General features: G+C 37.0%; 1 protein-coding gene across 1 annotated transcript in view; it reads right to left on the bottom strand.

The window, feature by feature from the left end:
• Window positions 1-1,972, bottom strand: part of PRL (prolactin) — a 9,792-nt gene extending 7,820 nt beyond the window's left edge. Inside the window, exon 1 of the mRNA XM_053602611.1 lies at window positions 1,427-1,972. Within this exon, the coding sequence (XP_053458586.1) occupies window positions 1,427-1,466 (40 nt within the window). The 5' untranslated portion in view covers window positions 1,467-1,972. The remainder of the gene's footprint in view (window positions 1-1,426) is intronic.
• Window positions 1,973-72,089: the final 70,117 nt, after the last annotated feature.

Below are 72,089 nucleotides of genomic sequence, written 5' to 3'. Positions count from 1 at the left end.
GAGACAGTGTTGTCAGCAATTGGCTATCTTAGCAGGTAGATAGATGCAGACCTATAACATCACTAATTTCTACTTTGAAAAGGAAAGAAACAAGATGCAGCTATCAAATTAAATTCAGTTTTTAACTTCAGTCACACTACTCTAAACGGATCTGTGGTGTAAAGATGTGTTAATCAGAAAACTAAGTTCCACAGAACCTTGGATAAATACAATTGGACATATTCAAGATACAACTAGACAGTTGCTGAAGATTAATTTGTGAAAAAATACTTAAACCTTAACACCTGAAAATACCTAACAAAATTTAGAGTTGCAAGTAAGTAAACCCTTTAGCTGAAAAATAAAAAATGTTAATGCAGTAAGATAATTCCTATTACAGACAAAACATGATGCTTCTAAATCTTTATTTTATGCATGTTATATTCATATCATGTAGCCAAATGGATAGTTTATCTACATGCATAAATAAAATGTCCTTGGCAGACAGAAAAATAGGAAGAGCGGCTTTAGGAAATTCGTAGCTGGATGAATGTTCTTTAACTCTGAGTACATTTATCTGCACATTTATCATCTGAGGAATGTTCACAGTCCATGGTGAGATAAAATAGACAAATGTTTTTGTTCTGTGTTTCGTAAAACAAATTTTATGGTTGTTACTAATTTATTTTTCTTGCAAATGTCAACCAAGAGAGTAAAGGTGATTAGTTATTAGCAGTCAGCCTATTTTTCCTTTTGAAATGTCAATTGCCTTGAACCAAATTGACAAAGTGGTGGAAGAGACAGTTCTGTTATCACTGCCTATCTTACAGCTTCAGATTGAAAGTTTCATCAGGTTGATTCAGATTGATCAATCCATGTAAGAGGCTTGGGAAACAGGAAATGTTAGTTTCTGCCTTCTGGAGTTGGACAAACTGAATTTATAGATTCTTCTGGTCTTATTCTAGTTCAAAGTTTCTCAATCTGGGCATTATTGGCCTTTTGATCTGGATCAGCAGTTCTCATCCTGTGGGTCATGACCCAGAGGAATTGTATTAAAGGGCTGCAGCATTAGGAAGGTTGAGAACCACTGATCTGGATAATTCTGTGTTCTGGGGACTATCCTGTGATTGTAGGATGTTTAGCAGCATCCTGCCCTCTACCCATTTGATACCAGGAGCACATTCTTGTCTCCCCTGACTCAATTATTATAAGATAATCCAAAAAGTCTCCAGCCACTGCCCTTCATCTCAAGGAGAACCAGGATTCCCCCCCCTGAGAACCACTGTTCTGTCCTTTTGTGCCCTTGTTTTACTTTTTCTAGAGCAATGATTAGATAGTGCTTCTAAATTCTGTAAACCAGAAACCTCTTGTTATTTGCTAAAATTTCACATTAATCCCCTCTAGGAGTGTTGGGGAAGCCAAAGACTTGGTGAGTTGTGGCACATACCTTTCAGCGGCGATCCTTTGCTGCCCATGGTGGTGACCATTGCAGGAAACACACTTCACCACGGGAGATCTGGAAGTCCTGCAGCTTTCTGGTTCCCAGATGCTGGCTTTATAAACCTTTGACATCTTTATGAATATATTGAATTGGGCATTCTCTTCTTTTCCTGGTTATCTATTTTCGTCATTGAGATTACTCCCATAATTTCAAACATTAAATGGTATTTTATTTCTTATTCATGTTCAGGAAGACATACTGGCGAGAAATGAACATTCTAGCAAGGATTTTGATTAATTAGACCAAAAGGAAATGAGAAAAATGATGAAGGTGAGACCTGGAGACTAAGTTGTGTTAGAGGATCTGTAAAACCGCAAAAGTCATTGACTTTAAAGTTTACCTTTATTTCTCTGTAGATTCCTAAATATATAGCATTGTATTTCACTTAGATAACAGTACCATGTATTATCAATTATCACATTTCTTAGTCAAGATTGCTAGGTAAATATTTCAAAATTTACACACTAAATGGCAGGAAGTATAGAATAAAGAATGGGAAAACTAAGATTTTCAGTTCCCTGTTACATTCTCATTAAATTTCTCTCATTTTGTTTTTTTCACTTGTATACATTCTGTTTTGTCCTTTAAAAAATGGCATAGCTGTATGGTACTTTGTTTTATAATGTGCATTTTCATCTGTTTATTTCTTTTGATTTTGACATGTATGTAAAAGTATATTATAAACTGCAGTTTATAAATTAAGAAACAATGGCTTGGTGAGACAATATAAAGGATAAGAAAGAGGTAATTCTTCTGTTGTTGAGTTAGATTCAGGAGGGAGTATTACTCCAAGGGGAATCAGAAGAGAAGTGAGGGACGCTAAGGCATGAATCCTCTGACAAAGATGGCGGTGCACCCAGGTCTAAGACAAATGAGATACCACTTCTGATTTAATAGAGTTTATTTTGGGAAAGCAATATAGTAGTTTTTGAAGGCAAACACGCACATACACACATGCACACACACACACACTCACACTCATCCTGGTCCACACAATGTGATAAACCAAAATTCCAGCCAATCATTTCTACTCCTCTCAAGGACATGAGTGAGTAAATTTTATTAACATGATGATTCTACCTTCTCTGACCTTGAGCCACTCTGCGAGTAGGGTGACAGAAATTCATCTTTTATGGGCTCAACAGTTCCATTTGCCTTTTGGAGATCTCCTCAATAAAATAATTATAATGAATAATAACTAAGTTGTTGACAACTTTCTTAATTTTTAGGTCCATGCATCTAAAGCAGCCTGTGACCTTTACTTTCTAATTACTGTCTTACTTTACTTATTAACAGATAAAGTAATTTAAAAAATATTCTCTCAATGGCATTTACTTTTTCCATGGTTGCTAGTGCCATGTATGTGCTTTAGCAATTATCCAACTAAGTGCTCTTATGGAGACCTAAAAAATCTTAACGGAGACTAACTTCGCTAAAAAGCTATCTTCCTAATTGCCTTAGCTTCAGTAATCCTAGATTTTGAATCATAAACATCAAATGTGATGATTCATAGGCCCTATCAATCTAAAAGCGGGGTTAGAATTCAATACACTCATACTAGGTATCCATTTTTCCCCTGTATGGTGAAAGTCTGAATTATTAAGAAAAAAGAGCCAAGGGTAGAGAAATTAACACAGCCCTACATTCCCCTCCTTTCCCAGAAATTTGAGAGTAAGGAAATATGCCATCAGAACTGACAATAACAACTGAATCTTAAAATGTTAAGGTGTTACGACTTTTGTAGAAGGCCAGGATAAGAAAAATGTAAAGAAACCTAAGCAGTGTTTATTCAGTGGAGGCCAATCGATCTATTTGACTGCAAAGAGGTACGTGATTTTCATAAATGTATCGTGTGCTTCCTTGCTGCTCTACAGCCCTGCATTTCCTGTGAACAAGATATTGCAATATTTAAATAATGCAAAAGACATATTTTATGCAAAAAGTCATAGTTTTATTTTTTCTAACTACTGTGCATGTCACCCACTGTCACCTTAATTTTTATATGTGCTCTTTTGCAGGCCTTTCTCTTTATTAAACAGTGCCCTTCCTTAATTTATAGCAATAACTTTTTTAGTTTGCAAAGAATGGACCTGTCTGCTTTTATTTACAAAATTTTATGTGTTCACCATTTTTGGTATGGGGGCATGTGATTAAGCTAAGAGCTGATGATGGATTTCTGTCAAGTAGCTGAGTAAATAGCTCAAATGATGCCTAAGCCACATGCTATTTTTAGTACCTGAAACTAATGAATAAGTTTGCCATCTTTTCTAGAGGACTCCATTTCTAATTAGGACCAAAACTTGTCTTTTCTTTATATTATCTCTTATCTATTTTTAAGTTTGGAATAATTTTTTTTCTGTCATGTATGATGCAAAACATATTTAAAATGCTTCACGTAACTTAAAAATATCTAATGTGCGTGGCACCTGTGGCTCAACGGCGTAGGGTGCCAGCCCCATATGCCAGAGGTGGTAGGTTCAAATCCAGCCCCAGCCAAAAACTGCAAAAAAAAGTATCCAATGCAAGACATGATTGGACCTATTGAAGAGTGAAAGAAATTAATAGTTAAAAAAAAATCCTAAGAATAAATGTATCAAAAGGGTTTTTCAATGCATATTATATTAGGAGTGAATTGTTTTTAATAAAATGAAATTTGCAAATGATGAAAGGTGCATTGTTTGTGGATTTAAAAATTCCAAGTAGTTTTATTCCAAGACTTGGGCTAAAAGATCAGAAGAATATATGTTGTTTTCAATATAAAATATCAGAAAATGTAAAGAAACAGTGGAGAAAAGGTGTTTTCTGCAATGGCATTGTTTTCAGGACAAGCAAAATGTAGAGATTTAATTATACCCTAATATTTCAATCAAATTCATGGGTATCATTAAGTTAATTTTGTCCTAACGCTCCTTCTATATGTATCGAATTGCAGCCTAACTTAGTATGTGAGTGAACTGCAACCTAAGTAACAGCATATTTTTATTAAAGTAGCTGAATTTCAGCCAATCACAGCAGCTGAGTGACCTGCTTCAGCGGTGCCATATTTGGGGTAGTGCATCCTGGAGACTCCCAGCCTAAAAGAGTTGTGTTCAAAAGGCAGGCAGTTAGGGAATTTTGCCTCCCAGGGGATATTTGCCAATGCCTGGAGACATTTTTGATTGTCATACTGAAGGTGGGAGTGCTCCTGGCATCTGGCAGGTAGAAGCCGGACACGCTGCTGGACATTCTACAAGGTACAGTATAGCGTGGTTCTCCGAATACAATATTCCACCATCCAGATGTTGGCAGTGCTGTTGTCGAGAAACTCTGATCGGCAGTGAAGTGCCTGAAAACTACATCAAGGATATTATTTAACATCACTGGAGTAACAAACATGATAATAGGTAAAGCATTAAGTGCAGTACTGTGTGATCTTGTATATAATCAACAATGGAGGTAAGGCTGTCAGCAATCTTTTTGTCTTCAGTAATAAGATAAAAAACATAAAACATATGTTAGGAAAATTTAAGGGGAAATTAACCAAAACACAAGAAGAAGAGGATAATATGTGTGCATGTATTTCAAGCATCTTTCAAATATGTACCATGAACGACATTGTACTTGGCCATAAAGGAAATGCTTTCTAACAAAAATAGAACACATAGCAATAAGAATAGATAAGTAAATTCAGCTAGTTTTGTGTTGCATCCTGTCAGTGGCCACTAATGATTGTTTACTTGCTGAATGTAAATAACTCCTTGAGTTCTCACCTAGGCTGACTTTTTAGGCATTCAGCCTGATACAGTTTACTACCCCCTTGGTCTGTAGTATTCAATGCCCTGACCTTACTTGCATGCCCATGAAGATTATCCCAACTACATCTCCCCTTAACTTCTCTTCTGAGCTGCCACCTACCTACTGGGCATTTCAACATACATATCTTCAGGTACAATTTATTGGATTATTGAAGAAAATTCTTAACGATTCCTTCTTTTTCTTTCAAACCAGTAACTCCTCAGCCACCCACACTTCACATCTCAGACTTGTGCTGATTTCCTTTTCTTTTGTCTCCCTTGCATCACATTCAGTCAGTTGGTACATTGCAATTGTTTTCTCTAACTCCATGAAGTTTTCTTTCCTATTCCCTCCGGGTTAGCTTGACCTGAGTTTTTATAATAGTGTCTCTTCCATTTTTCTCCTGCCTATGTCAAATTCAATTTCAATCTGTTTATCCATCAGGAAGATTATTCATTCTAAAGGGCAACTTCTGGGAAATCTCTCATTTGTCTAAATTGCAGTATTTGAGAGTCAGAGGAGTCATGGAGTACGTTTCACCACATATCATGTTTTGGAAATGAAGAAAATGAGATAAGCATTTTTAATTATTCTAAGAACTGGTATTCAACTATAGATCTTTTGCCTGCCATTCAGGTATTATTTATTCTTGCCCTCTGTGCTCATCCTATTGTGCCCATTGAACTTAAGCAGCTGATGGCAAGTCCCGGTGAGGAGATAAAGGTGTGACCTGGAAGACACAATGAGAAACATATTATTATTTCAAGGGAAAATGTCAAGGTAATTTGATTCCCAAAGAGAGAAGAGAGAGAAATGGAATGTTTAAAGAATTTGGGGCCTTTGAGGAAACATTGGCATTGTCAAAGAGAATTTAAGTGTGATTCTAAATCATGTTATAAAAACAATACGTTTGTTAGACTATTTCTTAATGAATGAAGTAGACAAAGAATGAGAAGCTATTCATTTTTTTTCTTGTTCAAATTGGTCTTTGATTTATCTGCCATTTTGGTCTCTAAGAATTATTTCACTAATATGAGTCTTGCATATGTCATAAAATCTTCATTTAACTTTTTCACTTGTCACTTCTATATCATTAGTGGAATGAAAGTCAAAGAATTCTTGTAAATTAAAAAAAGATAAAAGGTTATCTGTCGACCCCTTGAAGGAAGCAATACTATTATTACCCTTATAGGTGATGTGACATTTGAATGTCCTCCCTTCTACAGGCCATTTTGTGCTCATACTTTATAAATTTAACTTAATAGATAAGAAATAGGGTATTTCTTCTAGAAAAGGGCATTGATTTCAAAGAGAAAGAGAATGAATATAAGGTATAGGCTTCTGGTAACAACTGCTGAATAAGAGATAGCCTTTACTTTCAGCTACATTCGAAAGCAGAGGTAATGTCCATTGGAATAAGTAATAAACATGGTAGATATTTAGGAAATAGCTATGAAATTATGAGGAGGTTTTCGTGTTTGGTGTATAAAAAGCTTTCTCATTAAGGTCATATCAAATATATAAGAATACATATTTTATGATTTAAGAATTTATTTATTTTTTTTTTGGAGACAGAATCTCACTATATCACCCTCGGTAGAGTGCTGTGGCATCACAGCTCACAGCAACCTCAAACTCTTGGGCTTAAGTGATTCTCTTGCCTCAGCCTCCCAAATATTTGGGGCTACAGGTGCCTGCCACGATGCCTGGCTATTTTTTGGTTGCGATTGTTGTTATTTAGCAGGCCTGTGCCAGGCTTGACCCTACCACCTTTGGTGTATGTGGCTGGCGCCCTACTCACTGAGCTACAGACACCGAGCCCATTTAGGAATATTTTTAAGATAAGTATGTCAAGGAACTATCTTCTAAACTCTTACCTACATAAATAAAGTTTAACAAATAAATAATTATTCTATGATCCAGTCTAAAGAGAACTTTATTCCCAAATATCAAGGCAGAAGTTTTAAGTATTCATGACTTTTGTTTGTGTAGATCTGTATCTTATTTTTGTTCAGGACCTTTTATATTTTTATTTATTGGTTCTCAAATTAATCAAATAAATTAAAAAATTTATAAATAAATTTTATAATTTATAAATTTAATTTATAAATAAATTTTATAATTTATAAATTTAATTTATAAATAAATTAAATAAATCAAATTATTTGGTGGGTTTTGTAGGTCCTAAGCAATTGTTAGTGAAATCCTCAATAATTTTTACTTTTCAAATTCCTAAATTACCTAAACAATGATGATTAGAAGAATGAAAACCTTTTTCTTGGTGCTCTGATCAGAATCCTTTAATATGTACACTGATGTGTAGAATTTATCAGTGTTGCCTGAATATTTTAATTAAAAAAATTTTACAAGTCACTTTCCTGACACTGTGTGTTTGTGGGCTGGTAGTTGTACATATGTGTCAGTTCCGAATTACTTGTGTAGTTTTTCCAGTCTCACTGGGCATCACAAAAATTTACTGCATGCAAAATATACTTTAATTCTTCATCAGTGTTTTAAAATTTTTAGAAGATGTTTCTTCCAAAAAACTACTTATAGTATTTCCATTACATGAGCTACTTTGAAAAATATAATTCAAAATAAAAAAATCCCCCAAATAATGCGAGGGGCACTTTAGTGACTACAGGAAGATTGGAGATAAGAAAGTGAAAATAAGGCAGCTTTTGATGGACTTAAAGATTTTGTATAACAAGCATGCATAACAAAAGGTAAAACACTAAATTTCAGGTAGCATCTTATCACGTGGCCCATTTCCAATGATAGCTACTGCTTCAAAGGTTAAATTAAAATACACACCTGCAGAATATTGGTGTGTTGAAAAAATTTATTAAAAGTGGAATATACCTTCTTGTTTGGCCAATTCCTTAATGAATATATTTGCATTTAATAATAGCATCCCACCTTTAGAGCTTTCCTGCTCATTTTCTCTGCCTTTGTCCTAAGCAGCCAGATTTGCAAGGTTAAGACCAAAGGCTTTGTGAAAATGTCATGGGTTTGTCCTTGTCCAAAAAAAAAAAGATCTAAATTGTTTTTCCCTGCAGTTTACTTCAATGTCATTTTAAGCATAAGGAACTTTGTCATCTCAGACATAAAATAAAAAATATCGTTTTATAATTTGTTTATGAAAGACTTTACCATGTATACTCTCCCTTTGGTCAGACATTTTAGCAGAGTTCATAAAGATGACATTAAAATAGTTTTATTTTCTACTCACTGAGCCACAGGCCCCATATGCCGAGGGTGGCGGGTTCAAACCCAGCCCCGGCCAAACTGCAACAACAACAAAAAAATAGCCGGGTGTTGTGGCGGGCGCCTGTAGTCCCAGCTACTCGGGAGGCTGAGGCAAGAGAATCGCCTAAGCCCAAGAGTTAGAGGTTGCTGTGAGCCGTGTGACGCCACGGCACTCTACCCGAGGGCGGTACAGTGAGACTCTGTCTCTACAAAAAAAAAAAAGAATAAAAAAAATAGTTTTATTTTCATTATAATCCCAATTTACAAGTTTATATCTTAAGCCTATCTTTTCAGAGAAGGTTATGTGAAAGTAAATCCTAATATTTTGAATGAAGAAATATGCTTATTCTTCAGAACAAATTGTATGTCACTGTTTGGTAAGGTGTTACGTGGACTTAAGTACCAATTATTGCGAAAGAGAAGGAAGGTTTGAATTATATTATTTGCTCTATCTCTGGTTTAACTTGGGCTGTACCTACATGATGATGACATAATAGTTACTTTATTACGGAATTTGATGATATGATTTGTTATGGTTTGTGGAAATTCCTGATTCCTCTGCCTTTCCTTCTGCTCAGGAAGCTGTGTAATTCAGCTATGGCTAGAAACTTCCAGTGACATCCTGGCAAAGTATTATGAAGCCTGATTGGTCAAGTATTCATTCTTTTGCAACAGCAGCCTCTCTGCACAGGCCTGATTTGATAGTATATAAAATAGTGTTCAGACTATTTTTTTAATCTTCAATAAAAAACTATAATTAATTGTTTTGATAAAAAAAAAAAAACAACCAAAACCCCAAATGACACCAGAATGTAGTGACTTAAGACAACAACGATTGGGATGCTATTATCTTTCAGGGTTCTTGTTTGGGATCTTTTATGTAGATGGCAGCCAAATGGTAGGTAGGACTAAAGTCCTCTGGGAGGCCTTGGCTCTCAGTTGTCTGGTAGTTGATATTGGCTGTCAGCTGGGTGTTCAGCTTGTCCAGCAGAACTCCCTCTTCTTGGCTCTCGACACCTTCTGGGCTTCCTCATAGACAGAGGTAGGTTCCAAGAGCCACCAAGCCAAGAAGATTGGATAGAAACTTTACCACCTTTTATGAACCAGCACTGGGAGTTACATAGCATCATTTCCTTCTTAATACTGGCATGACAAATTCAAGGAACAAAATTGACCCCATCTCTCCTTGGGAGAGGTGTCATCATCACATTATAAGAAAGGTATGTGGAATGGAAGATTTGTCCTATCCACCTTGAACGATGTAATCTACAATAATCCTTGTATTGTAGTCCTAATCTTATTATTGATTTCTACAATTATTATGCAAATGACCTTTGATACAGAGTATCTATAATCTAATTAATATTTTCTTATACAGGGGTTGCAATTCCTCATATTCTATTTCAGGGGGTTGCCAGTAGAAGATTTTTCTTTTGTTCCCCTAAACTGTTTCTAAAACCATTTCTTGTAATCTGGGACACAAGTCTTGCAAAGGGAAAAATTAATTACAGTAGAACCTCCATAGTTGACCACTTCCCTACATTGATCACCTCCTTAAGTTGATCTAATTTTCACAGACTGTACATGCACCACATGTATGTATCAATACAGTAAGCCTAATGCCTTATGTGGACCACCTTCATATGCTGACCAGTTTGTTATAGTCCCTTGGGTGGTCGACTTCTTCCTAGTTCAGGGGTTAGATTGTAAATATTTTGTCTTTGTAACCTAGAGGTGAAATTAAGAATAGTATGTAGGTACTTATAACTACTGAAAATGTGACATTTAAAAACATACAAATAAATACTACTTTAGCTTAGGGACAAAACTTCTGAAGGGCTACCTTTGGCTTGCAAACTATGGTTTGTCAACCTCTGGCTTAGGTTATTAGTCAATGGTACAAATTAAATTCTTTAAGGCCTTTTTTGTTTGGTTTAATTTGTGTAAAGATGTTGAGAATTTAACTCTACACCTATAGTGGACATAATAAATATTCTGTTAATGCTTTGAATTTTAATTGCAAAGAGTCATTGCAGCATTATTTGATGGGTTTTTCATTAAATTTCTCCATCAGTCAGTTATAAAACTAGTGTGGAAATAAATCTCTAGATACCCAGAACAGGAGGAAGAGATCATTAAAAAAATTCAATTTCTTTCTTTTTATTTTCTCTTTTGGATGGATCTTAGGTACAGAGGTAGGGTTATTCATTCATTACATCTCATGATACATGGTAATTACTGTATTGTGCAAACTTACTCTCCTTTTTTCCTTCTTCCCTTATTCCTATCATCATCTAATCTTATTCCCTTCTGAAGTCCATCTCCTCTCCTTTTTCTGTAAACAAACATTCTCATATGTTCATAAAAATTTGTTTGTGTGCTCCTCTGAGATGTGTATTGTTTTTGAGTGTATATGCATTTTTAATTTACCTCAAATCCATTAGGGATCTCAATCTGATCTTTGTCTTGATTTTCTTCACTCAGTTATTTGTAGAGGATGCATTCATATCGCCATGTGCACATCTAGTTTGCTGTTTCTAACTCCTCTATAATACTTCAGTGGATGCATTCACATTGTATTGATCTATTGCTCCAGGTTGCATCTGCTCCTCATGCCAATATAAACAATTTTATGATAAATGTTTTTGTATATGCCATCATACGAAATGGTGACAGAAAATTCTCATAAGAATGGAATTGAAATGGGGGGGCGGTGATCCAGTGACTCTTGTGACTAAATCAGCACTTTACAGATCCCCTTGAACTATTATAATAACTAACACAGTAATAACACCATAAATATACTGAAAAGAAATAATGCAAAAGGATTCCATTAAGAGCACAATGCCTATTATTACTCCATTGGAATGAAATGTATTCATTTGAATTTGATAGAGGTAAGAGTTACTGTCTTAAAAATGAGTATTAATGTATTTGAAATGTTTTAAAATTTTCAGCAGTTGTTCTAGAGTTTATAATATATACCTGTAATCTTCCCACATTAGTTGATATTCATAATGTTCTATTTCACATAAAAATAAAAACTTTGCAAGTTTATTGGCTCATTTACTTCTCTTCCTTCTTTATACATGTACTGCAGTTATCATATGTAATATGTGTACATATGTCATGTACTCACAAAACAATGTTACTGTTGCTCTACATTGGTCGTGTGTATTATATAGAACTTAAAAGAGAAAATGGTCTTGCATATTTACCATTTCTGGTGTTCTCCATTCTTTTTTATAGGTTTAAGTTTACCCCGGTATCATTTTCCATTAGGCTGAAAACCTTATTTCAGCATTTCTTATATTACAGGTTTACTTATAAAAAGTCTCTTTTTAAAAAATATAAAATATATTTTGGGTTTGTTTTTGAATGATAGCTTTGCTAGATATAAAATTCTTAGATCATATTTTTTCTCTTCAGTACTTTAGATATATTATTCCAATAGCTTCTGACATCCATAATTTTAGATGAGAAGTCAGTTGTGACCTAACCATGGTTCCTTTAAGGGTAATAATATTGTTTTCTTCTTTCTGCATTCAGAGAGTTTTCCTATTTTTAGTTTCAAATAGTCTGACTATTATGTTTTTGGGCTTATTTGTCTTTGAATCTGTATTGCTTGAGTTTTATTGAGATTAAATCTATGGATTTATTTTCTCCAATTTGATAACTTTTTGTTATTATTTATTTGAACCTTTGCTCTTTTAATTCCCTCTCTTTTTGTAATATTTTGTTATTTTGTTATTTGCTTTATGTATTTTCCTTCAATTTTTTTCTTTGTTCTTCAGATTGAATAATTTTCAGCATCCTATCTTCAAATTTACTGAATCTTTATTCTGGTATTCCCATTCTATTAGTAAGTTTTTTCCATGATTTTTAAAAAGTTTAGATCTTAAATCTTTCTGGAATTTTTGTTTTGTTCTTTTACATTCTGTTTCTCTGATGAGATTCCTACCTTTATATTCATTATGAACATCTTTTCTTCATGTCATTTGATCATAATTATGATATTTGTTTTAAAATTCCTTTCTCTTGGAAATACTTCAGTCTATACATCTCTGAACATTTTAAGATTGAAGTATGTTAACTCTTTTTTCTTTTAATAATGAGTTACTTTTTCCTGTTCCCTCATAAGTTAAATAATTTTGAATTGCACTCTTATTATTGTAAAGGAAAGGTTAAGGTTAGATTTTATTAGAGCCTACTGAAGAGCACTGATACTTATTTGCTTGTTTTAATTGACAATTATCACATCTCAAACTTCAAACTTCTTTCTTGGGTGGGAATCTCAGTTCAGTTCTTTAACCCTTTGCTGTGCTGCTTGGTGTCTGCTCTTACACAGTTGTCAGCCAGAAATTTGCACTGTGTTTATACACAGAATTTTCAGCTCCTCTTATTTTCTTTATTAAACCATCCTTTCACTTTCCAGTGGCTATAATTGCCCAGAATAACTCTGAGGTTTCTAGCCATGTTTTAGCCACTCAGCATAGTGTTACTGCTTCTTTCAGGCTAAAAGTCATACAACAGAGGTAAATTACCCCTACCATTGCTTTCTGTAAATAGCAACTGTACTCCAGAAATTATCTGATTTTGGTGTTACTCTTCATTATATTCAAGTGGGCTTTTGCTTGTTTTCTTTCCCTTTCACCCTCCCTCTCTCACTCTCTTGCTTCCTTCTTTCCTTCCTTCTAATCTCCTCCCTCCTTTACCCATTTCTTCCCCTGTCCCCTTTTCTCTCTTTCCCTTTCTTTTTCTCTCCCTACCCACTTCTTTCCCCAGAATTCATTATTGTTATCAGTAGAAAGTTAGATTATAGTAGGAAATTGAAGACCATGTAAATTTTAGAATGATGACAGATCCTCCTCTGAAATCTTACAAACCAGAAATATTTTGGTATCCTATGTTGAACAATACAAACACCCTCATAGCTATAGTTCCCACAATTACAAGATAAACTGATCTATTTTATATAAAGTGATAAAATGTGTTGCAGTTGGGTAAAAAATAATTTCTGATTTTTTTTTCCTGAGCTATTTACTCATTTTCCTTTTTATAGGAAGGATACCAGAAGACTGCCTATGTCCTTTTCTATCTGAAGTATTTACTATTCTCGTTTGTTTTAAAAATGTCTGAAAAGGGAATTTTAAAAAATAATTCTGCCAAGGCGGCTTCTAGTTTTCAAGCTATCATGAGGTTTTAATAAATCTTGGTTTTTTTTTTTTTTTGCTCCTAAAATGGGAAAAAAGATGTTGAGAACTTGGAAGAATAATGTAGCTAGTGACTTTAAAAATAAGCAGAATTCAAGACTTAAGTGAGTAAGAATTCACCTGGGCAAAGATTGATGAATGAAAGAGATTTTATCATCCTGAATGTGATTGCTTTCCAATTTATTAGAAGAGTAATAATTAAATTAGGGATAAGATATTAGCACTTAACAGGTTTTCTTCACTCTTAGTCAATTGAGAATTGGCATGGTATTTAGGAACAATATTACTATTTATAATTAGGTGATAAAACCAAAAGAAATGGTCCTCAAGAAGAAGGACTGACTTATGGAAATCTGTGATTATATCTCTTGACATACTAAGATAAGAGCTTATTGTGGCAAGTAAAGAGGCATGATAATTTTCCTACATAACACTTTGAGTTTTAACTGAATTAGAATTTATATATGACTCTTAGGGATAGCAGAATGTCTCAAGTCCTAATGTTGTCAATCATTTAATGGTAGATGAGTAAAGGTATAATTTTGTTTCATGAAAATGTTATTTTATGACTAGATTACATACCTGAATAGCTAATGTATCACCAAAGAGGAACTCAATGGATTATCCAGACTGTAAACAGAAGACCTCAATAATCACTGGATAAGTATGCATGATTTTCAAGTTCAATGAGACAAATACACTGAAACATACTGTTGTCTTTGATTCAGCATGACAGCAAGATTTACTTCCTGCCTGCCTTCAGGTGCCAAGTGTACAAGTGTTAAAATTGTGGCAAATCCCAGAAGAAGTGTATAGACTTCTTCTGAGACTCTACTTTGTGTGTTGGAACCTCTTCTGTTCTCTGGTCCACCAAGTCTCCTGTTCCTGAGTATCCTCTATTTATGACCATTTGCACCAGCTTTTCTCTTTGTTTCTTCTTGTTCTTTTGATCATACTAATAAGCCTACTGAGGGTTTGCTTACAGTTCAGTCCCTTTTGTACTTTGGTTTCCTTGATACTCATGAGTGTAATGGACCTCAGATGTACCTCTGCTCCTGAATTTCAGTATCTCTCTCCCTACTCAGCTTATGTTACTCATTTAATTTTGGCTTTCAGCTTCACTATACATTTTCTGATCTTACTTTTTCTTCTGGTGCAGTTTCTGGTATACACCCTCAGCTTGTTCTTCACTCCTTTCTAGTGTCTGACTTGTTCTCAGCCTCATAAGCAACATTGATAACTTTGTTCTTTCTTTAGTCCATGCCATTCTCTTCTTGATCTTACTGCTGTCTCTCTCTGATTTCCTTTCTTGCTTCTCATATTCTGTCTTTGTCTTTCTCTATCCACTATAATTTCAGTACCATCTTATTCTAGTTTGGTATTAATCTTCATGATATATCATTAACCTGATGGACTGGAGAATTAGAAGAAATAAAAATATAACAGCCATAATAAATGCCTCCAGCATCATATAATCCATTTGCTATCATTTTTTTCATGATTATATATCTACCTATATTATTGCATTTCCCTAGTTTATTGTTTATGACTACTTATTTGGTTTAGCTTTGAAACAAAACTTAGAGAACAAGTAGTTGTTAAACGTTGAAATCACTTATCTTTCCATTTGCCACATTAATAAATGATTATTGTTCCATTTGGCTACTCTGGGGCCCATGTTATAGCTCACTTTGGGGTACTCCTACTGACTGAAGGAGGTACACTGTTGGCTGCCATCACCAAACTAATGGGTCAAAATGCAAGAAAGCAGTGACAGTCAGGCAGCCAAGTCCTGTGCTGCCCTGGAAGGAAGAGCTCTCCATGCCTCCTATCTGAGATTTAATCTTCATACCTATTAAAATTCTTGCTCTTTTTCTGTTCATTATTTGTGACATTAGCTATACTGGTATTGGTATCTGTGTAGGAAAAGCAAACTTGTTCTTGGCAATATCTTCTGAGAGACAGAATGGAGAAGTTGTAAGATGGTTTAAGTACCACTTAAGTTGAAAGATTTGTGTTTTAAGTAGTTAATGGCGAGTAAGAGTGAATAAAAAATCCTTCCCTGGAAATCTACTTTGGTTTAAGTTAGACCCCATTTTTTGCCTTTCTAAATCTTGGTAGGTACTATCTCTTTCAAGGCCAACCAATAGTCCAGCCTGCATAAAAATGGTCATTGGTATTACTGAATGACTGGTCCTCAGAAGTGTCAAAGTTCCTTATCATTTTGAACAGTTTGTGTGGAATAAAACCCCTCTCTCTTTTTCTATCTCTCATTTATGGGTATTTGTTAATAATTTTTTTTTTTTTTTGAGGCAGCGTCTCACTCTGTTGCCCTGGATAGAGTGCCATGGTGTCATAGCTCACAGCAACTTCAAACTCTCGGGCTCAAGCAATCCTCTTGCCTCAGCCTCTTAAGTAGTGCTGACAACAACACCAGGCTAGTTTTTCTATTTCCAGTAGAAATGTGTCTTGCTTTTGCTCAGGAGATCCACTGGCCTTGGCCTCACAGAGTTGGGATTACAGGTGTGAGCCATTGCACCCAGCCTTGCCTCTCACTTGAGTTTTTGAGGAGATCAAAGTACTGAGAAAAGGGTTTTGTTTTCCAAGCTTAGGAACTTTTCCTGTTAGGACTAGGCAGCTGGTGTATAAGACTTTTTCAAGTTTCTTGAGTAGTGGTGGAGGTTGTATGCGTGCAGATGTGTGTTACTCACACACATGCACACACATACTCACACATGTGGCCCACAATAAAGCTATTGGCATGGAACTAAAAGTGAGGCTCCCACTTTCCTGTGTACAAAGCGACCAGTCAATTTTTGTTGTTACCCAAATATTCTTCTTTTCAGAGTAAAATCTGAATGAGAGAATTGAAAATACAACATCACAAAACCTCAAAATTAAGAAGAGAATTTAATGTTCCCTTCATTCTGTGAAAAAACACATATATAAATAAAAATGCCCAAGTATACACATATATATGTACAGAAAGTGTAGCTGAGGGATTTCCTACTAATGATGCCCTTAACTCCAGTCTGCCAGGGCTGTGATTGCATTTATGACAGCCAGTCACTGAAAAGATGAAAGTTTTTGATTTGGCTGGAATATTTTTTTCCTGAGTATCTCATATTCTAGAAGCTTTGGGGAACTACAAATAAAAACAGATAACCTTGCTCTTGTCTCATTATTAGCATCTCTCTAATATAGTTTTGAACCCCTTAGGGTGTCTTGTAAACAGAAGTTTCATCTTCAATGGCTGCCATGAAAGTTTCTGTTTATTGTGTGGTGCATATTTTGTTTAAAAAATAACTTTATTGTTTGAAAGCATAATAGATGGAATTTAAAAATAATATGCCAGTAGTAGGAAATTTATTATTACCTTAATGTGTATCATACATTAAAGTTATAAAGAATTCACATAAGGTTTTTAGAAAAAATAATCCTTTGACCATTTTGGAGCTGGAGTGACCTAATCTCTCTGATTTCTTTTGCTTAATCCTAAAGTATGAATCACATCAAACAGCGACCATTCTGCCCTTCTACAGTTCTTGGGAAGATCAGACCACAGTCTCCTTAAATGATTCATCCACTCCAGTGCTCAGCAAAGCAGAATGCTGGAATTTCTTATTATATACACCTTGAAGTTTGAACTCACTCTTTATGCTTTTTTCCCCTTGTTTTCCCCAGTTTTTGAGCCTACTTATTCTAATAATTCTTTATGTACTTGAAGGTCATTACTAAATGATATTGGATCTAATTTTTGGAAGGTAAGCAATGGTATGAATTTTAGCCTTTCTCCCATCACTGTACCTGTGTGCGTTTCAGCACAGGAATCAATCATCAAAATTGAAATTATTATAAACCTTCACAGTTTACAGGCACTTTCATATCCATGCTCTCTGTTGTTTGATCTTTCCAAGAACCTTGTGATGCATAAGGAGATTTTGTGCTCGTAGGCTTAGGTCAGGAAAGAATGAATCTGAGAGGAAGGTGAAGTTATTCTAATGTTAAATGAAGGATCATACAGAGACAAGATGGCCACACTAACATAAAATGCTGTGATGTTTCTGTATTTCAGTTGTTAAGCAATATATGGTAGATGCGCTGCTTAGGATAGTTTCCTTTTCAAATTCACTCATTTTCATAGCAAAATCAAAGCCCCTCATTTTTCAGACTCTAGTTGGATGGATACTAAATGCCATTGTAAATAAGTTTGGGCACAAATGTAAAGCCTGCTGTGTAGATACACAGATCTTCAAGAATGAAATGAGTCAGTTATCCTCATTGTATGTACTGGTTGTTCTTTGTTCTTCCTGGTTTCCTTCCAATTCTCTGTACCCTTCCTGCTTGTCCAAGCCCTCTTCCCTTGGGCAGACGGTGGAGAGAGAGTGTCAATCGCATCTGTATATGAAGAGCTCCAGGATAAAGCTGGCTTACAAAAAGTTGAAGTGACCTCCATTTAGGTAAACCTCAGAGAAGTCATTTTGTAATTTGTTTTTTAATTTAAAAACTGGAAGTTTTTTGTTAAATTAAAAAAAATTATTTGTATCAGTCCTTACTGAAGAATGAACAGATAAACATTCCGTTTAAACTGTCCCTGAATGTTTAAAGCCTTAGAACCTCTCTACACCGTGATGAGACACGGCTGAAAAACAGACGATCAGGTCGTCTCTCTGCAGTGAGTTGGGCCTCAGGTGATGTCGTGTTTTGAGCTTTCTGGTTGCCTGCACCTCAAGGAGCAAGAAAGCCTAAAAGGGTGTTAGGGTTTTTCCGTCAGTGGCTAAAATTTCCTCCACTCCTCAATCCCACAAAAAAAATCCCCTCTCTTTTTTGAAATTGGAAACTTTAAAGGAAGATTTATGAACCTTCGGGTTCATGAAACCCGAAAGCACCATCTGGTGCTTTGGAGTGTGCAGGCCAGTTGCTCTGACAGTCCCCCTTTGGAGTTTGGTCAGGTCCCCCACTTCTCCTTGTAGGAAAGTTTGATTCTGTCTCTACGTTGATACCTAAGAGGCTAGTCTTTTAAACGTATTAGACAGCTTATAAAAATCAGTAGGATTTAGAGCAATATACCTGTTACTTTTAAAGGCCAGTTTTACTGTTCATTACATGCTGCATTAAGGAGTCCAGTTTCTGAACTCTTGAGTTTCCACTCTGCTTAGCTCCCTTGCAGGAGCACTGTGTAATTTTGGTTTTGTTTTGACAGTTGGTGACCTTTGACCTCTCTGAGTAAAATGTTTAGGCTGAGGAAGACTGAAAAGAGCTTTCAGATGGGATATTTCCAACGTCTTTTAAACTACAGCAATCTTCCCCTCAGCACAGCAAACCCTTATATAGAAATGGTTTTCAGCCTCTCCTTAGTGTTCTGGTGGAACAAATCAGATCAAAGCCTTGCTTAATATGTTTGAAAAATGCACATCCGCATCACAGAGCAAAAACATGTTATGGAAATCAATAATATCATATTCAGGCAGCCCTAACTTCAAAGTGAATCCTATGTGTGTTCTCAATTTCAAAAGAAAATGGAGAAAATGAGAACAGGGTGCATAAGTTTTCTCTGCTTAATTCTATTTGTAACTGAGCTGAGATCTCGAATGTTTCTTTACTGCTTTCTGACGGGTCCCTAAGGACTCTGGGTGTAGGACAATCTGCTTATTAATTGCCTGCACCTGTGATACTCTTGCACACTTAGGTTACAAGAGTGGTGAACTTTCTTACACCCCACGCTTTGGAATGCAAATTACTTATAGTTTATTGGAGGAGTAGCATTTAAGCAGAGAATATAAAATGAGAAACACAAAGATAATGTAGTGATTAACCTTTTAGATTCTTCTGTTCTTAGAAAATTCTTTTGTATTGATAGGCTTTATTTTTTTTTCCATTGTTAGTTACAATACTTGTTGAGGTCCAATTTTATTGGCTATCTCTTAGTATCTGAGTTACAATATGATCACATCTTTAAATTATAAAATCTTTTGGGAGACCAGATCAATTTTTTTAACATATTGAATATGCTTTATGATAATATCAGAACATATAGTGGTGTGTGTGTCATTTTATACATTGACCATTTAGTATTTAATATCAGTCCTTACCTGACACCTGTGTCATGCACACATTCTTATTTGTTGGAAAGTAAATATTTACTATATTTTGATGGAAGGATTGAATAAAATCAGCTTGCTAGCCAAATCATTTTTTTCCCCTCTGTGTTCTTTCCTGAAATGTAATGGTGAAGTATAATATTGTGGTGTTCATGTTCAGAATTTAAAACTTAGAAAGAGAGATCCAGAGGTTGAATCTGAAGATCTGATCTTTCCTTAATTTTGTTGTTACCTGTTAAACATCATGTCAAAAATCAGGCAAGTCAAGGCAATATTATTCTTTCCAGAGCAATAGCTATTTTGCTTCTTAATGTCTGATAAATTTACTTGTTTGCAAGCTTTTTCCAACACTAGCCAGTATTAACATGTCAAAGTTAATATAAAGAACTGAGATGAAACTGTTTGAATTGTGGGTTTTAAATGACATTAAACAGTCATTCGTTTAGCAAATGGGGAGAATCCATGTTGACCAGACATGGTGCTCTCAGATACTTGTCTAAATTGATCCTGGAGCTGACTAATCTCTGACTGAATCATACTTACCAGAACTGCACTTCATTTCAACTTAAATTTCAGGAATGCACCAAAGATTTGGATGAAGTTCTTTTGAGTTTACTTTTAGATAATTGCCGCAGAAGCAGCATATAGACTGAATGTGCTTCCCAACTCCTAAAAAATGAAATTTCAACCCTGAAATTATTCCTTCTTACGCTGCTCATAACTGGTCGGTGTAAAACGCAGATCAACTTGGGCTGCTTTCTTTCCTATCATTTTGCAATTGGTACAAAAGAAAAGAGCTGTTTAAACATTATTGAGTTAATATATAGGAGCTCAGGACTTTGAGCTTGCTTTTTACTCATTCTTCCCTTTTTATCCCCACATCCTATCTGTCATTAGTTCTCTTAGATTTTTCGTCCAGAGGACTGAGATTTTCACTTGTTTTTCATGTAAAGTGCTATAAAAATATTTTTGAGTTTTGGCCAGGTGTTGTGGCTCACACCTGTAATCCTAGCACTCTGGAAGTTGAAGGCAGGTGGATTGCTTGAGCTCTGGAGTTCTAGACCAGCCTGAGCAAGAGCGAGACCTTGTCTCTACTAAAAATAGAAAAACTATCCATGCATCATGATGGGCGCCTGTAGTCTTAGCTTACTCAGTCCCCTCCTCCAGCAGGAGGATAGCTGGAGCCCAAGAGTTTGAGATTGCTATGAGCTATGATGATGCCACAGCAATCTAGCCTGGATAAAAGACTGAGACTCTTGTCTCAAAAAAAAAAAAAAGAGTTTTGACAGAAATAGTAACTTCAGTTTATCTAACTAGCAGCAGCAAATAAACTCTGTCTTGAGCATTACTGCACTTTTTTCTGCTGATTGGGTTTGATCAGTGATTGCCACAGATTTTCTGAAAAAGGCATATTTAAAAAAATCACATCATTGGGACTCTTCATTGTAGAGTTAGGTAGCTCCTCAGAATCCTGACTCAGAGATTTAGCTCAGAAATTGTGGTGCATATATACACATATATGTATATAAACATGTTTCAAACATGTATGTATATACATATAAAACATATATATAGTTATGTGTTAAATCTTTTTATTTATTTATTTTTTAGATTTTGTCTCTCTTTTTTTGTGAGGTAATTGTGATTAGTATAATAATAATTATTATTTTTTATTTTTTTATTAAATCATAGCTGAGTACATTTATGTAATCAAGGGGTACAATGTGCTGGTTTCATATACAATCTGAAATATTCTCATCAAACTGGTATTCATGGTATACATGTACCACAATTTGCTAGTCCATTCATGGGTCGATGGGCACTTGGGCTTCTTCCATGACTTAGCAATTATGAATTGGGCTGCAATAAACATTCTGGTACAGATCTCTTGGTTATATTGTGATTTTTTGGTCTTCTGGGTATATACCTAGTAAAGGAATTATAGGATTGAATGGCAGGTCTATTTTTAGATCTCTAAGTATTCTCCAAATATCCTTCCAAGAGGAATGTATTAGCGTGCATTCCCACCAGCAGTGTAGAAGTGTGCCCTTTTCTCCACATCCACGCCAACATCTCTGGTTTGGGGATTTTGTTATGTGGGCTACTCTTACTGGGGTTAGGTGACATCTCTTGATTTGCATTTCTCTGATGATTAAGGATGATGAGCTTTTTTTCATGTGTCTGTAGATCGTGTGTCTGTCTTCTTTAGAGAGGTTTCTCCTCAAGTCCTTTGCCCACCCTGAGATGGAATCACTTGTTCTTTTCTTGCTAATATGTTTGAGTTCTCTGTGGATTCTGGTTCTTAGGCATTTATCAGAGGTATAACCTGCAAATATTTTCTCCCATTCTGAGGGCTGTCTTTTTGCTTTTCTTACTGTGTTCTTGGCTGCGCAGAAGCTTTTTAGTTTGATTAGGTCCCAGTAGTATATTTTTGATACTGCTTCAATTGCCTGGGGAGTCTTCCTCATAAAATATTCACCCAGGCCGATTCCTTCAAGAGTTTTCCCTGCACTTTCTTCAAGTATTTTTATAGTTTCATGTCTTAAGTTTAAATCTTTTATCCAGTGAGAATCTATCTTAGTTAATGGTGAAAGGTGTGGGTCCAGTTTCAATCTTCTACAGGTTGCCAGCCAGTTCACCCAGCACCATTTGTTAAATAGGGAATCTTTTCCCCACAGAATGTTTTTCATTGGCTTGTCAAAGATCAAATAACGGTAAGTAGCTGGATTCATCTCTTGGTTCTCTATTGTGTTCCAGACATCTACTTCTCTGTTTTTGTGCCAATACCATGCTGTTTTGATCACTATCGATTTAGGTCTAGTAGCATGATTCCTCTTGCTTGTTTTTATTGCTGAATAATGTTTTGGCCATTCGAGGTTTTTTTCTGATTCCATATAAAATGAAGTATTATTTTTTCAAGATCTTTAAAATATGACAATGGAGCTTTAATAGGAATTGCATTAAAATTACATATTGCTTTGGGTACTATAGACATTTTAACAATGTTGATTCTTCCAGCCACGAGCATGGTATGTTTTTCCACTTGTTAACATCTTTGGCTATTTCTTTTCTTAAAGTTTCATAGTTCTCTTTGTAGAGATCTTTCATGTCCTTTGTTAGGTATATTCCCAAATATTTCATCTTCTTTGGCACTACTGTGAAAGGAATAGAGTCCTTGACTGTTGATTTTGGAACCTGAGACATTGCTGTATTCCTTGATCACTTCTAAAAGTTTTGTAGTAGAATCCCTAGTGTTTTCCAGATCTACGATCATATCATCTGCGAAGAGTGAAAGTTTGATCTCTTCTGACCCTATGTGGATACCCTTGATCGCCTTTTCTTCCCTAATTGCAATGGCTAAAACTTCCATTACAACGTTAAAGAGCAAAGAAGACAATGGGCAACCTTGTCTGGTTCCTGATCTAAGTGGAAATGATTTCAATGTAACTCCATTCAATACGATATTGGCTGTGGGTTTCCTGTAGATGGCCTCCATTAGTTTAAGAAATGTCCCTTCTACACCAATTTTCTTAAGTGTTCTGATCATGAAGGGATGCTGGATATTATCAAAAGCTTTTTCTGCATCAATTGAAAGAATCATATGGTCCTTATTTTTTAGTTTGTTTATGTGCTGAATTACATTTATAGATTTACATATATTGAACCAGCCTTGAGACCCTGGGATAAATCCCCCTTGGTCATGGTGTATAATTTTTTTGATGTGTTGTTGGATTCTGTTTGTTAGGATCTTATTGAGTATTTTAGCATCAATATTCATTAGTGATATTGGTCTATAATTTTCTTTTCTTGTTGGGACATTCCCTGGTTTGGGGATCAAGGTGATGTTTGCTTCATAGAATGTGTTGGGTAATATTCCTTCATTTTCTATATTTTGGAAGAGGTTTAGTAGTATAGGTACTAGTTCTTCTTTAAAGGTTTGGTACAATTCTGATGTAAAGCCATCTGGTCCTGGGCTTTTCTTTTTAGGGAGATTTTGTATAGTTGATGCTATTTCAGAACTTGATTTGGGCCTGTTCAATATTTCCACTTCATTCTGGCTAAGTATTGGTAGGTGGCGTACTTCCAGGTATTGGTCGATTTCTTTCCGATTTTCATATTTGTGAGAGTAGAGTTTCTTATAGTATTTGTTAAGGATTTTTTGAATTTCTGAGGTGTCTGTTGTTATTTTGTCATTACCATTTCTGATTGATGAAATTAGAGATTTTACTCTTTTTTTCCTGGTTAGGTTGGCCAAAGGTTTTCTATTTTATTGATCTTTTCAAAGACCAACTTTTGTATTTATTGATCTGTTGTATAATTCTTTTGTTTTCAATTTCATTTATTCTGCTCTGATTTTAGTTATTTCTTTTCTTCTGCTGGGTTTGGGGTTGGAGTGTTCTTCCTTCTCCAGTTGCTTGAGATGTCCTGTTAAGTTATTAACTTCCCCTCTTTCCGTTTTCTTGAGGAAGACTTGCAGTGGTATAAATTTCCTTCTTAGGACTGCCTTTGCAGTATCCCAGAGGTTCTGGTAATTCGTGTCTTGATTATTGTTTTGTTCCATAAATTTGGTGATTTCCTTCTTAATCTCCTCTATATCCCATCTATCATTCAGCATAAGATTGTTTAGCTTTCATGTTTTTGTATGGGTATGCAGGCTCCTATTGTTATTGAGTTCAACTTTTATTCCATTATGGTCTGAGAAGATGCAAGGAATAATTTCTATTTTTTAAAATTTGCTGAGGTTAGATTTGTGGCCTAGGATGTGTTCAATTTTGGAGTATGTTCCGTGGACTGATGAGAAGAATGTGTATTCAGTTTTTTTGGGATGAAATGTTCTGTAGATGTCTGTTAAGTCCAGATGTTGAATGGTTGAGTTTAAATCTAAAATTTCTTTGCTTAGCTTCTTTTTGGAGGATCTATCCAGCACTGCTAAAGGAGTGTTAAAATCTCCGACTACTATGGAACTGGAGGAAATCAAGTTGCTCACGTCTGTTAGAGTTTCTCTTATAAATTGAGGCGCTTTCTGGTTGGGTGCATAAATATTAATAATTGAGATCTCATCATATTGAGTATTACCTTTAAATATGAAGTGTTCATCCTTATCCTTCCTTATTATGGTTGGTTTAAAGCCCATTGCGTCTGCGAATAGGATTGCAATGCCTGCTTTTTTTCTGCTTTCCATTTTCCTGGAGTATAGATGACCATATCTTCACCTTGAGTCTATATTTGTCTTTTAATGTAAGATGCGATTCTTGTATGCAGCAGATATCTGGCTTGAGTTTTTGTATCCAGTCAGCCAACCTGTGCCTCTTTAGAGGATAATTTAAACTGTTCACATTAATTGAGAATATTGATAAGCCTTTCGAGAGTCTGGTGGACATTTTTAATCCTTTTGTGACTGTGGAAGTTGGAATTTGATCAAAATTTTCTGGATGGGTTTACTTTTGTGGTGGAGGATTATGCTGGTTTTTATGGAGGATAGGTCTGAGAATATGCTGGAGAGCTGGTTTAGTTGTGACAAATTTCTTTAACATGTGAATGTCATTGAAGTATTTAATTTCTCCGTCATAAATGAAACTCAGTTTAGCTGGGTACAGGATCCTGGGTTGAAAGTTATATTGTTTTAGGAGATTAAAAGTCAATGACCATCCTCTTCTAGCTTGAAAGGTTTCAGAAGAGAGATCTGCAGTTATTCTAATATTCTTCCCCTTGTAGGTGATGGTTTTCTTTCGTCTGGCTGCTTTCAGAATTTTCTCCTTCATATTAACTTTAGTGAAATTGATTATGATGTGTCTGGGAGATGTCTTATTCAGGTTGAGTTGTGCTGGAGTTCTGAAACTGTCTGCTATCTGAATTTCAGAATCTCTTGGCATGTCTGGAAAGTTCTCATTCATAATCTCATGGAGAAGAGACTCTGTGCCTTGTTAAGCCACATCATCACTTCTGGGGATCCCTATAAGACGAATATTTGTTTTCTTCAAATTATCCCAGAGCTATCTAAGAGAGTGATCTGTTTTTTCCCTCCATTTCTCTTCCTCTCTGAGAGTTTGGGAGCGTTCAAAAGCTTTGTCTTCATTGTCAGAAATCCTTTCTTCTGCTTGTTCCATTCTGTTAGTGAGGAATTCTACTGTGTTTCTCAGATCTTTGAGGGCTGCAACTTCTTGTCTCAATGTGTCAAAATCTTTGGTCATTTGGTCTTTGAATTTGTTGAATTCTTTAGATATCTTTGGGTTACTGCTTGGAATTCTAATTCGATCTTATTTGCTATCCAGATTCTGAATTCGATTTCTGACATCTCAGCTATTTGTTTGTGCATGGGATCTTGTGCAGTGTCTGCCCCATTGATCCTTGGGGGAGTTGATCTACTCTGATTATTCATATTGCCAGAGTATTTCCTTTGATTTTGTCTCATGATTGTTTTTCATCTTTGCTTCTGGCTGTCCTCTGTGTTGTGGTGGTGTCTCTCCGAGATTAGACCTGGGGGAGGATCACTCTATTGTTGCTGGATCTTTGTAGGGAGTGACCCGTAGTTCCTCTGGGGCTGCCCCAGCCAGGAAGTTCTGGTTGTGGGAGAAGCTCCAGGGTGTGACACCTCCGGATCCAGCAACAGAGCGGGTGGTGGTGCACACGGTTCTGGGAGTGCCTGGCACCCAGTGACTTTGGCACAGAGGCCCCAAGGCTACAGCAGTCTCTGGCCAGGAGAAGGGCTCTGCGCAGAGGCAGGGTTGAGGCAGGGATGGTACAGGATTAGGATGTGGGGTTACGTGGCTCCCTGAGTTCCTGGTCAGGGTGTGAGGCGGCCTGGCAGGTGGGGTAGCAGGTCTCTGCACAGCTCTTACCGGGCTCAGGGAGGGTGCCAATTACGGGTCCTGGTGCAGGTCTTTTGGAGGTCCAGGCGCAACTCTTCCAGAGGTCTGGGAGGGTGTCTCTCTCTTTCTTTTGAGACAGAGTCTTAAGCTATCCCCCTGGGTAGAGTGCCATACTGTTATAGTTCACAGAAACCTCCAACTCTTGGGTTCAAGCAGCCTCTTGCCTCAGTTTTTTTCTAGTTTTAGTAGGGACAAGGTCTCCCTTTTGCTCAGGCTGGTCTCAAACTAGTGAGCTCAAGCAATCCACCCGCCTCAGCCTCCCAGAGTGTTAGCATTGCAGGCATGAGACACCATGCCTGGCAATAATTTTTTTATTTTTTATCAAGAAAGTGCAAAAACAAATTCAGGTTAGTCTTTCAAGTTAGCACATTTGGTCTTTCCTCTTAACTTTATGAATTAAGTATTGGTGTCAATGTATTCACTGAAAAATATTTTCTTTTAAGAAAAGAAAGAGATTACATTCTAGAGAACAATTTGCAAACTGGGGCAACATTTTCTTCAGTAAAAACAAAGGTACATTCTGAGAGAACAAAAGAAGTTTTGTCTTTTTTTTTTTTTTTTTTTTAAAGGGCTGTGGCGTCACAGCTCACAGCAACCTCCAGCTCCTGGGTGTAGGCAATTCTCTTGCCTCAGCCTCCCAAGTAGCTGGGACTACCTGCCACAATGCCCAGCTATTTTTGTTGTTGTTGTTGTTGTTGCAGTTTGGCTGGGGCCAGGTTCGAACCCACCACCCTTAGTATATGGAGCCAGCGCCCTGCTCACTGAACAACAGGCACTGCCCAGAAGTTTTGTTTCATCTTTTATAGAGAAAATTCTTGCCCTGGTTCCCATTCTGGTTTACTTATGCAAATGAAGGACATGTCACAAATTTCCTTGGTTCTGATTGGTTGATGCTTGTCGTCCTCCTAGATCTTATTGTCGTTCTAGATCAGTCTATTGGTTGCTTCTGAAGATGTAAACAGAACAGACAGCTGGAAAAATACCCAAGTTAAGCCAGAGAGGGATGTTTCCAGGGATATAGAGTGCTTTGTTCACGCTGGTCAGTAAATGATCCCATGACTCTACTTTGAATTTAGGTTCAGTTAGTCACTCACGAGTCATCTTGAAGGATTGATTCTTTCAGGGTTCATTCACATTTGTAAGATCCAGACAAATTTGCTGTATGACTTGTCTTATTAAATGCTTCATCATGGCGTCATGTGTTTTTTTGACCACTAAATTTCACCAGAGCAAACCACAGTTTGCTTTAAACTCATCCTGAGAGTTTTCTAGCCTTGATCTCTTGATCATTAGTTGAGGTTTTTCACTCCCAAATATCTATGCTTTTCTGCAATATTATGGTAAAAAATCTTGGTCAAGTTGTTTTCAAAGAGGGTAGGGAGGCTGTATTTTTAGTATTAGGTGACCCCTGGGTCCTGGGTAAAGTGCAGATTGCAGAAAAAAGGACATGACCAAGTGAGGAACTTTGGTCTTTGGCCTAGAAATGTATCTTGATAGGTCTCTGGTTGAATTTCCACAGAGATTCTTAGCACAATAAAACTGACAACTATGAGTTTTTCTCAGATGTTTACACTAGTTTCTCAACAACATGTGAACACAATTGAAGCATTAGCAATAATCTTGTGATTCTTGAAATTCACAAACATTTGTCTGACCTCAAAAAACCCCTTAAGCAGGGAATTTAGAGTTCCTAATTTGGAATAATTTAGTTAAATGAGGCAATATATGCGAAAGTCTGCTGTGACTCATAGCTTCCATACAGATATCCATCACTGATATTTGTAGTTTGGTGATTTTCTTTTGCTCCCATGAAACAAGATTTGGGTTAGTTTGGTGTTATTTGGTTTAGGTATGTGTCATAGTGAAATATAAATTGAATGGGGTTTAGAATAGTAAGTGAGTCCATTCTTGTTTCTGAATACGAGAGATATTTGTTGGTACTGCCTATGTTATATTCTCTTCACTCCTACTTCAGAGAAAAGTTTCTCTTGTTTTTATTTCAGGAGTCATTGATTCCTCACTCAAGTCCATGTTTTTGGGTAGGGCTGACTCTGTTATTTGACTCCAAGGATGGACAGTGATCTTAACCTGATCAATCAGGATTCCCTGTGACTATCTCACAGGTGAGCATATGACTGATGCTGGCTCAGTCATTTTGCTAGAGCTACTGGGAGTAATCATCCTATAGCTTCTTGCAGTTTTGTTTTCTACTGTGTGTGAATAGTCTGCCTGAGAATGGAGCCAACATGAAGAAAAGAAAAGTAGAAGGATGGAGAAAAGAAATATATCCCTGATGACAAAGGTCAAGCTTCTGTATCTATACATGTTAAAGTCAGTTCCCTTGAACTTTCCAGCTATGTGACCCAGTGAGCATCTCCATCTTTTTGTCTTTTTGTTTGATTAGTTTCAGAGAAGTTTCTGTTACTGGCAACTGAGTGTTCTGTTTATTCCCATTCTTTTGTTCCTTGACAGGCTACATAGCTATGGTCCCTCAGGCATGCCACCTAACATTTCTCAGATTCAGTTTTTCCATCTATAAAATTAAATTATATTATTTAGGGTACAAACAAAAAGCAGACACACACTGAAATTAGAATAGTGTAAGAAGTTTTTATTTAAAATGTGTGAGAATCAGGTAGTATTAGATGAACTGCTATCACTTGTGAGAATCAGGTAGTAGTAGATAAACTGCTATCACTCGAGGGCTAAAGGAACGAGAAGAGGGGACATATCTGAACCTGATCAGTCCCACAAAGGAGAAAACCTTGAAGGGGCAGTGACTTGTGTCTGAGACAAACTTAACAGGAAGGAGTCAAGAGAATAAATTTGCTGGCCTCAGTCTCCATCCTGCTATCCACTTATGGCCAGGACTTCCTGCTAGCTGAACCCAGCAGGAAGACAGAGGCAAGGGACCCTACTAATGTGGCCCATAGATCTTCCTCTGTAGAGGGGGAGAGAAGGATGGAGAAGGGGAAGTGAGGACCTGGACAGACTTAGAGATCTGATCTGATCACTTAGACTTCTCTTTCCAATATTAAATAAGAATTTATGAAGGAATTGGAATGAGTGATTTGAGATTAATTTACATTTATGTACGTATGGAAGGAAAATTTAAAAATTTGTTTTGTTTTTCTTCTTTCATTACATTTAACATTTCAATTCATTATGAACACAAATAGTTTGGTCAATGTCATTTTATTGTTTCTCATGACATGGAAAAAAGGATGAACTAAATTACTAGTGAAATTAGATAATGTAGTTAGTTGTTCAGATTGTTCTCAAAAGTTTCTTCCAATGTATTTCAATAATTAGAATGGTACTTTATCTGAACATCAATTTTGAAAATGGAGAAAAAGGGAACTTCTCTTTGTCAATAGTAAAGTTTACTTGCTTAATTACATGTGTTTTAAAAAAAGCAAAAACAAGATATATATATATTTTTTTTTCAGTTAAATGCAGGCCTGTTATTTCATCTGGTTTCTCAACTGAAGAAGCAGCAATCTGTTTCAGTTCTGGAAGAAAAGCTGACTGTGTGAGGTTTATTGCCAGACAGTACAGTGTATACAAAATCATTGGTACTGTTCTTCATCCGTGATTTAAGGACTGGTCAGTGGTAACTTTGACTCTATCAAATTTCCCCCCCACTGACTGAATAGTGAGCAAGATGTGTCTCCACTGGATTGCACACTGGAATACTCAGGGAGAAAATAATACTTTTGTATAATGACATTCAAGTCTTATTAGTTTAGAAAATGACTGCTTATGAACTGTGTCCTTCAGATGAGGAGTATCAAAGTATCTACCTCTTTCTGGTTGGCAGTAGTGTCTGTGTCGCTCATAAAATAAGCAGGTCAGATTTCTTCTGTGCTGCACTGCAACCCTTCTCCTGTACCTGGCTGTCCAGGGAGGTCAATATATGGCCAAAGGCAGAGGTGCCCACTCAGTATGCATGTATCTTGAGCACAGACCTGCACTTCTGCAGCCCTCCAGAACTCTGTTTTCATCACTGTGGGTTGCAAAATATGCACTGTCTCAAAATTTCATTCATTCTCAAAGGGTTTCACCAAAAAGGTTCAGCCCATGGCAGTAAAAGAAACTTCACTGGAAAGAATGCAAGTGTATGGTTTTCACTGTCCTCACAAACTTATTAGAAATCTTACCAAACTGACTGAGGTATTTTTTTCAAATAATACTTTTTATTGGCTTTTCAAGAAATACCTGCAATATATAGAGTTATACAGTTCGTAATCTAGAGGACTTGCTATGGGCTATTTCTACTCAGTAGAAGAACAATATGATGTCTTCCATAGTTACTCTCATTTGCACTGGTGCACTGGTAATCCTTACACTCAATTGGAAGAGTTGTAAGATAAGGAGTCAGACTGGGAGTGGGGGAGTTCATCTTGCATTGCTTATGAGTAGCATGAAGTTTGCATTGTTTTGAGTTTCTAATCCTGTAAGAGTTACTGAATGCACAGATCATATTTACATTTTTATTCACACAACAATATAGGGTAAGGTTAACATCCTTATTTTACAGCTGGAGAATCAATCTCTTTTTTTTCTTGTACTTCTTGACAACCCCCTGCCATACATAACCTGTTATGAATTTGGATGGTTCTTTTCCCTAAATCTCTCATTGATTTCCCCACTTCTTTCCTGATCCTCTGCCACAGATGCATCCCTCCCTTGCCTGGATATTCAAGAGTTTGCTAATTAATATGCCCATTTTTACTTTTGCATCCAATACATGCTTGTCTCTGCAACTAGACTAAACTTCAAAAATATAAATCCCACTACATCTCCACTCCTTTGACCCTTGGATGGTTTCCCCTTGTCCTTAGAATAAAGTCCAAATTTTTGCCCCATGCTTCTTGGGTCTCTCCTAGAAGTGCCCTGGGCAGTGGCTTCAGCTGTTCTCCAGTTGCCATCTTCTCCTTTGTCTTCCGCGGAAGCCTCATGGACTCCATTTGTTCCTTGACCCCACACTTCTCTTGTCCTCTCTTACTTTCCCTTTGCCCAGAGTGCTTTTTCCTAGAATTCCCTTAGCTCTCTCCCACTTGTCCCTTAGGTTTCAGTAATGAGGCAGTTCCTTGGACAACTACTTCTCCTAACCCTTCAGAGTAGGTTCCCTTGTTCCCACACAGCCCAGGCTTCCCCTTCTAAGATACGGCTCATAATTGCAATTACTTGTTTAAATATCTGCTTTTTCCTCTACAACATAATTTTCCTGGAATCAGTGTCCTGACCTATTTTTGTTGTGAAGGTATTTTCACCTTGTAATACAGAACCTGGCACAGAGGAAGGATTCAACAAACATTTGTTGAATAAGCAGAAATCTTTTAAGAAAACAAATACACTGAGAGGTTCAATCACCTGCCCAAAGACACACAGTTATAAGTGGCAGCACCTGGATTCGAACTCAAGTGTGTTTGACAAGGTACATGGCACCGAAGTTACTTCCTTTTCATTACTGCCCAGTAGAGGTGCCTTATGTGGCCAAGAAGGTTCATTTATATTGTTTTCATATTTGTATCCTTAGGAAAAGTATTTTGAGTTAAGTTTTAAATAGTGAAAGCCAAAATTTTCCTGTGTTAATCTAGCTTTTGCTGACACCATGAGAAAAAGTGACATGTTGGCATAGGGTGTACTCTAAGTTCTTTGTAGTAATAAAACATATATTTAAAAATAGAATTTTGAAAAATACAGTTGACTGCTTACTGAGAAATCTGCATGTTTTGGAAAAGTCATATAATCTCAAATTTTCCCTTGAAAGTAATCATAGACTACTTTTAATTTTTATCTGAAATTATATGTTAAGATTTCAATTTTTTTATCATCTAATCTTTCTTAAGTAAATCTTTCCTTGAAATCTTGCTTTTAAATCACACCATTTCTTGGCTCTTTACCTTTGCTATGCAATTGCAATAAGAGAGAGGTAAATTTCTGCCCTATAACTACATTTGTTTATATTAATAATGAAAAGAGGAGGAATTAATTTGTTGGCAAGCATTTGGGATGTAGAAGGTGAATCTGGTTTATGCTTGTCAGCAGGTAGTTAATTTGTGAAATTATTAATTCTCAGTCCAAACTGTGGTGAGTAATAGGAAATGCAAATGTTGGCCTTGGCTTTGTTAAGTTTATTTCTACTGGTATTTATAAACTCCTCTTTAATTGTTAGCAATTTCCCAAGACCACAGATTGTCTGAAACTGAAGATAGGGAGGGATGTGGAAACATCCCTCATTTATTTTTCTTTTCAGACCTTATTTCTTTTTGGGGAATTTCTAATGAGATCTGAACGACTAAAGGCATAGAAACAGATATCTGTGGCTGGCTAGTGGTGGGGGATTGGCATTTTTAAGTTTGTTTTAATTTTGAACTTAGGGGTAATTGGTGTTTGGTATGAACGGCATGGAGGTTACCTGCTTTCAGCAGGTACTGGTTCAACTCTGAATTGAGGGAATTTATGGGACACAGAGTCTGGAATCCAATGAATTTGGCTTTCCCATTGGTGCAGATTTGGTGAATAAGTAGTTAAGCAGAGCTTTGCTTTTCAATACAACTTAAACACTAGTCATGTTTATCTTTTTTCTAGTTATCTGGTTATATGCATACATTTTATAACTTTCCGCAGATATTCCAATGATTTCCAAATTAATTTAGGTACCTGTGATGTAGCATGTGTGGCATCTATAGTATCTATAGTTGCAGTGACAATCTTTGAAGGTTTGCTTGTTGTTTGAAAGTTAAGAATGTTCAGCTTAACAATACCCTTCCCCTTTGTTTACAAATGCGCTGACCAGTTAGGGTAGAATTAGGTTTGTAAATATATATATGAGTTTAGAGCTGTCTCCAGTCTCTCCCTGGACTGTGATTTGTCATTACTTGGGTAATAGCTACAGAAGCAGGCATTTGGGAAACCACAACAATGGTTCAAGTGACTATAAATGTAGAAGGAAATTCTCAGCTGTAGTTTACCTGAGAGATCAACTTGACTTTGAGTATCAGTAATGGAATATTGAACTGTTATCTATGAGGTGCTCTAAAGCAAAATGACTTTGAAACATGTATCTTTTACTGATTTATGTTTTTGCAATTTTAGAACTAAAATGAATATTCCCTAAGAGGTAACAACACTGGAAGTGACATTTTCACTAAGAAGGCGAGAGTTACTGTTTGTTTGCAAATAAATAGAAATGCTGTGTGCGATACTGTTTACAGAGACTATTGGCATATTTCACAAATAGCATCTCAAAAAATGAAACTATTTTTAAGTGAAGCAAAGTGAAAGTTCCAAGTTATGCTTTCCCTCTTGTCTGGAGCAAATTCCAACTATATATCTTTTGTAAGGAGATTCTTGGTGTTCTTGATTTGTTTGGTGGAAAAATGAATTTGTTCATAACAATATCAGATACGTGTTACCTGCAGTAGACAACCTTGCTTTTGAACCAGATTTGCCACTTGTGCAAATTTGACAAGAAGGCAGAACAAGGGGCATTGTCACCCCATGGCCAAGGGGGGTGCTTCGAAGGTAATCATAGTGATATTCAGCAATGAGCACTTTTTGGAGGATGAGTTCTTGAACTTATTTGTCCAACCTCGTACTTTCTGCTATCACTCTATAAATGCCTCCTGAGCTGCTTCATGAATTGTAAATTTATATTGAATCCAAAGTGGGTGATTTATCAATGAGTCACTTATTCCTATCTAAAGTCTTTTGGGTGACAGATGAAAGAGGGCTCTGCATAAGTGAATTGCAAGTAGTGCTCTGACCAAATCCATAAAGGTTAGCTTACATTTAGTTGTTTACAATTGAACAGTTCCTTGAATTTTCCTAAGTTATACTACTATACTTTAACTGGTAAAAGGAAAAATGAAATTGGGGTCCCAAAGGCCAGTCTTTGGGTGACTCAGTTACATAGTGAGAAAATAGCAGACTATGGACAGGAGTCATCTTACATTGAAGACATTTTTGACATCCCTCATACTGTAATACACTAATTAATTTATTCAAACAAATATTTAAATACATGAATGGTGGCTGGGTGTGGTGGCTCATGCCTATAATCCTAGCACTCTGGGAGGCCAAGGTGGGTGGATTGTCTGAGCTCAAGAGTTTAAGACCAGCCTGAGCAAGAGGGAGACCCCATATCTAAAAGGAGCTGGGACTTGTGGGAGCTGCAAGGGAATCTTGGGCAAGAAGATGGCATGAGCCCAAGAGTCTGAGGTGGCTGCGAGTTATGACATCACAGCACTTTACCGAGGGTGACAGAGTGCGACTCAGTCTCAAAAAAAAAAAATACACAGATAGTGCCACAGAAGGAAAAACTATAATTCCAAAATAAAATGTTAATTTCTCTACTCTTCTGTACTACGTGTGAAATATCACCAGTATTAAAAACTATCCTATGCCCTGTAGGGAAGACAAAGATGATTCCTTTTAAGAAAGGAAAAAAAAACCGTATTAAAATTATAATACTCAATATATACTCATAACAAAAGATGAATAGAAGTTACAATTGAGCACCTCTTATAATTGCAGAAGTCAAACATGACTTGAGTATTACAATTTTAGTACAGTGTTTTCCTTTCTTAAAATATGCATACATCTTTTGGGCACTCTCTGCATAGTGACCCTCTTTTTGTGATAATAGGATTGAAGTATTTATTTCATAAGATACAAGTAAGGAGAAGTTATGTTTCTACTTTAGACTCTGTAGTGTCCTTGGAAAAATAGGGCATATGATGAGAAAAAACTTCCTGGACTATCTTCTTAGTGATCACAGATGATTTTAGGTGTGAAAGAGATTTTCTGTCCTTTCAGATCCAGGTCTTCACAGTGCGTTTTGTAGAACAGAAGCACACAAGAAACCTTCCTGTAAGGGATTCCCGACTTAATAAACTCTCCAACTATCCAACCATAGAGATTTTCTCTTCCCCTCTAATGCATATGCCCTGGTGCCCAGGGCTTGCTGACAGTCACCTGTGGGGGCTACGCTATAGCTTGCCCATCATAGCTCCCTTCAGGTGAGCCGACTCTCACTAACTGACAGCTTTGTTGGTCTTTACACTGGTTTACATCCATGGTGCTTGCTATTATAACTATATACTATAATGCAATACTGTGTAAATCAAGACATATGAGTGTGATAAGAGAACTGTTTAAATAAAAATTAAAATTGAATTTTTTAGTAAGACCCTTGAGTCAAAAGAAATTATCAAATTAAGAATGATCTATCCCTGTAAACAATTAAAAAAATCAAAACATAGAAATCTGTACTCAGATTTTTCAGTCACACTATTTTAATTAAAAGAAACTGAAGCTAGACATCACAGATGATGTGGATCTTTGCAAAAAAAAAATAAGAAGAAGAAGAACGGAAAAGGATGTTGAACTCTACTCACTGGAAAAATTAAAATTCAAAGTAGAGGTCATGGCTATAGAGGAAGGGAAGAATTTTTTTTTTTTTTTACTTTTGGCAGTTAGCATTTTCTCTCTGATAAACTTTTCCAATTAACAAAGAAACTACTAGTGCTGATAACTTTGATTAAAAGGGATCCTACCATTTATTGTAACTTCCTCTGGGATAGTCAGGATGTGTATGTATATAGTTCAACTTCGGGTAACTTCTGTTGTAAAGAAACTAAAATTTATTTGACTCAGTATTTCACAGACTTTTTAGATTTTGCAACTCTTTTCTGGTTCACATTTTGGGGAACTATAATTCCAAATCAAACTGTTTAATTCTCTGCTATTCTGCACTATCTGTGAAATATCAGTATTAAAAACTATCCTATGTCCTATGGGAAAGACAAAGATGGTTCAGACATCACTTTAACTCCCAGGAGTTTGCTATCCAGTGTGAGAAAAACACATTCACTTAATTAAGTAGAGTATACCAGACCGATACAAATGTGTAAGACACATACAAGTCTTACATTTATATGTGAAGAAACAGGGGCATAGACAAATTTAAATATCTTATGTAAAGTTGGGCAGTGAGTCATGAACTAGAAGCTGGTATAGCTGGCTCTTTAATATTCTTTTTGATTTAATATAAAGTAGCATAATATAAAATACACCGGTAGAGTCTGAGAAACTTAAAGCACACTTCTATAATTTTCAGCTATATTGGTTATTTTTAACTGAATTGAATTATAAAAATAAATTTGTCATTGACTTGGATTCCCAAATGCTTTTCCTGGAATACGGAATAATACATGTAAGATACAATGTGTATGCTTTATTTTAGGCCCTTTAATGTTTAGTATGATTCTTTAATGAACCATTCAAATTCTCCTTACCTCCACTATATTAGCATAATTTTTTTTCCCCTGGGAAAGATTGCCAGTGTGTATTGGGTTCTCACGAAATGTACAGAATGCTGTCTATGACGAAGACAAGTAAACCTCACCTTCAATGCCATAATATCAAAGAATTGCAAAAGTGGGTTTTTATTGAAAAAACATATTCCTTGTTAGAGATCAAAGAAGAATGAATTAAGAAAATAAAACACCTAAATTTAACCCCTCCCCAAATGTTCTAAAACTATTAAAACATTATTTGTGGTAGATAATGTTATCATTTCTTTTTGAAAACTCAGTGGAGATGTTTAAAGGGTAAATGTAATAATTCACATTTAAAATTAGTATTTCTAGTTTATAAAATCAGAGGAATCAAACTCCCCTTTAAGTTTCAAAATGGTGCACTTGAATTTTTCATTATTTCTTGACTTTCTCTTTTAGCCTATTTTTCTATTTATCTGACAATTTTTCTTTAATTGGCAGGCGTGTTTGGCTTTAAAATGCAATGTCAAGGCCTTAAGTAGATCTCCTTATTTCCTGGAAACAAAGTCTGAGAAATGCCTGAATAGATGAGCAGGTTTAGAATCCGTAAGAATGGCATGTCAAAAACATGGAGAGATGAATAAGGCTTGTCCAGAGAGCAGCTGAAGGTTGAATCTTCCTAACAGATAATTTTGCCATAGGGTACGTGTTAAGGTGGGCAAAATAATTTGGGGTTAGATTATGAAGAGACTCATGTGGAATGGATTGTTTCTTTAAGGGATGGTAAATTTTGAAGGAGGTTTGAAGTAAGATAAATTTTAGGAGAAATACGAAAGCAACATATTTTTTTCCCCTAACGTACCTACCAGACAAGCACAGTCTAACATAGTTACATACCATGAATTTTTTCAATGATAAAACAGACATCTAAACTCTCATTGCCTTAGGTGGAACTACTGTGCCTGCTAAAAAACAAGAAGGAAGAAAATTGTGTATTGTTTCTCTTGCATTTTAATTGTTCATTTACAGGTGAAACAACTGCTTGAAGGGGTTTGTTTTTAAGATTATTTCCCTGAAGCAGGTTTCTGTCCTGGTGGACAGTCCTCTTCCTCCCGAAGATCTTCATTGCTTTCCCTTAAAGAGAGCTCCAGAGAGTATCAAGTGTTGAGAAGGAAAAAAGGCAGGTTTAAAAACAATCTCTTAAGTAGGTTGAAAGCAGAATGCATGCTAGAGAAGTGCAGTCCAAGCATGGAGGCTCATGAAGTGGGTAGGTTCAAAAGAGGTTTTGCTAGAATTGGCAGATCTGGGTGACTTTAAGGGAGAGGAAGCAAAAATAAACCCTGTTTGTAATGGTTTGGGAAAAAAACTGTCCTGTGAATAAGGAACACTAAACATATCAGGGAGACATGAGATCAAGTGTCTTGGAAATAGAATTTGGGTTTTTGTTTCCAGCGTAAGGAGCCTAAAATATATGGAAGGAAGATCACCATACCTATTGAAATTATGAGTTCAGCCAGGGCTGTGATTCCTGCTTCCTGCCAAAACTGCCCATGGTAACTCTTCGTGTAGATGGAAACAAAAGAGTGATTTGTCACTCTGATTTGGCCCAGAGGATATTTGTGGTTTTGGTCATGTCTTTGACCATTTATTGGTGCTTATTATTGGTGTTCTGTTTGGTAGTCCAACACAATGAAGTTAATCTTTTGTTTTTGTTTTTATAACCCTTTCTTCCAAGTTAATCTTGTAATGTATATAGTGTTATATGAGAAGCGATGTGGTACCCAACAGGTATGTTCAAACCCATGTGATGCCAAGCTGATACATTGCATTTTTACCAAAGGAAGAAATTGGGCATCTAATTCTGCCTTTCCAATATGGGAAAATGGCTATTTGCTACTGTAAGAAATGCCTGTTTGAAGGAAGTTGAGGACGTATGTATGTATACATAGTTTGTATGAGTGATAAAAAAATAAAGTTGGTAAATATTCATTATATCTGGGTGGCACCTGTGGGTCAATGGGTAGGGTGCCAGCCCCAAATACTGAGGGTGGTGGGTTCAAATCCAGCCCGGGCCAAACTGCAACAAAAAATATAGCTGGGCATTGTGGCTGGTGCCTATGGTCCCAGCTACTCAGGAGGCTGAGGCAAGAGAATTTCCTAAGCCCAGGAGTTGGAGGTTGCTGTGAGCTGTGTGATGCCACGACACTCTACCCAGGGCAATAAAGTGAGACTCTGTCTCTACCAAAAATAAAAAATAAAAAAAATAATAAAAATCAATCCATTATATCTTCTGCCAGAAATTTGACATTCAGTGTAAATTGGACAATGTTATTATACATCATTATTGAAATGAAATGAAACATGTAAAATGAATGAGTTAATATTTTACATTTTATAAGGCAGGACCATTTTGTGGGCATTGTATTTGCAACAGTATTTTACTCTGTGTTTCCTGATGTGAGGGAAATGTAAATTGTGATGTTGTATTCTGAAGTGATTTAGATTTTGGCAGGATAAAGGAAATGGAATTTTTGATTGAAATGAATATATATTAAACTGTCTTGTTTAACATTTGACTTTGTTTTACGTGTAGATTTCATAAGAGTTTCAATTATATAAAGGGAATTTATTCCATAAACTAGAATTAGAAAATCATTTTAAATATTTAATGATTTAATTAAGTTTTATTAGTGGGATGCTCTTTGCTTTGCTGATTAAAAATTGACAAGAGTCCTCATCTGCTTTTTCCCTTTTTTGGATAGTATTTGGTTAGATTTGTTTGTCTTGTGTTTTTATAAACAATGATAAATACTCATTTCTTAAAACAAATCTTTTTCTACATCTACTGAAATTGCCAAGAAAAAATAATAAAAGAAACCGTGAAGCATTAAAATCAACAGGTTTTATTCATTGCATTACTCTTGATCCCCCAAACTGATCTTTTATGATGTGTCTCTCGAGAAGACTTGATCAGCTTTCCTCCAGTTTTCTCTCTACAGGAATTGTATTTGCCAGAGTACTGAAACTGTTGCATGTCCCAGCGCTCAGGGCAGGTACAGATGATACTCTCTGTTGACTGGACCTTGGGGCAAGGGAGGGAATGAGGCAAAATGATAGTCAAGCCTCGTCAAGGGGAACAGCGAGAAGTGAATTCTGTGAATTACACCATTGTCTCTGGTGTGCTCATGGGGAGGATTTTGTGGGAATTGAAGGAAACTCAGTTTATGTTCTATGATTATATAGGTACCACCAGCGTACTGATTATGGAAATACCGTCGGAAGCAGAGAGGGACTTTGGTCATATTTGGTGATTCATCTTTTGCTGTGGTGATTCACATTTGTTTCTCCTACATTCACTGATAGGAGGAGAATTTATGCCCATGTAGCTCTAGATAATTTGATGCCTTTAGAAATTTTACTACTAAGATGAGAGAAGAAGAGAGTATAGGTTGTAATATTTATCCAACAGGCAGCAGTTGACCCTGAGTAGTAAAAAAGTATCATTCTCTAAACTTTCCTGATGAAACTTCTGCCTTATGCCTAATGATAAACAGTGAAAGTTACTTCTATCTATGCTTCTGAAGAAAAAAATTGTATGCTTTATCCAATCATATGTGGATAGTTGTTAACCACCGTCTTTAATTTTAGAAAAACCAATTTAATTAACCAAATTTCATACCTACTTTGGTCAACCTTTTTAAGATTTAGTACTGCAAGTTATAAGTAGGTTAGAAGTTACACTGAAAAAAGTCTTGTGTCTTTATATTGTTGAAAGTTGGAATGGAAAGTTGAGAACTGAGCTTCTCATTATGGCAATCACTAGCCACATGTGGTTATTTGAATTTAATTTTAAATTAATTAAAATTCTGTAAATAAATGTTTCAATCCTTTCATAGTCATATGTAGTTCATGGCTGCTATGCTGGACAGTGTAAAACCTTTTCCATTGTTGCAGAACGTTCTGTTAGGTAGCACTGAGTTAGAAATTATGTGATGACTTTGCATAAAAAACACTTTTAATATAGGGCACTAATGGGAATAGTGCTAAGCCCAGCATTTCAGTTCTGCTGAGTATTGCTTATTCATTAATTCAACACCCTCTAATGTGGGTGTCGCTGGATCTTAGGTAGTTTTTCTCCACATGATGAAGGTCAAGGCTCCTTCAATCTTGTGATTTCTCATGTCCTCAAACTGGGAAGACCTACTTCCAGCTGCTAGTAGGGGAAAGAAAGAGCAAAGAAACTGTGCTGGCTTTTTAAACAATTTGGGGCCAAAGTTGATAAAAATCATTGCCTCATAATCCACTAGTAATAATGAGTCACAAGGCCCATCCAAATGGGAGGCTTTCCAGTAGCAGGCATATCTTGTAGAAGAAGCCATTTGGAAACTGCCACACACAGTTTCTCAGTAGCTGAGAAACCTTACAAAATAAAATATCACTTCATAGGGAAAGGTAACTAATGGTTAAGGGATAATTCTATAAATTGTTAAATTAATTGCATTCTTTCATATTTAGCACATATATTATTATTTTCTACCATGTTTATTAGGATTTAGTGTTCACATTATAATTTGATAATCTCTAAGAACTAATTATTACTATCTTTATGTTATTATTCATTGAAATTCTTTTTTTTTTTTGAGACAGAGTCTCACTATGTCACCCTCGGGGGAGTGCCGTGGCGTCATAGCTCACAGCAACCTCCAACTTTTGGGCTTAAGTGATTCTCTTGCCTTAGCCTCCCAAGTAACTGAGACTACAGGCACCCACCACAACACCTGGCTATTTTTTGATTGCAGTTGTCATTGTTGCTTAGGAGGCCTTGGCCGGGTTTGAACCCACCACCCTAGGTGTACGTGGCCTGTGCCCTACCAACTGAGCTACGGGCAATGCCAACTGAAATTCTTTATGCTTTACAAACTAAGAACGGAGCAATAAGGTGACCTCAGTTTTACTTGCCTTTATACAAAATTGTAGATTCATGGGAAATTTAAATAAAACTTATATATTTTTATATAAGCTTTTTATTTTATAGATGAAATAGTGATACCTTTTGCTCCTAGGCATTTGCTTTTGTGAATTTAAGTATAATGTAATTTTAAGAGTAGAATTGGTATGAAATTAGAACTACATGTGTTGTATGGAATGAAGTACACTTGCAAAGGAGTCTTCCCTGTTGTTATATGCATAGAGTTGTTGGCAGAACTTTCATAAAATTGTTTCTTATAAATCCACTCAAAAGATAAATCCCCAGATGATCCAAAGCCAAAGTCTGCATGTCATATGCTTGTGACTGTGGTAATTGAATATCCAGTGTGTATGCTTACATCACCAGTGAATTATGAGGTCCCTTATTGACTTCACACTTGGGAGCTTAAGAAAAGATAGTTGCATGGTTACCACTTTGTCTATGTTCATTTTAATCATTTTCTTCCCTTTTTATATCTACTCTCTTCAACTATCTATTATTCATATCTATCTATCTTCTATCTATCATCATCTACCTATCTACCAGCAATCATTGCTTTGCAGAGTGTGAGATTATAAAAATGACCTTTCAAACTGAAATTATACAAAGAATGTTAGTTATCAATGGGAAAAGTTATGATTCTTCCGTGACCTTTAAAATTTTTTATCAAAACATTAAAAATTCTCTTACAACTGTAAATATCTAGGGAGATTTAAAAAAGTGTAAAATGACTATTTAGTATGTTATTTTTAAAAACAGAAAAATTCATAATTAAAATATCGTATTTCTTTGTAAACACTTATCAAGTGTGGTTTGAACCATACTTGCCTTTTTCTTTTCCTGTACCTTTGATATGGAGTGAACATCTTTTCTATGCTTTGGTAGATTGCCATACTTTTTAAAAAAGTTTGGATCAGCTTCCAACATTTTATCCTTTCTGCTCATGCTTGCAAGTCATTAATTAGCCCTGAAAGTTTTTTTAATGTTAATTTTTTTGCTGACATCACTTCCTCTGGGACATCTTCATTCTTTTCATCACAAACATTTTCCTCATTTATGTTGGTAGATTCTTTTTCACTAAGTTTTTATGGCTACAAGTGTCTGGAATGGTGGTGTCTACACTGCAAGGTCAGCTGTTTGTGTATGAAATGTTCTAATTTCACTCAACACTTTTCATTTCTTTGTTTTACTTTGATCTTTGTTGGCCAATTCTCTCATTTGGTCATCTGCTTTTGTAAAATGTCATGTGAAATTACCACTGGGAGACAAGAGGACAACACAACTTCATACTTTTCTATCTGCATGTGCTGAGTGAGTATGGGCAGTGACCAATCACCAACAGACTCTGAAGTAATGACATAACTGGTCACCAAACATGATGACTGGATATGCCGTACATAGTGATTTGTGGAATGAAGTGCTAGCGGCAAAATTTGACCTTCAAGGATTCCTTCCAATTAATATATTGTATGTACTGGAATTTAAACCACATTTTTGGAGACTGGTATTATTTAATTAAACCATAATAACTAAGATTTGTGTATATTGGAATCATAACATGAACTGGAGCAAGTTTGAAGGAAATAAGCATCAACATTGAGCGAATTCATAAAACATTTACCTTTGCAAATTGGATATTGCACTGAATTATAGAACATTATAGAACACTGCAGTCTGTGAGGAGGGCTGCACCCAGGTGGACCTGTATATGGGTCCAGGTAATAGCATTCTAATTTAAGAGTAAAGTGTTTATTAGTTTAGATAAAAAGGATAACTTGAAACTAGTTAATTACTAGGTTTGGAAAAGAGCAGTGCTGATACTTACAAATAAATTAGATGCAACTCTGGTATGCCTACAAAGCAAATTAAAGAATTTTAAACTACAATTTAGTAGTTAAGCTTTCCCCTTGGGGTATCTATAGTGGAATCTAGGTAAGTGCTTTTTAAAACTTTAAAATGCATTTGAAGCAGCAAGGGTTTTTGTTAAGACACAGATTTCTGGGGTGATGTGGGATCCAAGATTCTGTTATTTTTAACTAGCTCCCAGTGATACTAGGCTGCTGACCAAATATTATGTATTAAGGATTTTGACCAACTAGGCTGCTGACCAAATATTGTGTATTAAGGATTTTGACCATATAATCTTCATTATATAAAGATGTAGGAAGCCAAGGGCTTGAACAAATAAAGCTATCTTGTTTATAATTACTTTATTTGGTCTACAGCTATACCACCCTGAATGTGCCTGATCTTATCTAAAATTACTTTATTTGACCATTTTTCTTTTTCAAGAAAATGGAAAATATTCTCTTGTTAAAGCCAACATTGGGCCTTGCTTAACAAGCTTCTACCTTGTGTCTCTCTTTCCTTTCAGCCCCCGTGAAAGACTCATCTTCCTTTGGTTCCTGTGTCATCACCTCCCCTTCATTCACTAGCTCACTTTAATCTGGATCTAAACTATCTGACAAAGACTTTCTAAATGCACACAGGGACCTCTGTGCAGTCAGCTTGTATGGTGTGTTTATAAGGCCTGATAATATTGAGCTGTTCTCATGAAATTCCTCCCTTTTTTGGTTTTTAGAGCACCAGTTCCCTTCTTCCCTCTGTTCCCTTTTCTCTGTTTGTCCAGCCCCTTCTTTGTTGATCTCCCTGGGGTTCACTCTTCTTCCCTTCTAACCAACCAGCTGCTTCTCACCCATCATTTCCTCCATAGCTCCAGGTAACATGTATATTCAAATGACTCCCAACTTTTGATCTTTTTACTTGCCAGACTATCAAGGTTCTAATCCCAGTCTAGCTTTGTGACCTTGGGCAAGGTTTTTAACTATTCTGATCCTCAATTTCTGCCACAGTGTTACTGTGGGCATTAAACAATTTACTGCAATGTAAACTGCCTGGAAGAGTGCGTAGCTCCTGCTAAGAACGTATAAACTTGAGCTATTATGCATTTATTGGAGTTTTGTGCAACAAAGGAAGGCCCTTTCTTTTTCTTTTTTTGGCTTTGTTTGCCACATAATTTAGGCATATGTGTATGGAAGTGCTTTGAATAATGATCAGGAAATTTCTCTGATATTTTTTCCCATTTCTCTGCATTACAGAGGAGCAAACTATAATAAATACACCCATCTGAATTTCTCTAGGATGAGCCCCACTAGAGTTTTGACCTTAGGTACTTAGTAATAATTGACTTAGTGGATGCCTCCAATGTATGAATGTGACATATTTCCTTGGTTACATTTGTGGTTGTGGACATCCCTCTCCATTTAAAGTCATGCTACATGTAACTGTCAGGGTTTTATTTATTTATTTTTTTTACATGTAATCAAGGACTATATTCTATGTCAAATATTTATTATCTTTATAGATGGAACTTTTGCAATTCATATTTGGAAATATTTTAAACTGATTTTTATCTTACCATTCTATTTTTTTACATTAATAAAAATGTGATATTATCCTAAGATCTACACTAAAAAAATTTAGCATGAGAAAAGAGCTTGATAACCAATTTATAAATAAATGATGTATTTAGTGGATTTCAGTACACATTTAATAAATATTAATAAGGGGCCATTAGGTGAAGTTAAGTCTTGCTGGCTTCCAATATTTTATGAATATAAAAATATGTACATAAATAATTATGATCAGGTATGTTAAATTCTATGGCAAATGTAAGTAAAACTTGCTAATAACTCAAAGGAGAAAATAGCTAATCTGTCTCAGAGAAGTCATAGGAATTTTTTAAAAAGAAGTAGAATTGGATCTGGAGGAATTCACTAGGAGTAGAAGGGAAAGAGAATTTTAGACTTAGAAAAAGCATGTGTAAAAACATTTAAACTCCAAAGAGGTTTGGAGAAAGTAATAAATTCCATAGGCTCACTCCATAGTCTTTGTGGGGACCAGGCAAAGCACCTATGGAAGCCCTGCCTGTGTCCCAAACCATTTCTCCTTCTAATTCTTCTTGTTGGTTCTATGAGTGGCTTTCTGGGCAGATGTGTAGATGTGCAGAGTGGCCCTAGAGTGAACCACTGTCCATCTCTTCCCGGGACAAGCCTCACACTGGCCTTGAAGAAGGTGTAGGACACTCAAGGCAGGGAATTACAGGGTTCCAGGGTTTCAGGGTTCTGGTCTAGAAGGGTGAAAGCATGGGCTCCAGGGGAGACAGTCTCCTTTGTCCTAGGAAAGATCAGGACAGTCATGCCCAAGGCAGGGCACCATGCCAGGTTTAAGGATAAAGCCCAAGTTCCTTGTGGTTCCTAAGTAATTTCCTTAGAAGTGGATGAGTATGAAAGATAAAGTTCAACATATGGATTATGACTGCCCCATGATCAGTTTAAATTGTTAGAAACATAAAGACCATTGTCTCTGATTATAGAATTAGTATAATCTAATTTTTCTATATGGGATAAAAATGTTAAACCAGAAAAATTATACTGTTCAGTTTATGACGTGATTGTGGATGAATTATTTATTCATAGGATTGCTAATTTTCAAAGAATTAGAATCTCAAGAACTATATTTAAGCCAAAAGTTTTGTTGGACATTGTAAATCTTTTTTTTTTCTTCTTCTCCAAATTTGATTGTTTCTAGCAATTTAAACTTTATAGTGATTCAAACAATTTAGGCAAAGTTCGTTAGATGCTAGTAATATTAATAAATTAAAGAGTAGTGATTATGTTGGGCCTTTTTTTTTTTTTTTTTTTTGTAGAGACAGAGTCTCACTGTACCGCCCTCGGTAGAGTGCCGTGGCGTCACACGGCTCACAGCAACCTCTAACTCTTGGGCTTACGCGATTCTCTTGCCTCAGCCTCCCGAGCAGCTGGGACTACAGGCGCCCGCCACAACGCCCGGCTATTTTTTTTTTTGTTGCCGTTTGGCCGGGGCTGGGCTTGAACCCGCCACCCTCGGCATATGGGGCCGGTGCCCCACTCACTGAGCCACAGGCGCCACCCTATGTTGGGCCTTTTAACTGTGCTGTGATTAGCCTTTATTATAACTCATATGTATCAAAGTTAGTCTACCTATGTAATAGAAGAATGCTTATATTCTCTTAGTATTAAGCTTCATACCATGAAAATACCTGTTTTAAGCTTCATACTCTAGGTAATACCTAGGAGAAGTTTCAAGGTAGAGAATTATAGTTAAAGAGCTATATAGCTTTAAGACAACCACTTTCCAAGAGGTTTTTAAAAAGCTCCTGGAAAGTGGTTGTCTTAAAGCTATTTAGCTCTTTAACTACCTTCTTTTTTCATGAGTTGCAACTTTTCTTTTAGTAATTCCAATTTATACCTCAAAATTTTCTTCATCGTAGAACATGACTCAAATTTATAATAAATCTACTCTGCTAAGAAATCCAGTGACTGACAATTACACAATGGGGAAATCAAGTGGGAATAAAAAAGATAAAAAAGAATTAAATGAAGTAGGAAATGGAGATGAAGAAGAAAGGAGAGTAAGGCAGGTAGGAAAGGTGAAGGGAAAAAGAGTTGTGTGTCGTGGATGAAGCGTTGGTGGTAAGATGATAACCATTCCAATTATCCCTTAATGAATATACCTCAAATATGAAACCACATTGAACAAATTGCAGAATATTAAAGACCAGGGAGCTTTTTCCACAGAGATTCTACTACCTGGGGAGAGTGGGTTTTACAAAATAAATAATTAGTGGAATTTTGATAAGTTAATTAAAAAAATGTAAACCCAAAATGGAAAAACCAAGTCAAAACCCTTATGGCTCCTTTCAACGAAGGATCCAAATTATGAGCATGACTGTGAGTTATAAACTCTAGCTGTGACTAATCAAATATTGATTTTTTTTCCAAGCTCCTCTTGTTAATCTCAGGTAACTATGATAATGGAATACCACTACACTACATCAGTAAGCGCTCATTTTACATGCCCTGAAGATTAAAATAGAAAGAAAAAAATAACGTTCCTATGGCAACTGTAACTCAAAATGTTGCTTTTTAATCTTTATTCTCTTTGGTTGCTTACATGTAGAACTCATTTATTTTGCTAGAGGGAATTTAATGTAGAAGAGATACATGGGGTGTGGCAGAAAAAAATCACTTTTCTCAGAAAAGGACATTTTAATCTCAGAACATATTCTAAAATAATCAAGGCTATTAAAAAGCAGGCAGTTGCACCATACTCTAAAAACAAAGTGAAATAAAAATTCCAGTTGACCAGTAATGATTCAAAAGCTTTAAGATTAGGTAAAACATCCAAATGCCTTCTAGGAATTAAATTGGCTAAATTGGCCAGGTATTTTAACTTCATGTACACAAAGTGTGAAAAGGTTAAATTAGACAACATCAAGTTGGTTTTTCTGCCAGATTGATGAATTCAACTCAAATGACTGGCTGAAACAATAAAAATTTATTGGAAATTAAAATATATTTGGCTTTTAAAATATATACAAAATATTAAATTGGCTTTTAAAATATATACAAAATATTATTTGGCTTTTAAAATATATACAAAATATTAAATTGTTTTCTGTTGATGTTTATTTGTTTTTAATTGGTTGGTAGATATTATGTACAAACTTAAAGATATGCTTACAGGAAAAAAAAAATGCCTCAAAGAACAACATTGTTAGATTTCCCTAGCAGAACAATAACATTTTACAATTACAGAATCCCTTTTATATGTTCTAAAAGTGTACTTTTATATTTTCTTGTTTAATTCTCCAAACATGTTTTCTTTTTAGAAATGCAGAGAAATTGTTGTTATTTCTAACTTAGAGATAAAGAAAAGGAGTCCGGATAGCCTAAGGGACTGGCCTCCAATGGCCGATTATTAAACAGATGGTCCCTTAAATTGTCCCTCCCCAATGTCTGCCTATTCCTTTAGGCAGTGCCCTCTCTCACTGATTGAATCGTGTATGTGTGTGTGTGCGCACGTGTGCAGTTTAGTATAGAGAAATTTATTCCTCACAAAGATCAGAAAATTATTTCTTACACTTGGTGGTTGGAAGTCCAAGATCCTTGATATCAGCAGGTTTGGTGCCTCTTGAGGTCTCTCTCTTTGGCTTCCAAATGGCCATCTTCTCCTCACATGGCCTTTTCACTCTGCACACACACTCCAGGTAGCTCTTTTTGGACACCAATTGTGTTGGAACAGGGCCCATTCTTATGACTTCATTTAACCTTAATTTTTTTCTTTTTTTTTAAATTTCAAAATATTAATAGGTACAAATGTTTTAGGTTATTTACATGGGTCACTTTTGTAATTCTTGAATCCTGGCTAAAGGTGCACCCATCACTCCAATAGTGTTCACAGCATCTATTAGGTAGGTTATTGACCCTCTCCTCCCATCTCCTCCCCCTTGGTTGATTTCCACTGAGTTTTGCTTCCCTCTGTGCCTGTATGTGTTCATTGGTTAGTTCCAATTTAATAGTAAGTATATGTGGTATTTGTTTTTCCATTTGAGAGACACTTCTCTTAGGAGAATGGTCTCTGGTTCCATCCAGACTTTAGAAAAGGGTATTAATTCATCTTTTTTGTGGCTGAGTAGTACTCCATAGTATACATATGCCACATTTTATTAATCCATTCAATAATGGATGGGCTCTTGGGTTGATTCCACATCTTTGCAAATATGAATTGTACTGTATAAACACTCACGGGCAGGTGTCTTTCTGATAAAAATTCATTTTTCCTTTGAGTAAATACCCAATAGTGGGATTGCTGTATTGAATGGTTGGTATACTTTTACTTCTTTAATGAATCTTCATACTGGTTTCCATAGAGGTTGTACTAATTTGCAGTTGCACCAAGAATGTATAAGCATCCCTTCCTCTCTGCATGTATTGTTTTTGGACTTTTTGATAAATGCCAAGTGGGGTAAAGTGACATGTTATTTTGGTTTTAATTAGCATTTCCCTGATGATTAGTAATGTTAGGCATTTTTTCATACGTTTATTGGCCATTTGTCTTTCTTCTTCTTCTTTTTTTTTGTAGAGACAGAGTCTCACTGTACCGCCCTCGGGTAGAGTGCCGTGGCATCACACAGCTCACAGCAACCTCTAACTCTTGGGCTTACGTGATTCTCTTGCCTCAGCCTCCCAAGCAGCTGGGACTACAGGCGCCCGCCACAATGCCCGGCTATTTTTTTGTTGAAGTTTGGCCGGGGCTGGGTTTGAACCCGCCACCCTTGGCATATGGGGTCGGCACACTACTCACTGAGCCACAGGCGCTGCCCATGTCTTTCTTCTTTTGAGAAGGTTCTGTCCATGTCTTTTGCCCACTTCTTAATAGGGTTGTTTTATTTTTTTCTTTCAGAATTGTTTGGGTTCTTTGTAACTTCTAGTTATTGGCCCTTTATTTGATGTGTAGCTTGAAGATTTTTCTATAGATTGTCTTTTGTCTCTGTTAATTGTTTTCTTAGTTGTGCAAAAGATTTTTAGTTTAATCAAATCCCATTTATTAATTTTTGTTGTTTCTATGATTACTCTTGGGGTCTTTTTCATAAATTCTTTACCTATAATGATTATCTAGAAGAGTTTTTCCTATATTTTCCACTAGAATTTTTATGGTTTCATTTCTTAGATCTAAGTCTTTTATCCATCTTGAATTAATTGTTGTGAGTGTGAGAGGGAAGGGACCTGATTCTTCTGCATGTGGCATGTAATCAATTTTCTTAGCACCATTTGTATATTGAATGTGGCTTCTTTTCCCTGGTGTGTGTTTACTTCTTTGTCATATACCGGATGATTATAGGTAGATGGTTCTATATCTGGGTTCTCTGTTCTGTTCCCTTGGTTTATGCTATTTTTATACTAATATCGTGCTGTTTCAGTTACTATAGCCTTGTAGTATAGTTGGAAGCCTGGTAATGTGATGTATCCAGATTTGGTCTTTTTGCTGAAGATTGTTTTGGCTATTTGGGCTCTTTTGAATAAATGAAGCATATATGTATTTTTTTTCTAGATCTGTGAAGTATGACTTTAGTAATTTGAAATGAATTGCATTAAGTTTGTAAATCACTTTGGGTAGTGTAGACATTTTAACAATATTTATTCTATCTATTCATGAGCATGCTATGTTTTTCCATTTGTTTGTAACCTCTCTACTTTCCTTTCTCAGAATTTTGTAGTTCTCCTTGTAGCCATCTTTCATAATCTTGGTTAAATAAATCCTAGGTATTTTATTTTCTTTGTAGCTATTGTGAATGGGTAGTGAGTCTTTTATTTGATTCTTTATATAAAAATGCTAATAATTTATGTATATTTATTTTGTATCTTGAGACTTTGCTGAATTTATTTATCAATTTCTAGAGACTACCGGTAGAATCTATGAGGTTTTCTAGATACAAGATTATATTGTTAGCTAAGAGCAAGAATTTGACCACTTTTTTCTCAAATTCATGTCCATAATATTCTTCTCCCTTATCTGATTGCTTTGGTTAGGACTTCTAGCACTATGCTGAATAAAATTGGTGACAGTGGGCATCATTTTGCTGTTCTGGTTCTTGGGGAACACTTTCAACATTTCCCCTTTCAATATGATGTTGGCTGTGGGCCTGTCATATATGGCTTTTATTATTCTGAGATATGTTCCTTCTATGCTTAGTTTGTTGAGGGGTCTTACCATAAAAAGATGCTATATTTTGTCTAGTGCTTTTTGTGCATCTATTAATAGGATCATATAGACTTTTTCTACTTTTGTTTATGTGGTGAATAGGATTTATTGATTTATATATGTTGAACCATCCTTGCATTCCTGGATGAAGCCCACTTGATAAGGGTGGGTTATTATATTTTATTTTTTTGAAGTGCTGTTGAATTTGTTAGTATTTTATTGAGGATTTTTACATCTGTATCAGGGATATTGGTCTGTAGTTTTCTTTTTTTTTTGTTGTTTTCTTTCTGGGTTTTGGTATCTAGGTGGTACTGGCTTTGTAAAATAAGTTGGTAAGGATTCCCTTCTTCTTGATATTATGGAATAGTTTCTGTAATATGGGTACCAGGTCTTTGTAGGTCTGACAGAATTCAGCAGTGAATCCATCTGGGTTTTTGTTCATTTGTTTTTATTGGTAGGCTTATTATTTCTGTTTTAATTTCATTGTTATTGGTATGTGTCACTAGTTGTATTTCTTCTTGGTTGAGTCTTGGGAGGTTGTGTGTTTTCAGGAACTTTTCCATTTTCTCTAGTCTATGTGCATAGAAATTTACATAGTATTCATGGAAGATGCTTTTTATTTTTTCCATATCAGTTGTAATCTCACCATTATCATTTCTAATTGAGCTTATTTGGATCCCTTCTATTCTGTTCTTGGTAACTCTAGTAAGAGGACTGCTGATTTCATTTATCTTTTCAAATAACCAACTTTTTATGTTTTATTTTGTATATTGTGTATTATTTTGTATATGTGTTTTGTATTTTTTTTCCAATTATTTTAGTTCTGTGCTGACCTTCATCATTTCTTTTCCTCTGCTGGCCTTTTTTTTTCTTTTCTAGTTCCCCAAGGTGTGACAATAGGTTGTTAATTTGTAATCTTTCTGTCTTTCTGATGTAGCCATTTAAGGCTATGAATGCTTTTCCTGTGTCCCAAAGATTTTGATAGCTTGTGTCCTCTTTGTTGTGCAGTTCAAAGAATTTTTTGATTTTCATCTTAATTTCATTTTTGACCTAGTAATTGTTCAGCAGCAGGTTGTTTAATATCTATGACTTTGTGTAGGTTTGAGTGTTTGTCTTGCAATTAATTTCTAGTTTTTTTCTGCTGTGGTCTGAGAAAGTACATGGTATGATTTTGATTTTTTTGAATTTGCCAAGATCTGTTTTATGGCTTCAGGTGTGATCAGTCTTGGAAAATGTCCCATCTTCTGCTGAGAAGAATGCTTATTCTGTAGTGTTGGGGTAAAATGCTCTATAAATATCTGTTGTGTCCATTTGACTTAGAGTTTGGTTTAAATTCACTATTTACTTTTTGCTTTGATGATTTGTTGAGCTCTGACAAGGGTTTTGAGGTCTCCTGGCAATTATGATGGTGAGGATTTTTTTTTTCCTTATCTCTAGTAAAGTTTGCTTTATGTATCTGGAAGTTCCTATGTTGGGTGCCTACATGTTTAGAGTTGTTATGTATTTCTGTTAGATAGCTCCTTTTACCATCATATAGTGACCCTCTTTTTTTTTTCGCAGTTTTTGGCTGGGCCGTGTTTGAACCCACCACCTCTGGTATATGTGGCCGGCGCCCTACTCCTTTGAGCCACAGGCGCCGCCCCCCTCTTGTTTTTCTTTACATTTGTTGGCTTAAAGTCAATTTTATCAGATAAGAGAAGAACTACTCCTACTCTCTTATGATTTCCTTTTGTGTGGAGTATTTTTTTCTATCTTTTCATGTTAAATCTGTGTGCATCCTTGTGATTTAGATATCTTTCTTGAAGACAGCAGATCCTTGGGTTGTGTTTTCTCATCCATTCATCCAGCCTATGTCTTTTGAGAGGAGGATTTATTCTCAATGTTAACATCAATTGATAACATCGATATGTGGGATGTTGGTCTGTTCGTCCTGTTGAATAGTTCTTTATTGGCTTGATTTACCTCTTGTTCTATTGTTTTATAGGAGTTGTGAGTTTTGGTTGCCTTTCTCTTTAGGTGAATTTATATTGGTGGGTATCTCTTATGGTGATTTGTTTATAATGCTGTTCTGAGTATTTTGTGCAGGGTTTGGGCATGGAAAATTCTCTCAGTGTTTGCTTGCCTGGAAAAGACTGAAATTCTCTATTTCTTATGAAACTTAGTTTTACAGGACACAAAATTCTCAGGTGGCACTTATTCTGTTTAAGTTGATTGAAGATAGACCCCCCCCCCCATCCCTTTTAGCTTGTAAGGTTTCTGCTGAGAAGTCTGCTGTTAATCTGATGGTTTTTCATTGCAGGGTATTTGCTGCTTTCTTTTTACTGCTTGCAGAATTTACTCCTTCATTTTGAGTTTGGCCAAGCTTATCACTGAGTCTTGGAGATGACCTATTTCCTTGTGTTTGATGTCTGTCTTATATCTGTATGTCTGAATTTCAGGAGATACTCAGTAAGTTTTCCTCAATAATTTTTTGAAATAAGTTTTCCATGCTTTTAGCTCTTTCTTCTTCTCCCTTAGGGATATCTATAATTCGAATGTCAGTTGACTTTATATAGCCCTATATCTCTTTCAGTGATTACTCAGACTTCCTGAATACTCTTCTTTGCCTTTTTAATGACTGGATTATCTCAAGAGCCTTGTCTTCACTCTGAGACTCTTTCTCCTTGTTGGTATAGCCTGTTGTTAAAACTGTCTGCTGTGTTTTGAAATTCCCTAAATGATTCTTTTATTTCTTTAAGTTCTATTATATCCTCTCTTTATGTTGTTTAGCTTTCTAGTGAATTTTTCACTTTTTTCATTGATTTCCTGAAATTTTTTAGCTTCTTTTTGTTGATTTTTTACCTTTCGTTCCATTCATTTTATTTGACATTCATATTCTGAATTCTGTTTCTGTCATTTTAGCAATTTCCTTGTTTGTGGGCTTCACTATTATAATTCTGGTATGTTTTCTTAGGGGTATTGAACTGTTTTTTTTTTTTTTTTCATGTTGCAGGATTCTCTGGCTGATTTCTTCTCATCTGGTTACCCTCTCAGTCTTGGATTAACAGAATTGCAGGGCATCTGTTATCATTTGCTGGGGACTCTCTCAAACTAAGTCCAGAAGTGATGGCTGTTTAGGGCTATGGAGTCCTGAAGTGAAGTGTTTGACCTTGGGGAGGTTCTGATGGCCCAGTGGTAGTGGTGGTGACTCATCAGTGGGGTCTTAGGGCCCAGCCACAATTCTGGAGTCTCAGGGGTGGAGTCTCAGCCTTTGCAGGGGCCCTGGAGCTACAGGGTCAGAGCCTTGGACTCAGGAACAGCAAGAGCTTGAGAGCCGGCTCTGGAAATTTGGGGGAGTGGGCAGAGCCACCCTTACGTGGGCTATTCCACCAAGGTGGGGACTGCTGAAGCCCTGTCATATAGTCTCAAAGGCCTACCATCTATGTAGGTTGACTGGCATTGCTGTTCATTCCAGGTTCTCCCCCTACTTTTAGAACCCACTTATCATCCCAGACTTCTTAAATGATACCTATGCTGTCTGGGGCTTCTATTCTGTTTGGCTCTGACTCTGAGGAGGAGGTATGCTTGGCTTCCAGTTGCAGGGCACTACAGAGGGCACATCCGTTTTCTCCCAGCTCAATGAGCAGTACAAAAGCTATTGCTGGGAGGCTGAGTCCTGTGCAGACCTGGCTTTGTATACCAGAATGATCAGGATGGCATTGGTTACAGAAAACTAGGATTGGTAGGCACAGCTCTTTGATAAACTTGCTTGCCAGTGAAGACTCTGAGTAGTTTTCCAATTAGCTCATAGGCCTGCAGTGGAGGAGGAAGACTCATTGATTGAACTGCCTATAACTTTTATTTCCTAAAAAGCTGCATCCCCTTGGGTTCTATCTTGCTGTCTTCAAAGCAGTATGAATAATATTGGGAACCCCAGATTAATCTCTGAGATGGTGAGTGATGCTTGCAAGTGAGAATCAGTTATGTCCTATTTGATTGTCCTGGTTGATGCTACTTTGAGCTATAAAGTTGTTCTACCTGTTGGTGGTTGATGCTGGTAGAAAAAAAGCCAATTACAGAGATGTTCTTTTGTGCTTGGATAAGCTCTAGTGCAGGGATCCTCAAACTACAGCCTGCCACATGAGGTGGTATGATTGTATTTTTTCCCGTTTTGCTTTTTTTTACTTCAAAATAAGATATGTGCAGTGTGCATAGGAATTTGTTCATAGTTTTTTTTCTTTTTTAACTGTAGTCCGGCCCTCCAACGGTCTGAGGGAGAGTGAACTGGCCCCCTGTTTAAAAAGTTGAGGACCCCCTGCTGGGGGGAGCACTTAAATGCTCCAGGTTTATGGGAGGGGACTTGTAGCTGCTAGGGGATTGCTTGATCTCACACATAGCAGAGGTGGGTGAAAGGATAAGATTGGGTGCAGTTAGGTTGTGCAATTCTGGAGTGCTTTGCAAGGCCTTGGCAGGTTTCAGGGGGCATCTCTCAAGCTGCTTAGGGGTTCTGGGAGAAGAGTTGAGCCTGGCTTTCCAAACCTGAAAGGATGCTTGTGAGAGAGGGCCTGCACTTCCCAGACTGGCTGTGGGGAATGAGCTCCACCCCTCTTACTTTACCCTTGCCCTTGGGTCCTGAATGAGCTGCACTTGGTTGTTTTGGTGCCATGGGCTGGAATCCTCCTCATCAAAAGCAGCCAAAAGCATGGCTTTCTTGTGGGGGTGGTGGGCATTTCCCCAGTTGACCATGTCTCAGACCCCCACAGTTTTCTCCCATTAGGTCTGCTCAGGTGGGCTTCCTTGTCTCCCAGGTCCAGCTTCAAAACCCCACAGCCCATAGTTACCTGTTCTAGTCCTGGGGTCATGGAGTCTGGCCTGTGTCTGACCTGCTGGCATGTGTCTCTGAGAAATGCTGGTGAGCCAGGAGCTCCCAGATCAGACACCCAGGTCTCCTGCAGGACCCCAAGGAGAGAGGCATGGGCTCTAGTCGCTGTGGAAACTTAAGACTGGAGGAAACACCAGCTGTGGGGAGGGAGGGTGCTTACCAAATTCTCAGCTCAAACTACTCTCCCAGCTGCAGTGGGTGGAGGAGGAGAACTAAGAGTCTGAACAGAAGAAAACCTGCTTTCTGGTCTCTCTATCTCTCATGTCACTCTCCTTGTTGGGGAATTCCACGCAAAGTGTCCAAGCTCTGGGGTCATGCAAGTTCTCCCCACTATTCTGTGGTTGCCACAGTGCTTGTATTTGTGAAGGAGGAGCCTACTGATCACTGAAAGATTGTGAGAGGGACACCCTCTTACCCTTTCACTGGGTTCTGAGCCTCTCTTGGTTTGGTCCTTGCCATATCTTTTTTTCGTTTTCCTCTTTACCGTCTGCTGCACAGCTTTCCTCTGTGAGGTCCCTGGCAGGCCCCAGCACTTCTCTCACTGAAGTTCACCTGTGCTGTATCTCCTCTCCTGTTTTCCCTATCCGAAACCCTTCCCACTTTCTAGGACTATCTGGTAAACAATGTCTCTAGTCAGCCATCTTGCCCCATATGCAAGCTTAGTGTAGGATAATACTTAGAAATAAACATATCAGGATATTTCCTTACAAGTTAATTTCAGATAGGTAAAAAGAGGTAATGATGAAACTAACAGATGATAGATTAAGTGTGTACATGAACTAGAAGTGTATAAAATCAGATCCCCAAATAAAGAACTTTGCTACATGCCATCCCATGCGGTGTAGTCTGTTTCTTGTTTACTCTTAATAATTGCAGGAGTGAGCTTATACCCATGGCAAAGCTGTTGTTCTTTCGCGTCTCCGGTCACGCAACATTTAGTCTTACAATTATTTCAAGGCAATAGAACAATAGCAAATGTGGTGCCAACAGAGGTGCACTGCACTTGCTCTTTCTTTCTGTGGGGAATCATTCTGCCACCTAATGAACCAGCCTAGGATGACCTCATGGAAGCCCAGCTGAAGCTTCAGAGTAGGATGGAATCATTGAAGACCAACCATCCCAGCAAGTGAGGCAAGGGGCTCACCCAACATCCACAGAATCATGAAAAAAATGATTAATTGTTGTTTTAAATCATTGCATTTTGGAGTGATTTGTTGACCCTAGAGTCAGAAAGTGCTGGGGAACAACCAGGTCCCAGATCTTGGGATCCAGCTTCAGCACACCATTGGAAACGGAAAAGTGGGTATTTTACTCAGAAGGTGGATACAAATAATCCAAAGAATTATGAAAATTGAAAAGGAAGAAATCAAATCCTTTTTAGGCTGATTATCAAAGGCTTTAGTTTTAGGTTATTTTTATAAAATTCTTTTTTCCTTTTAACTAAATAGCTGTTATCTCCAGACACGTTTTTCTACTTTTGTACTTGTCCTGTAGTCTCTTGCATTATAGTATATGGCTTTTATTACGTGGTTAAATTTTCTAGTAAAGATGTAAGATGAAACTGTTCAGGTTTATTCATTTATTATCTAGACATATTTCTAATTCATGGCATATGTATTTTACCTAATTCAGGCCTATAGAGTTGAATAAAATAGCCAAAGAAGTATAAGGTAACATGTTTTGTTTTGTTTTTAATTTTCAAACTTTCCTCTGAGGTGGTTTTGTGCTCTTAAATCAGTAGTTTAGAATTGCTTCAAAATAAAACAGATTTTGTTGTTATTTTTCACGACACTGTAATATCATGCAAAATAGTCAATCTTTCAGTGTTCATCATCTCTTGGTATTTACTTTGGTGAGATTTCCTTCAATTCTTCATCCCATTTTCTATTGGTTTTATACCAAGATCGATCATTTTCAGGAACAATGATTGTTTAAAAATTAAAACTTAATTTGAAGAGGGCTGGGAAAGAGGGTAAAATAATGGCTTTTCCAGGCAAGCTGGCAGCAATTTTAAAGTCCAGAGCTTCAGTGTGGCTTCATAATGCCCTACTGGAAAAAAAATTCCCACAGAAAAGTAAACATTTTGACAGGGATCTAGACATCAATTGGAGCTTATCCAGTATTAAACAGAAACACATGCTTTGTCCAAGACATTTGTAGAAACATTTGTAGGAACCATCCTGCCTTCTTATATTTATTTATTTGCTTTTTAAAGTTCAATCTTCTAGTTATGCTATGTCATGGCTAAAGGAGACCATGGAGTTGGAAACAAAGGCAAATTCTTTCATTTTGGCTAAGGGCTGAAGCATTCTCCTATTGTCAGTCCTTTATCCCTCACCTCAATGCCTAATCCCTCACCCCACCCAAACTTGCCCCTCCATATATTTACATGTAAACAAGCTTTGGTCAAGTGTTAACTGTAAATGCCAATGAAAAGAAAGCTGAATATATAACTCTGCTTTTGAGAGTCTAATAATGTTTTAGTTTTAGTTTTCACTTTATCTGAACTGGTGTTCCCTGTGCTATGGGACCTTCCATTCTGGATAATGGAGTTACTTTTCTCCTCTAATCTAAAAGTCTGAAAAGTTACTTTATACAGCAGTGCCAGGAAAAGGTGTATGTGCTTCTTTTAGGTCAAATTTGTGAGACCATAATATACTAAGTAGCTTAGACAATAGGTATGGCAAAACCAAATAGTCAAACGCTTTCATCAATCTGGTAGAATCAACCAACATGGAAAAAAAAAACAAAAAAAACAAGCCCCCAAACCTAGAATGTTTTTGTCTGTTTTTGTAGGGATGGTATTAACTGGTTAATGAAAATTTTGACTTTTCAATTAATTGACAAGACTTTGATGCCTTTCTAATTCAACTCAGAATACATCATTGGGCTATTTTTAGAACATAGGCACAACATTTTGGTTAAATGTTTAGATAATTTATTTGCAGATGATAGCAAAATAATCCTCTGTGTAAAGTCATTTTACATGTTCAATTTCAAATTAGTCATTTGTAAAATTTAAAGGCAGTAAGATGGGAGGACATCTGTCTTTATGATTTTCTTAGGATAACAATTATAACTGATGTTTCCAAGGCCACCCACCTGAGGAGTGGGAGGACAATAGAATCATAAAAAGGACTCTGGAGCCAAAAGGCAGTTCTATGGCTTTTGCTCACCAGTTGGCTTTCTGGAAGGACCTTATATTCTCTTCCTCCTTCTTCCAAGCATTTCTCTTTTAATCAAAGGCAGAAGTAATGAGAAGCTCACAAATATTTTCCCATTAAGGGTACCTTTGGCTGCTTAGAACTGTCTCATGGCTCATGTTGCTAATTGATTAGAATCTCCTCCGTAGTCCCATCATCAGTGCTGCTGTTGCTGATGTCATCATTTCGATACCCCTGGTCACAGTGGAGATCTTGCCCTGTCCATCTCAAAAGGGCTGTGGGCTGACATTCCTCCACCGTGGTACCTGCAGGTAGACTACATCACTACCCCTGCCCAGATTGGGGGGAGCTATGCCTTATGCCCTCATTAGGTCTGCATCTTACCAGTCAACATTCCTTAGAAAAATTAAAATTTCACTCTTCCCCAATGTCAAACTTTCTTCACTTGGACTTCAGATTAAATTCCTCATGTCTTCCACTCTACTTGTAGGACTCACATTCCTGGGAGCTTACTTATTAATTATCGTGAATGCCACTGGTTAATGGAAGCTTACTAAAATTTAAAAAACTAAGCAATTGGATCATTCAGACCAGTTACTGTGGCATCCTGGGGAACATGAAGATTCCCAGAGGGTATGCTCACATGGAGAATTTTGAGGAAAACAGTTTTTAGACTTTCAACATCTATGTGTTCTCTTTTCTAAATTTATTTTTCTAAGAAAGCATTTGCGTTTGAAGACACAGGAATGTCTTCCTTCTTACCTTCCCTTTCAGAAATGCCCTTATCCTGTTTATAAAGAAAGGCATGCTTTTCACTCACCCAGAATCTTATTATTGTTTGGTGCCCCAGGGTGTACAGACCTCTGGGATGCCAGACAAAAAGACATTTGAAATACTGTTGTTGACTAAACCTTCTTTGATCAAGGCACCATGAGCTCATAGTAAATCTTCATGTCTTTCTGCCTTATATTTATTTCTGTTAAGTAAGAAGAGTTGCATGTTGTAACATTCTGAATTCATATATATTATGGATTGGAATGGCAGGAGTAGACAGTTCTCTTTCAATAATTCTGGCCTCTTTGGCTATGCATATGCCTGGGAACATTTATTTCAAATGGAAGAGGCAGTATACCCACAACATGGTGGTTACGAATACAGATTCTGGACTCGTGTAGCCCTTGTTTATAATTCATCTCACTATTCACTATCTCTGTAACTCTAGGAAAGCCTGACTTCCTCATCCACAAAATGCCATTAAAAATAATGTCATGGCCATTATAGGCACTCCACCAGTGCCTATAATTCTAGCTCTCTGGGAGGCTGAGGCAGGTGGATCTCCTGAGCTCAGGAGTTTGAAACCAGTCTGAGCAAGGGTGAGACCCCATCTCAATTTAACCTTTCCTAAATAAAGTTTGGCTTTTGCCCTTGTCTCCTGAGAGGTAATCTCTAAAGCCCTGGAATATTCTATCTAATAAAAGTGTCTTTGTTACCTGTAGGCTTTAGGCTGTCCAGATAGAAGCAATATGATTTAGGGTGGAGGCTGTGGGTTGCACAATATCTACTGTATCTCTGGAAGGACTGTAAATTGACATCAGCTGTGTGGGCAGTCAATAATGCCTCTGTGAGGGAGTCCCAGTAAAATCTCTGGACACTGAGGTTTGTGTGAGCTCTCCTGTTTAAAAATGCTCTGCATATATTGTCATACATTGATTCTGGAAAAATAACGCTATTGGTGAAAGTGTGGGTAGAGAACAGCTGGAAGCTCACAGTTTGTACTTTCTTGAACTTTGTCCTTGTATGCTTTTTCCCTTCACTGATTTTAATCCCTATCCTTTATCTGTAATAAACTGTAATTATGAGCATAACAGCTTTCAGAGAGTTCTGTGAATCTTAGCTAATTAACAAATCCAAGAGTGATCTTGGAACTTGCAAAGTGGTCATCAGAATTGAATGTGGTTTTGTGGACTGTTCTCTCTATACTTTTTATATCCATAGAGGTTGATGACTGTATTGGTCCACATGGATTTTGTGATAATTTGTCTTGTAAAGGCACAATTAAATCCTGTTTTCCAAGTAGAGGCACATATGGAAGAGAATTACGCAACTTGATCACCAAGACAGAATCTAAAAATGCTGATACATTGTGGGTCCATTGGGGAGGCTGCAGTTTCAGAACACTTCCACCAGTGGCTATTGGTCCTCCTGCACTCCTGCAGCTGGCTTTAGAATACTTTGGCTGCCAATCAGCACCGTAGGGAACTCAACATGGAAGAGAAACTGGGTTACCCCTGATAAGTCAGTATCCTTTGATAAGTGGGAAAATATTTGTCATTTCTGTTTTCCCTTCTAGTAATGAAGGTGGTATAGGGACCATAGAGATCCAATTTCAAATTAAGTGACACATCAGTTCCTTTTTCAGTTTTCTGACATAATTTTATAACTCTTTATACACTCACTTTACCCTAGCTGCTTGTGTTTGCTGGGTGCTCTAAGCTGAGAATTGTGATAATAAATGTATCCGTCCATTTGGCTAGGCTATGCTGCCCAGTTGTTTGGTCTAACACTAGTCTAGAAGCCGTGAAGTTTCTTTTCTCTTTCTTTCTTTTTTTTTTTTTTTTAAGATTGAATTAACATTTAAATCACTAGACTTTAAGAAAAGCATTCTGTCAGCTGAAGGTCTTAAAAGCAAAAATCTGTGGTTTCTTTTTCCTATGTAATCACAGCAGTGATGAGACGCACTTATCTCAGGTAACTCCATTCCTCATCTGTGTTGAGGGTCCTGTGGTGCTGATTAGAAGCCAACGTACTCTAAGCTTGCTGTAAGAGTACCAACAGCCATTGGCTGAACTATTCTGAGATTGCAACCTCCTTGATGTTGAGGTAAAAGCAGTAAGCAGTTCATCCTCAAGAGGGCAACATAAAAAAATGCTGCCTGAATTTCCGGTCTGCAGATTTGACTCAAGAATGAAACATCAACCCTTATCTCCAGCCTATTGACCTGTTCCACAAATTTCACATCTGCTGGCTCTCATAATCATGTGAGTCAATGAGGTGATTCCTTATAATCTCTCCACCCTGTGTGTGCAGATATATGTGTGTGTGTCCTATTGTTCCTCTTTTTCTGGAGAATTCTAAAATGAGTCAAGACACATAGGCATAATGTTGAGGTTATCACTGAATGTAAGCTGGAGCTAGCCTACTAGAATAAAGGAAACAATAAAAACAGAATCTCCATGGTGACAATTTATAGAACCCTTTTCCGTTTCCCTAAATGTCCCTTGTCATTTTGGTAATTGTTTGTGTGAAGGTAATTTACCAGGAATACACTATTCCACATATATTCCCAGTAGATTGCTTCCCTCTATTCTGCAAAGGACATATTTTGATAACAGTATCTACAGAAGACTGACAGTGCAGAAAACCTAATGGGAACTTCTAGCCAAAACTCAAGAACATTAATAGCAAATCCCTATGAATTATGGTGCCTCTTTCATATGGTGAACACTATTCATGCACCATTCTCATTTCATCCCTACCACAACAATGCACAGTTGCTACCCTGTTTTCCCCAAAATAAGACATCCTTTGAAAATAAGACCTACTTATAGGAAAGATAAGACGTCCCCTGAAAATAAGACCTAGCGCATCTTTGGGAGCATACCTTAAAATAAGACACTGTCTTATTTTCGGGGAAACAGGGTATTATGTCTCCCATTTTAAAGATGAAGAAATTGAGGCTCAGAGAGTTTAAGAAATTGAGAAGTTTTGAAGGCAGTATGAACAGGAGCGGGGTTGATATCTAGGACATGTTACTCAAAACTCACTACCTTATGCTGAATCTTTGCTAAAAATTCTTTCTAGTCAAGACTTCCTGGAGGCAAGAGTTATTGGTCCAGCTTGAAGTAGGTAGCACAAATGGAAAAATGTGACCCCCGACCCAAAGGAGGCTTTATCTTTACAAGTGAAATAAGATTGTTATGCACGAGGTAAACATATTACAGGCTAAAAAGGACATGAGCTTCCCCCAGAAGTCCAAATTGTCATACCTAAGGAGTTGTGGATTATAGATAATACTTTTTAAGAGCAAGACAAGAGGCAGGACATCAGAAATGGAGCAAGTCTGTGTCCTAAGGTAATTACTCTTTGATGTAGAGTAGTTATTTTCACTTCTTTAAGCCTAAGCTTTCTCATCTATAAAAGGAAATTGGATTAAAAATCCTTTACTTTTCCAAAGATTGTACAAATCTCTATATAAAACATGACCGCTAGTGCAGTATTTGGCAACTTTCTCAGGTAGAAAAATATTTGTTGTGTAGTTTCTCTATTTGAGTCACTTACTCTTCTCATCCTCTGCTCCATCTATGGTGCATTTGTCTAGATTACTTTAAGGGGAAAAAATCTTGGGTAGAAATAATAACTGCTGTTATGGAACATGTTTTTAGTCTCTTTGGCCTTCCATTTAAATTCTGAGTTGTGATCAACATAATCTAAGGAAAGAAGTTATTTCAGAATGTCAGTATGTCACCTTGAAAAAGTTTACCGGTTTAAAAATGAGTCTTGAAGTGTGCAGAAGAAGCATACATTGCATAATTTTGTTTCCTGTAAAAGTGTGTCCAAATAACACATCTGTTATGTCCCTATTTGCCTAAAGCAATATCAAATGCATACTCTCTTTGACAGAGAAAATTAATAGTGCATTAGGAAACTTTCATTTCTTGAATAGCAGTCCAGATTTAGTCCAGTTATCTAATCCAAGATATTAATATTATTTTGGGAGCATAGTCACAGGGAAAGTGGACTCCCATATAAATTACTGTCTATAACAATTCTATGTTTCACTTTGACAATCACTCGTTTGATATATGCTACTATATATGAGCAAGGATCAATGGCAGGCGAGATGTATAAAGAAAAACAACTTAGCTGAGATTCAATTTCCTTAGTTCTGAAATGCTCGTAATTATAAGATATATCTCAAACAAGAATTAAATGAGATGGTATATATAAAATAGCTGATGCAGATCTGGGCATAGTGGTTGTAGTCAGTAAATACTAAGTTCAAAGCAAAAAGTATAGCCTTTCTTGCCCTAAAGTAACTGAATTCAAGTAGTGGGAATTGGTGCCATGCAAACAGTGAGCTATTATGCAAACTACACCATGGTCAGTGCAATAAAAATTGTAGGAACAAAACAGGGAAATACAGAGAAGAAAGATGTGTTTCTGTCAAGAGAAATTAGGCAAAAATTCATTAAAGAAGCAGGTTTTTTTGGACCTTAAAAGAGAGATTCGATTTCAATAAACACTGTAAGGATATTTGATGTCCAATACTTGAAATAGAAGCCAAGATAAGGACACTATGACTAACAAGTTGAACTTCTGTGGTACAAGATTGCAACTCTGTGGTTGAAAGTAGTGTTAAGTGGGAGGTTTTAGAGCTCTGTCTCTAGCCTTGTCCTAATAAGCTCTTTTGTCAATGACCCGATTATCACTTGATTAGATGACATGAAAGTGGGAGGGATAAAGGAAATCCAATGAGTGGGTTAAATCTAATGAGGTGATGTTTAGAAGCAATGCATTTACATTTCTGTAATTATGTCCACATAATCAAGCACAAGAGCTGAAGTATAAAAGAAACTCAATGGTTTTAGTCAATTGTAAGTTCATGCCTAAAGTAGGATCCAAAAATTGATTGGGATTTTTCTCTTCAGCAATAAAATTATTTCACTGGACAAACATCTACAGTGGGCCTGCTGTATGCAAAGAACATATAATAGTAAAGGGTACAAATATAGACATTATAATCTTGGAACCAAAATTTTAATATAATAAAGAGAAATGAAAGAGATTTCACAGTTAAATGTTGCACAACAATTGTGACAAGTGTTGAGAGGGAAAAGTAAAGGATGCCAAATATGTGCATTAATTACCAAGAGAACTTGGCTCTTGTCAGGATCAGGGAAGGCTTCCTTTGGAAGTGATTTTTACCGAGATGACTATAAATTAAACAAGTAAAAGACAAGGAGTCTTTCAGATAGAGGGAAGAGCACATGAAAAGGCTTTTAGTAAAAAAATGAAAATAGGGTGGTGCCTATGGCTCAGTGAGCAGGGCGCCAGCCCCATATGCCAAGGGTGGTGGGTTCAAACCCAGCCCTGGCCAAACTGCAACAAAAAAATAGCCGGGCGTTGTGGTGGGCGCCTGTAGTCCCAGCTACTTGGGAGGCTGAGGCAGAAGAATCGCCTAAGCCCAGGAGTTGGAGGTTGCTGTGAGCTGTGTGATGCCACGGCACTCTACTGAGGGCAATAAAGTGAAACTCTGTCTCTACAAAAAAAAAAAAAATGAAAATATAGAGTGAAAAGAGAAGTCATGCCAGGATTGAACCTTAAAGACATTTAGGTCAGCTGGTAAAACTTGTGAACTAGACACACAAAATAAGGTGGAATAAGGTGGAACATGGTCAATGTTATGAAAGAGATGAGAGTAAGGGTTCTGAAGAATACAGGGGATATTTCAGTCTATCTGGGGATTAGGTAAAAATTCATAAAGAAGCTAGTATTTCATTTGGGTCATCAAAGAAACATCTAATTTTGTCTGGCAGGGTTAGGTGTTCTCAATATTAAAAGAATGTTTAGAAGAAGACAAGACAGCAAAGATGATTTAACAGAATTAACCAGAGAGGTTGGAGAAAAATCAGAAATATGTGAGATTATGGTAATTAAGGGAAGAATGCATACAAGGAAAGAAGGGTCAACAATCAGGAATGATTTGACAGTATTCAAATCAGATGAGAACTGAACTATAGCCACTATATCTGTTGAATTGGAAGTTATTGGTGAACTTAGCATGAGTAGATTGAGCTGTGAGCATAGTTGAGCAAATGGAGATGGCAGGTGAAAGTGGGAAGAAAACTCAAAATTGTGGGATTCTTTCAAGGGCAGGATCCTTGTGATACTCACTTTGTGTTTTTGAAAGGAACTGCAGTGCAATTGCTATGTAGTACTTACACAAAAATTAATTTCAGTTGGTGAATGAATATATTGAGAAAGAAAGGTTAATTATACTAGAAATAGGACAAGACTTTGGGGAAAAAGTGTTGAGATTATATTCTGGCTCCAGCAAATTACTAACTATGTGACCTTGGGCAAGTCATTTAACCACTCTGAGCCCTAGTTTCCTCATTTTAAAAATGAGGATAATGATAATTGATCTAATTTCTCAAGGGAGTTTATAAAGACAGTATGAAAATAGGAAACATTCCCTGAGTGCTCTTGGTAGCTTTGTAGACTGTGGTGTGCTTATCTATTAGAAGCTAATGTTTCCATATTAGAAGGATTAGAAGTTATGTCAAAGGCTGATTAGATGCCCTGACCATTTCCCCTTCTTGGACTACATTTCCCAGTCACATTCTCAGTGAGGTGGCCATGTGGTTGAATTTGAGTCATGACATGTGACCAGAGGTGATATGTGTCTTCTAGGCCTCAACCATCAAATCCCTCCACAAGCGCCCCTGCGTGCTTCTTTATTTATGATGGCCTGATGCAAATGTGGGTGGGTCTTGGAAGATAAATACTGCTGTGCAAATTACTACTGTGAATTTGAAAGAAATTTATACTAGATTCAAAATGAGACCATTCTCATAGTCCATACTCCTGCTATTCTACTCCTAGGTATCTCCAGATAATCTTGGGAATGTGCATTCAGAGACATGTTTGAGTACGCTAATTGTTTATAAGAATCCCAAAATGAAAACAATGTACATATCCATCAACAGGAAAGTCAAATGTCCATCTACAGAAGAATGGAGAAAATAATTTATATTCACAAACAAGCTATATAACAGTGAAAACCATTCACTATAACTGCACACAAGTACATAAATGAAAGTAAGCAACACAATAAAAAGTCAAAACAAACAAACAAACAAACAAAAACGGGTCACAAACCTTGTGATACAATATTTTAAAGACAAAAAAGACACAAGAAAAGGCCAGGCTAAGCAATACATTTTTCAGGGTTATATGCATTTGTGATTTTTCTTTTTAAAATAAGGGAAGTATATAAATAATGTATTGTCAAAATAATGCTGCAAACAACCATCTCAAAACTCAGTGGCTGACGAAAGAAACGTATAATTTATCTAGTGCACAAGTCAGCTGTGTTTGTCTTGAGCTGGTGCTTGGCTGATCTTGGCTGGGCTCACTGATGCTTCCATGGGGAGCGTAGGGTTGGCCAGGTGATTCTGCTAATCATGGTTGACACATGTTCACTGCTTGGCTATTGGCTGATATGGAATGACTTTGACAGAGTGTGACACAGATCTGCTTCACATGCCTGTCACCATCGAGCTGTCTAACCTGGCCATGTTCTCAGGGTAAGGCCTGGGGGAAAAAGAACAAGCAAGTGAGCAGGATTCTGTGAGGGAGCAAGCACAACCTGCCTGGGCTCCCCAGGCTCTGCTTGCAACTCATCTACTTACAGCAAGCAAAAGCCAGTCACCTGGTTAAACCTGGGAAGGGAATGGGGTCAATAATGTTACAGGGCAAAGGTCATTTGGGAGGCCAATAATCAGGGCTATTAATACAATCAATCCACCACAAGAATAGTAATGACAGGATTCAGGACCCATTAGGGAGGCAGGAGTGAAGTACAAAAGGACCACACCGTTCCTGCCAGGTTATCGGTTGTATCCCACTTCACAAGCAAGGAAGCAGTTTTATTAGTTTTCACTTTCTAATTATGCTTTATCAATGACATACAGGGTGGACATAAAGATCGTGTGCAATTTACCACGTTAGACTATTTTAAATTGCACATGAACTTCATGTCCACCCTACATATTGCATGTATTCTTATAGAAGTATATGTGTTCTATATTTTTAAAAAACTGGGCAAAAACAAATGTCAAAACTTTTCAAATGTAAGGAAAACTGAAAGAAAAACAGAAAGGCTAATTTTGGAAGTCCAGTGGCAGATGGGGCCTCTGGATTCCATTTCCACATTCTGCCAAATGGGATAGTAATTGCCACTTTTTAATCACAGATTGTGACTTTGACAAAGAAATCACTTATTAAAAGAAGTTGAAAGGCAGACTTTGCCAAACTGCTGAGAATAGTTCTCTGTCTCTCCTAGAGATCTCAGATCAAATTTCAACAATGTAGAAAAGCCACGTTTATTCTGCTCCACTTTTCTGTCTTTTATTCTGTTTGTTTTATTCCTGGAACAAAGATACCATAGCTTGTCTTAGAAAGACTTCCATGTGCGTTGGAAAGAGTGTAGAATTTGGAACACACTTTATAGCTTAGGTAAAACTCCTGATTTTTTTTTTTCAAAGTGCTCCTCAATTGGACCCAGATTCCAGACCTCTGGGGTTTGATTCATTCATCTCTAGCTGAGACTATGTTTTCTAGCCCCTCTCCAGAAGACGGGGAGATTCGCTTAAAAAAGACACTGCTGTTCCTTTTTTTCACATCACAAAAGAATTAATGTCTGCACAGCCCTTTGAAGACGTGGTGTCACGCATGTGCTATTATTAATAATAAACTACAGATCTGCTTGACACCATCTGAAAAACAGGGCTGTGCCACCATGAAAGAGCTTTTATTTCAACCAGTTCCCCATGATGCTTAGCCCAGATCCAGCTCAGCTTCAGACCGGGCTGGTCCCAGGACATGGAGAAAGAGAGGAAGCAGCTGGAGGGAAACAGAACAACATAGACACCCAAAACATTAAAAGAGTCAAAATGAAAAGGAGGCTTTTATAGCCATCAGAGAGCCCTGCCCCCCACTACAAGCATTTAAGCTAGAACGGGGTTTGGGACACAGCCCCTAGGGAAGATGGGGCCTGGTGGCATGTGGCCTTGATTCATGATGGGTTCTGAAGAAGGTAAACATTCCGAGGGCTCCTGAGCCTGTTCAGACTGGAAAGAGGGTGCAGATCACAATCTGCTGTTAGTCTTCCCTTTTATATTTGCTCAGGACTTTGACTCATTCTTTCTCTTTTTCTTCTCTGTAACCACTAATATCACTCCTCCAGGAGCTTTACGCATTTACAAGCTACCTTTACATGCCCGAGTTTTGGGGGAGATGAAGGTGAAGCAAGGCAACTGTAAACAACAGTCCAGTAGAGACTTCAGGACAGGGCCCATTTAGAAAAACAAGTGCAAATACTCTGAGCTGAAAAGCAAAGAACCGCTTCTGTGGGCTCAGCTAATCACAGGCACGCAGGCTGACAACAGCAGTCTGAGAAGGAGCAAATTTGTGAGAGCTGGGTCTTTTTTTTTTTTTCATCTTTGCACCTGTCTTTGGTGGCAAGATTCTCAGATCATCCCCCTTGTCCCGCCCCCCCCCCGCCACCCCTTGCTCTGTTTGTTTTGGAACTGGTTATTCAAAATGGACTCCAACATTATTTCTGAATCACAAAGGGTTTGTGGAAGAGGAAAGTATTTCTTGCTCCATTGCAGGCCTCGACCCTGGAGGCGTTGTAGATGGAAAAAGGAACCGAAGAGAGAAAGAGAGAGAAAGAGAGAAAAAGAGAGGGAGGGGAAATAAAAAAGGCAAAAGTAAAAAAAAGAAAAAAAAAAAACTCAAGGAAATCAAGACCATGCTGTGCAAAATTGTTACAGCTGTTTCTGTTTTTATTGGCTGTTTCTTTTGGCTTCATTTTTTCAGCAACTGCAGTTCATATGAGCAGGAAGGCAGACAGCATGGCCGGGCTCCACAGCCATGGGAGGAGGGGAGGACAGAACGGGGGAGAAAAGAGGGCAGAAGGGGCTGGGTGAGGAGTTTCTGAATTGTGCACAGTGTTTGGAGGGGACGCACATCAAAGCATTTCTTTTTGATAGTTTTGTGGAAGCCTTAGCAATAGGACTCAGATGCCCTTAATGGAAAGCTCCTAAAAGCATCACATCTTCCCAGGCTGGGTCAGATTAGTGGTCCGTTAAAGGCAGTGTACTAGCTCTCAAATGATGCTCTGATGTCTCCAAGGAAATAAAGTGTCAGGACACATCCCTTTCCCTCTCCCTCCTGGACAGTGATTCACCTAGACCAGTGCACAGGGCTGAATATACAGGGAGTGCCTATTTTCCCTGGGGGACTCTATTTCTCATGGTTACAAATGGAATGAGCTGTATGCCTGCTCAGTGACCCTGTGAGGATATTGGCAGCTGGGACGCAGCTCCGCAGGGCTTGCAGTGAGCTGCTCACGCACCTCGTCTCCCTGCAGAGCAGCTGGAGGGTGAGCCAGAGATAGGCTCATGAAAAAAGCCCACAAGGACTCTTTCTCTCTTTCTTAAAACTTTCTATTAAAATAGTGATTTCAGTGACATTTTTAAGGTTGACAAGACTGCTTAATCTGGAGTTCTTTAATCAGATGCTATTTTTAACTGCACTTACCCTAACACAGGGACACACTCTCTCTTTCCCTCTCTCACACTTTAACTCTTAATCAAAATAATTTTCTAAATTCTATGGAAACATTACTCTAAAAGGGAAAACTGCGTGCTTAAATAAGAATACATGAATAACTGGGAGATGGGGGATATAGCAAGAGGAGAAAACTGTTTATTTAATATATGGTTTGTAGTGACATCAAAAGGGAAAATCCAACAAAAAGTTAGTTAATAAAAAAGCCCTACATCTGGTGATAAATGTTGTTTGCATCTTCTCCCATCAAAAAAAAAAAAAAAAAAATTCCAGGCCAGTGAGCTGAGCTGCAGGATGAAAGGTGAACCCTAAGTGCAGTGCCCATGTCTTGGTTCTGCACTAGAGACTTCCCAGGCTACACTCTGAACTGAGCTCCAGACTCCACAGGCCACCAGAGGGCAAATCACAATTTATGTGCCTCAGTGTTCTCATCTGAAAATGGAGCCGGACTTGAGAAGAGGGACTAATGAAAGATTACAAAGCACTTTGGGTCTATACAGTCGTGTGTAATTGCAACCATTAAATCTAATAACATAATTAAGTGTTTAAGGGTGTATCTTAGTCATTTTGTTTTCTGAATGCAGGAAGGATGCCTTTAAAGCTCATTCTGTTCCCATTCCCAAAGAAGTTGTCTTAGTCCATTTTGTGCCTCTGTAACAGAATACCCAAGACTGGTTAATTCACAAAGAAGAGCAATTTATTGGCTCACAGTTCTGGAGGCTGGGAAGTTCAAGATCAAGGTGTGCATGTGGTGAAGGCCTGCTGGCTGTGTCAGAAAATGGCAGAGCATGTCACATGCCCAGAGAGAGAGCAAAAGTGGGCTGAACTTGCTTTATAACAAACCCACTCTTGTGGTAATGACATTAATTCATTTATGGCAGAGCCCTCAGGACCTAATTGCCTGTTAGAGAACAGACCTCTCAACACTGCTGCACTGGGGATTAAGTTTCCAGTACATGAACTGTGGGGGACACATGCACACCATAGCAGAAATCATTGAATGAACTGGAGGGAAAAAAGGTTATTATGGACTAATGCTCTCTTGAGCGATCATATATTTTGATCTGTACCAAGCTTTTGTTTCCATTTTCTAATATCATTTCTTCTGTTTATTATG

Source organism: Nycticebus coucang, chromosome 9 (assembly GCF_027406575.1).
Source record: "Nycticebus coucang isolate mNycCou1 chromosome 9, mNycCou1.pri, whole genome shotgun sequence".
NCBI lineage: Eukaryota > Metazoa > Chordata > Mammalia > Primates > Lorisidae > Nycticebus > Nycticebus coucang.
Note: the sequence above shows the minus strand (reverse complement) of the source record. Positions and strands in the feature narration are given on the sequence as shown.